Here is a 72,089-nt window from a genome sequence, read left to right on the forward strand (position 1 = left end):
ATCTACTGCTCTTGCTAATGTATAATATTGTGTTATAGAGATACCTAGGTAGTATATGTAGCACTACATGACAGGTAATAGTGCTGTTATCTAGTTCTCTTGCTAATGTATAATATTATGTGTTATAGAGATACCTAGATAGTATCTGTAGCACTACATGACAGGTAATAGTGCTGTTATCTAGTGCTCCTGCTAATGTATAATATTGTGTTATAGAGATACCTAGGTAGTATCTGTAGCACTACATGACAGGAATTAGTAGTGCTGTTATCTAGTGCTCTTGCTAATGTATAATATTGTGTTATAGAGATACCTAGGTAGTATCTGTAGCAATACATGACAGGTAATAGTGCTGTTATCTAGTGCTCTTGCTAATGTATAATATTATGTGTTATAGAGATACCTAGGTAGTATCTGTAGCACTACATTACAGGTAATAGTGCTGTTATCTAGTGCTCTTGCTAATGTATAATATTGTGCTATAGAGATACCTAGGTAGTATCTGTAGCACTACATGACAGGTAATAGTGCTGTTATCTAGTGCTCTTGCTAATGTATAATATTGTGTGTTATAGAGATACCTAGGTAGTATCTGTAGCACTGCATGACAGGTAATAGTGCTGTTATCTAGTGCTCTTGCTAATGTATAATATTGTGTGTTATAGAGATACCTAGGTAGTATCTGTAGCACTACATGACAGGTAATAGTGCTGTTATCTAGTGCTCTTGCTAATGTATAATATTGTGTGTTATAGAGATACCTAGGTAATATCTGTAGCACTACATGACAGGTAATAGTGCTGTTATCTAGTGCTCTTGCTAATGTATAATATTGTGTTATAGAGATACCTAGGTAGCATCTGTAGTACTACATGACAGAGAATAGTGCTGTTATCTAGTGCTCCTGCTAATGTATAATATTGTGTTATAGAGATACCTAGGTAGTATCTGTAGCACTACATGACAGGTAATAGTGCTGTTATCTAGTGCTCTTGCTAATGTATAATATTTTGCTATAGAGATACCTAGGTAGTATCTGTAGCACTACATGACAGGTAATAGTGCTGTTATCTAGTGCTCTTGCTAATGTATAATATTGTGTGTTATAGAGATACCTAGGTAGTATCTGTAGCACTACATGACAGGTAATAGTGCTGTTATCTACTGCTCTTGCTAATGTATAATATTGTGTTATAGAGATACCTAGGTAGTATATGTAGCACTACATGACAGGTAATAGTAGTTCTGTTATCTAGTGCTCTTGCTAATGTATAATATTGTGTGTTATAGAGATACCTAGGTAGTATCTGTAGCAATACATGACAGGTAATAGTGCTGTTATCTAGTGCTCTTGCTAATGTATAATATTGTGTTATAGAGATACCTAGATAGTATCTGTAGCACTACATGACAGGTAATAGTGCTGTTATCTAGTGCTCCTGCTAATGTATAATATTGTGTTATAGAGATACCTAGGTAGTATCTGTAGCACTACATGACAGGTAATAGTAGTGCTGTTATCTAGTGCTCCTGCTAATGTATAATATTGTGTTATAGAGATACCTAGGGAGTATCTGTAGCACTACATGACAGGTAATAGTGCTGCTATCTAGTGCTCTTGCTAATGTATAATATTGTGTTATAGAGATACCTAGGTAGCATCTGTAGTACTACATGACAGAGAATTGTGCTGTTATCTAGTGCTCCTGCTAATGTATAATATTGTGTTATAGAGATACCTAGGTAGTATCTGTAGCACTACATGACAGGTAATAGTGCTGTTATCTAGTGCTCTTGCTAATGTATAATATTGTGCTATAGAGATACCTAGGTAGTATCTGTAGCACTACATGACAGGTAATAGTGCTGTTATCTAGTGCTCTTACTAATGTATAATATTGTGTTATAGAGATACCTAGGTAGTATCTGTAGCACTACATGACAGATAATAGTGCTGTTATCTAGTGCTCTTGCTAATGTATAATATTGTGTGTTATAGAGATACCTAGGTAGTATCTGTAGCACTACATGACAGGTAATAGTGCTGTTATCTAGTGCTCTTGCTAATGTATAATATTGTGTGTTATAGAGATACCTAGGTAGTATCTGTAGCACTACATGACAGGTAATAGTGCTGTTATCTACTGCTCTTGCTAATGTATAATATTGTGTTATAGAGATACCTAGGTAGTATATGTAGCACTACATGACAGGTAATAGTGCTGTTATCTAGTTCTCTTGCTAATGTATAATATTATGTGTTATAGAGATACCTAGATAGTATCTGTAGCACTACATGACAGGTAATAGTGCTGTTATCTAGTGCTCCTGCTAATGTATAATATTGTGTTATAGAGATACCTAGGTAGTATCTGTAGCACTACATGACAGGAATTAGTAGTGCTGTTATCTAGTGCTCTTGCTAATGTATAATATTGTGTTATAGAGATACCTAGGTAGTATCTGTAGCAATACATGACAGGTAATAGTGCTGTTATCTAGTGCTCTTGCTAATGTATAATATTATGTGTTATAGAGATACCTAGGTAGTATCTGTAGCACTACATTACAGGTAATAGTGCTGTTATCTAGTGCTCTTGCTAATGTATAATATTGTGCTATAGAGATACCTAGGTAGTATCTGTAGCACTACATGACAGGTAATAGTGCTGTTATCTAGTGCTCTTGCTAATGTATAATATTGTGTGTTATAGAGATACCTAGGTAGTATCTGTAGCACTGCATGACAGGTAATAGTGCTGTTATCTAGTGCTCTTGCTAATGTATAATATTGTGTGTTATAGAGATACCTAGGTAGTATCTGTAGCACTACATGACAGGTAATAGTGCTGTTATCTAGTGCTCTTGCTAATGTATAATATTGTGTGTTATAGAGATACCTAGGTAATATCTGTAGCACTACATGACAGGTAATAGTGCTGTTATCTAGTGCTCTTGCTAATGTATAATATTGTGTTATAGAGATACCTAGGTAGCATCTGTAGTACTACATGACAGAGAATAGTGCTGTTATCTAGTGCTCCTGCTAATGTATAATATTGTGTTATAGAGATACCTAGGTAGTATCTGTAGCACTACATGACAGGTAATAGTGCTGTTATCTAGTGCTCTTGCTAATGTATAATATTTTGCTATAGAGATACCTAGGTAGTATCTGTAGCACTACATGACAGGTAATAGTGCTGTTATCTAGTGCTCTTGCTAATGTATAATATTGTGTGTTATAGAGATACCTAGGTAGTATCTGTAGCACTACATGACAGGTAATAGTGCTGTTATCTACTGCTCTTGCTAATGTATAATATTGTGTTATAGAGATACCTAGGTAGTATATGTAGCACTACATGACAGGTAATAGTAGTTCTGTTATCTAGTGCTCTTGCTAATGTATAATATTGTGTGTTATAGAGATACCTAGGTAGTATCTGTAGCAATACATGACAGGTAATAGTGCTGTTATCTAGTGCTCTTGCTAATGTATAATATTGTGTTATAGAGATACCTAGATAGTATCTGTAGCACTACATGACAGGTAATAGTGCTGTTATCTAGTGCTCCTGCTAATGTATAATATTGTGTTATAGAGATACCTAGGTAGTATCTGTAGCACTACATGACAGGTAATAGTAGTGCTGTTATCTAGTGCTCCTGCTAATGTATAATATTGTGTTATAGAGATACCTAGGGAGTATCTGTAGCACTACATGACAGGTAATAGTGCTGCTATCTAGTGCTCTTGCTAATGTATAATATTGTGTTATAGAGATACCTAGGTAGCATCTGTAGTACTACATGACAGAGAATTGTGCTGTTATCTAGTGCTCCTGCTAATGTATAATATTGTGTTATAGAGATACCTAGGTAGTATCTGTAGCACTACATGACAGGTAATAGTGCTGTTATCTAGTGCTCTTGCTAATGTATAATATTGTGCTATAGAGATACCTAGGTAGTATCTGTAGCACTACATGACAGGTAATAGTGCTGTTATCTAGTGCTCTTACTAATGTATAATATTGTGTTATAGAGATACCTAGGTAGTATCTGTAGCACTACATGACAGATAATAGTGCTGTTATCTAGTGCTCTTGCTAATGTATAATATTGTGTGTTATAGAGATACCTAGGTAGTATCTGTAGCACTACATGACAGGTAATAGTGCTGTTATCTAGTGCTCTTGCTAATGTATAATATTGTGTGTTATAGAGATACCTAGGTAGTATCTGTAGCACTACATGACAGGTAATAGTGCTGTTATCTACTGCTCTTGCTAATGTATAATATTGTGTTATAGAGATACCTAGGTAGTATATGTAGCACTACATGACAGGTAATAGTGCTGTTATCTAGTTCTCTTGCTAATGTATAATATTATGTGTTATAGAGATACCTAGATAGTATCTGTAGCACTACATGACAGGTAATAGTGCTGTTATCTAGTGCTCCTGCTAATGTATAATATTGTGTTATAGAGATACCTAGGTAGTATCTGTAGCACTACATGACAGGAATTAGTAGTGCTGTTATCTAGTGCTCTTGCTAATGTATAATATTGTGTTATAGAGATACCTAGGTAGTATCTGTAGCAATACATGACAGGTAATAGTGCTGTTATCTAGTGCTCTTGCTAATGTATAATATTGTGTGTTATAGAGATACCTAGGTAGTATCTGTAGCACTGCATGACAGGTAATAGTGCTGTTATCTAGTGCTCTTGCTAATGTATAATATTGTGTGTTATAGAGATACCTAGGTAGTATCTGTAGCACTACATGACAGGTAATAGTGCTGTTATCTAGTGCTCTTGCTAATGTATAATATTGTGTGTTATAGAGATACCTAGGTAATATCTGTAGCACTACATGACAGGTAATAGTGCTGTTATCTAGTGCTCTTGCTAATGTATAATATTGTGTTATAGAGATACCTAGGTAGCATCTGTAGTACTACATGACAGAGAATAGTGCTGTTATCTAGTGCTCCTGCTAATGTATAATATTGTGTTATAGAGATACCTAGGTAGTATCTGTAGCACTACATGACAGGTAATAGTGCTGTTATCTAGTGCTCTTGCTAATGTATAATATTTTGCTATAGAGATACCTAGGTAGTATCTGTAGCAATACATGACAGGTAATAGTGCTGTTATCTAGTGCTCTTGCTAATGTATAATATTGTGTTATAGAGATACCTAGATAGTATCTGTAGCACTACATGACAGGTAATAGTGCTGTTATCTAGTGCTCCTGCTAATGTATAATATTGTGTTATAGAGATACCTAGGTAGTATCTGTAGCACTACATGACAGGTAATAGTAGTGCTGTTATCTAGTGCTCCTGCTAATGTATAATATTGTGTTATAGAGATACCTAGGGAGTATCTGTAGCACTACATGACAGGTAATAGTGCTGCTATCTAGTGCTCTTGCTAATGTATAATATTGTGTTATAGAGATACCTAGGTAGTATCTGTAGCAATACATGACAGGTAATAGTGCTGTTATCTAGTGCTCTTGCTAATGTATAATATTATGTGTTATAGAGATACCTAGGTAGTATATGTAGCACTACATGACAGGTAATAATGCTGTTATCTAGTTCTCTTGCTAATGTATAATATTGTGTTATAGAGATACCTAGGTATTATCTGTAGCACTACATGACAGGTAATAGTGCTGTTATCTAGTTCTCTTGCTAATGTATAATATTGTGTTATAGAGATACCTAGGTAGTATCTGTAGCACTACATGACAGGTAATAGTGCTGTTATCTAGTGCTCTTGCTAATGTATAATATTATGTGTTATAGAGATACCTAGGTAGTATCTGTAGCACTACATGACAGGTAATAGTGCTGTTATCTAGTGCTCTTGCTAATGTATAATATTGTGTGTTATAGGTATGTTATAGAGATAATATGGTTATCTTGGTCTCATCGGACCACAGGACATAGTTCCAGTAATTCATGTCCTTAGTCTGTTTGTGTTCAGCAAACTGTCTGTGGGCTTACTTGGGCATCATCTTTAGAAGAGGCCTTTTTCTGGGACGACAGCCATGCAGATGTATTTGATGCAGTGTGCGGCGTATGGTTTGAGCACTGACAGGCTGAACCCTAACCCCTTCAACTTCTGCAGCAATGCTGGCAGCACTCATACGTCTATTTCCCAAAGACAACCTCTGGATATGACTCTGAGCATCTGCTCTCAACTTCTTTGATCGACCATGGCGAGGCCTGTTCTGAGTGGAACCTGTCCTATGAAACCGCTGTATGGTCTTGCCCACCGTGCTGCAGGTCAGTTTCAGGGTCTTGGCAATCTTCTTATAGCCTGGGCCATCTTTATGTAGAGCAACAATTCTTTTTTTCAGATCCTCAGAGTTCTTTGCCATAAGGTGCTTTATTGACCTTCCCGTGACCAGTATGAGAGAGTGTGAGAGCGATAACACCAAATTTTACACACCTGCTCCCCATTCACACCTGAGAGTTTGTAACACTAACGAGTCACAATTGGGCCCAATTTGTACTCACTTTTGTTGCCAACGGTTTAGACATTAATGACTGTGTGTTGAGCTATTTTGAGGGGACAGCAAATTTACACTGTTATACAGGCTGTACACTCACTACTTTACATTGTAGCAAAGTGTCATTTCTTCAGTGGTGTCACATGAAAAGATATAATACAATATTTATACTGCTATACAGGCTGTACACTCACTACTTTACATTGTAGCAAAGTGTCATTTCTTCAGTGTTGTCACATGAAAAGATATAATAAATATTTACACTGTTATACAGGCTGTACAATCACTACTTTACATTGTAACAAATTGTCATTTCTTCAGCGTTGTCACATGAAAAGATATAATAAATATTTACACTGTTATACAGGCTGTACACTCACTACTTTACATTGTAACAAAGTGTCATTTCTTCAGTGTTGTCACATGAAAAGATATAATAAATATTTACACTGTTATACAGGCTGTACACTCACTACTTTACATTGTAGCAAAGTGTCATTTCTTCAGTGTTGTCACATGAAAAGATATAATACAATATTTATACTGTTATACAGGCTGTACACTCACTACTTTACATTGTAGCAAAGTGTCATTTCTTCAGTGTTGTCACATGAAAAGATATAATAAATATTTACACTGTTATACAGGCTGTACACTCACTACTTTACATTGTAGCAAAGTGTCATTTCTTCAGTGTTGTCACATGAAAAGATATAATACAATATTTACACTGTTATACAGGTTGTACACTCACTACTTTACATTGTAGTAAAGTGTCATTTCTTCAGTGTTGTCACATGAAAAGATATAATAAATATTTACACTGTTATACAGGCTGTACACTCACTACTTTACATTGTAGCAAACTGTCATTTCTTCAGTGTTGTCACATGAAAAGATATAATACAATATTTACACTGTTATACAGGCTGTATACTCACTACTTTACATTGTAGCAAAGTGTCATTTCTTCAGTGTTGTCACATGAAAAGATATAATACAATATTTACTCTGTTATACAGGCTGTACACTCACTACTTTACATTGTAGCAAAGTGTCATTTCTTCAGTGTTGTCAAAAGATATAAAAATATTTACAAAAATGTGAGGGGTGTACTCACTTTTGTGGGATACTGTGTGTGTGTGTGTGTGTGTGTATATATATATATATATATATATATATATATATATATATATATATATATATATATATATATATATATATATATATATATATATATACACAAACACACACTGCAGGTCTAGACTTCTGTGTGAATCAATAGTAATAGACCCTTTTGTCTAAGCACTATGGGAAATGTAGAACAGGGCTGGGGGCATCATTACTAGCTTGTGGTAACAATGGCTTTTGTTGAAGATTGAAGACAAACACATTCACAAGTCATTTACAATGAGGTCTTTGTTTTCTCTCTAGATATTATTCCCTAAGGTGAGTAGAATAATTAGATGGTTATAAAAGGTCATACGCATCAGGTGGCATGTACTATACCCGGCTAGTGCTACACACATAGCAAGAAAACAATGTGCGTTAGGTGACATTGTTCATGTAGCACCTGAAGGGATATGAGCAGGATATCTTCGTATCGGTGACTAATCAGAATTTGCTGCACTTTTACAGAATGTGGTTTTGTATATTTATTTTTTCCTACAAATGAGTTTCTCTCATGTGTGAGAATCTGGATTTTATATCATCTCACTAATACAAGAAGCAGAAACTAATCAGCGTTTGGTAGATTTAAGGACACTGGACTAGAGTAGAAGTGGAGCGCAAATGATAAATAACCAGCCAAGTGGCGGGTTATTGCTATTAAACAGTTTTTGGGGGCTAAAGTTGGCAGGTATGTAGTGTTAACGGTACTGAAAACTGCATTATATATATACACTTATATTATCGGTTATTTGTAGCGCGCCAACAGATTCCGTAGCGCTAAATATATCAGCATATAAAAATATTTACCGCCATCGCTGTGCGACTTGCCCCCTTCGCTAAATTAGTTCTGATGCAGTGTCTCGCGGCATAAAAATGAGGTTCCCATTGCAGCTTATGGAAATGCTCTCATGCGCTGGTATTACAAAGTTGAGCACAAATATCGCTTTCGCGGATGTGATATTTTGCACTCGGCTTGTAATCTAGCCACATAGGGTTTTATTAAAATGTATTTAGATGTTCTTGGAAAGGAAAAAAGGTCTGTTACAAAGTGCTCCTTGTGGTTAACATACAATGATAACGGCTGCAATGAAGCAGTTTGTGCACATGGTCTGAGCCCTTTTCATGGATTGGCATTCAGCAATCAAGGTTTTGTTAAAGGGACATTTAAACCTTGGTTTTTCTGTGCAGCACAGGTTTAAAACCTAAAAGGTGTCCGTCCCTGTGCTAAGTAAACCTACTTCTTACTAGCACCTGTGTAACAGGTCTGTGTCAGCTGGGAGACTGCTCCACTTGTATTAAACAGATACTAATAATGACCCTTTAAATCCAATCCCCTCCATAGTATAGTAAATGAAGTGCACAGCATGAGGTGTGCTATGAATTATATCATATCTACGCTGTTTGTGTATATTGTGCACCTGTTTTTTTCTAATGATATCCCACAAGTTAAAGCTAATTGGTCTGTTTGTATATATAAAAACTAGAATTTATATATAATTAGCAATTTAAAAGGGATAGTAAAGTAAATATTACAGGGACACTGTACTCTAATACTTTATCATTTTTAATGTGTTCCCGATTATCCCTTTTACCTACTGGAGTGTATTAAATTGTTTACAAATAGCTCGCTCACCTTTATTTTCTCATTTGAAATAGCAGATTTTTACCTATTGCATTCTCACCTTTACAGAACTTAAAGGGATAGTCAACCCAATTATTTTCTTTCATGATTCAGATAGAAAGTTGCTAACAATTGCTGCTCTAATTTACTCCTATTAAATTTTCCTTGTTCTCTTGGTATCTTTATTTGAAAAAGTAGGAATGTAAGCTAAAGAGCTGGCCCAATTTTGGTTGAGAACCCTGGCTAGCTCTTGCTGATTGGTGGCTATATTTAGCCACCAATAAGCAAGTGCAACCCAGGTCCTGAACCAAAAATGGACTGGCTCTTAAAGGGACACTGTACTCAAATTTTTTCTTTTGTGATTCAGATTGAGCATGCAATTTTAAGCAACTTTCTAATTTACTCCTATTATCAATTTTTCTTCGTTCTCTTGCTATCTTTATTTGAAAAAGAAGGCATCTAAGCTTTTTTTGGGTTCAGTACTCTGGAGAGCAGTTTTTGATTGGTGGATGAATTTATCCACCAATCAGCAAGGACAACACAGGTTGTTCACAAAAAATGGGCCGGCATCTAAACTTACATTCTTGCATTTCAAATAAAGATACCAAGAGAATGAAGAAAATTTGATAATAGGAGTAAATTAGAAAGGTGCTTAAAATGTCATGCTCAATCTGAATCACAAAAGAAAAAAATTTAATAACAGTGTCCCTTTAAGCTTCACATTCCTACTTTCAATTAAAGATACCAAGAGAACAAATAAAAATTAATAGGAGTAACTTAGAAAGCTGCTGCGCCATCTGAATCATGACTTTGTCTCTTTAAAAGTGAAACTAAACCCAATTTTTTTCTTTTATGATTCAGACAGAGCAGCAATTTTAAGCTACTTTCTAATTTACTCCCATTAATTTTTCTTCGTTCTCTTGCTATCTTTACTTAAAAAGCAGGAATATGATGCATAGGAGCCGGCCCATTTTTGGTTGAGAACCTGGGTTATGCTTGCTTATTGGTGGATAAATGTTAGCCTCCAATAAGCAAGCACTATCCATGGCGCTGAATCTAAAATAGTCTGGCTGCTAAGATTTATATTCCTGCTTTTAAAATAAAGATAGCAAGTGAACAAAGAAAATGTAATTGGAGTAAATTAGAAAGTTGCTTAAAGTCGTATGCTCTATCTGAATCATGAAAGAACAAATTTGGGTTCAGTGTCCCTTTAAGATCTGGTAAAAAAAAGTTTAGATAAAATAATGTTCCCAGTATTGGGTTGTGGTTTCAGTTAACAGGTAAACCAATTTTACAGTACACTGACCCTTTAAAGATGCATGGCCTATCTAAATCATAACATTTTCCTATTTACTTTTAACAAATGTGCTTTGTTCTCTTGGTATTGGTTTAAAACTAGATAGGCTCATATGACAATTTCTAATCCCTTAAAGACTGCCTTTTATCTAAGTGTATTTTGAGTTTCAAAGCTAGACAGTGCATGTGGAGTTATTTATGAGTCAGCACTAATTGGCTAACATGCAAGTCTGTCAAAAGAACTGGGGTAATAGAGGAGAGATTATATACATATTTTATAAACAAACTGCAGATAAAGCAGTTTCACATCAAATATGCAAATTTGACAGTTGGTGAAGTCTTCCTAAGGGTGATGAGGGAAACCAGACATGGCCCCCCTTTTTCTGTGCCTAGAGGGATATGGCTACACCTCACTGACAAGGACCACTCTCTCAAACTCCCCCCCGCCCCAGGGTGCAACCACATACAGAGATTCCTCCAGTGATTTGTAAGCAGAGGAATAGACCAGATGACTAAACCATCAAGTAATTGCATCACCAGAAGTTGATAAACCAGGCAGAGGCGTAACTAGAAACCACAGGGCCCAGGTGCAAGAATCTAAGGCCCCCCACCCACTCCCCAAAAAAGTGAATTTGATACATATGTTTTTTGTTTTTTTTTACATTTAACAGGAAAAAAATGTGAATCAGATTACGTCTGCAAAAGGAGGTACCCTGTGCCCACAGTCTGTGAGATGGTCTGACCCCCCCATTACTGTATATAGTGACACTGTTTAACCCACCAGTACTGTATATAGTGAGTCCGTGACACAGTCTGTAATCTGCCGGTGATATGACTGGCCTGACCCTACCCGCCCCAGGACTTTATAAAGTGACCACAGTAGTCTGTGACATGGTCCAGCCCCCCCCCGTACTGTATATAGTGATACTGTTTAACCCACCAGTACTGTATATAGTGACACTGTTTAACCCACCAGTACTGTATATAGTGAGTCAGTGACAGTCTGTAATCTGCCAGTGAGATGACTGGCCTGACCCTATCTGCCCCAGTACTTTAGAAAGTGACCACAGTAGTCTGACATGGTCCAGCCCCCCCGTACTGTATATAGTGACACTGTTTAACCCACCAGTACTGTATATAGTGACACTGTTTAACCCACCAGTACTGTATATAGTGAGTCAGTGACACAGTCTAATGCCGGTGAGATGACTGGCCTGACTGTCACCACAGTAGTCTGACATGGTCCAGGCCCCCCATACTGTATATAGTGGTACTGTATAGTGACACTGTTTAACCCCCCCCCATGCTGTAGTAACAAGGTCTGCAGTTTGCTGGTTCCACAAACATACACAGTGTCATACATAAATACATACAGTGTCACATACACACAGTCACATACACAAATGCATAAATACACAGTCACATACACATACACACCAATGGGTAAAACAGAAACACTAACCCCTGTAGTCAGAGACACTAGTGAAGGATCACATCACACGATATCAGTGCAGGTCAAGGTTTTTTTTGTTTGTTTTTTTTAAGCTGGGCCCCCACCCTTGGGGGTCCAGTCGCAATTGCGACCTCTGCACCCCCTGTAGTTTCACCCCTGAACCAGAGGTCTTAAATCCATGAAAAGATCATTCTGGCAGCAGTTTATAAAATGTTGATTTATTCATGTTTAATAAACAAACATGTCCGTGTATAATTGATAAACATAAAATATTTAAAATCTGTTTTTAAAATATTTTTTCTGTTCTCAAAATGGAAGGGTTAAAAATACCAAAGTGCCATTAAATTATTAAGACAAAGGATAAATAAAAAACAGTCATCGCTTGGTGTTAACCCAATGATATTTGTCAACCCGGGGCCCAGAGAATGCCGCTGATGGTCTGTAGGGCCGGAAGGGTTTGTGCTGAGGATAGTATTTAGATGGCTGCTGATGGTAGACTTCATTTGAATAGTTCTTTCGACGGGGCAAATGGGACCATGTAGGTATGGGCTGGCTGTAGTCTGTACTCTAGAGGGGAGACAAAAAATAAGTTTAACTCAAATATATTGTTGTACCCAAACCCAATAGACAGATGCAGCTTCATAAGTCCCAGGTGTAGACATTTTTAGTCCATTGTTTGACTGTCACTACCTAGTATAAAGTAAGTGCAAAAACCCTCTACAGAACAGATATTGTTCCCCAAAATGTGCTACTTTATGCATATCTAGTATTGGGCTTTATAAGAAAGTGCATGATGCTAATAAATTTGTCTAATTATTTGCACAGTACTTTCTTAAAGAAAATAAAAGCACAGACTCTGATCATTAGGGTCAGAGGCATTGCTTCAGTGATCTGCAGAATACGCACGTATCCCCGGCTGCCATCTGCTGACCAGTGATCTGCAGAATACGCACGTATCCCCGGCTTTGCTCCCCAGTGATCTGCAGAATACGCACGTATCCCCGGCTGCCATCTGCTCCCCAGTGATCTGCAGAATACACACATATCCCCGGCTGCCATCTGCTGACCAGTGATCTGCAGATTACGCACGTATCCCCGGCTTTGCTCCCCAGTGATCTGCAGAATACGCACGTATCCCCGGCTGCCATCTGCTCCCCAGTGATCTGCAGAATACGCACATATCCCCGGCTGACCAGTGATCTGCAGAATACGCACGTATCCCCGGCTTTGCTCCCCAGTGATCTGCAGAATACGCACGTATCCCCGGCTGCCATCTGCTCCCCAGTGATCTGCAGAATACGCACGTATCCCCGGCTTTGCTCCCCAGTGATCTGCAGAATACGCACGTATCCCCGGCTGCCATCTGCTGACCAGTGATCTGCAGAATACGCACGTATCCCCGGCTGCCATCTGCTGACCAGTGATCTGCAGAATACGCACGTATCCCCGGCTGCCATCTGCTGACCAGTGATCTGCAGAATACGCACGTATCCCCGGCTGCCATCTGCTCCCCAGTGATCTGCAGAATACGCACGTATCCCCGGCTGCCATCTGCTGACCAGTGATCTGCAGAATACGCACGTATCCCCGGCTGCCATCTGCTGACCAGTGATCTGCAGAATACGCACGTATCCCCGGCTTTGCTCCCCAGTGATCTGCAGAATACGCACGTATCCCCGGCTGCCATCGGCAGAATACGCACGTATCCCTGGCTGCCATCGGCAGATTACGCACGTATCCCCGGCTGCCATCTGCTGACCAGTGATCTGCAGAATACACACATATCCCCGGCTGCCATCTGCTGACCAGTGATCTGCAGAATACGTACGTATCCCCGGCTGCCATCGGCAGAATACGCACGTATCCCCGGCTGCCATCTGCTGACCAGTGATCTGCAGAATACGCACGTATCCCCGGCTGCCATCTGCTGACCAGTGATCTGCAGAATACGCACGTATCCCCGGCTTTGCTCCCCAGTGATCGGCAGAATACGCACGTATCCCCGGCTGCCATCTGCAGAATACGCACGTATCCCCGGCTGCCATCTGCTGACCAGTGATCTGCAGAATACACACGTATCCCCGGCTGCCATCTGCAGAATACGCACGTATCCCTGGCTGCCATCTGCAGAATACGCACGTACCCCCGGCTGTTATTTGCTCACCAGCTATAAACTCAGAAACTTCAGCCCTTTTCAGGCTAAACAAACAAAACCACCAGTTTCACTAAGCGAGGGGACCCCAATGCAACCAGATAGCTACCTGATAGACACTGTTTGGGTTGCTGACAGTAGGAATTGTTTTTTTGTTGCTGGCTTCGTCATCAGAGGAGGTTCCTGAGTGATAATCAGAGGTCGCCTTTTCCACAGCGCTGCTAATTCGGTTTGATACGTTACGTTCTTCCTTCCTCACAAAGTTTGCAATAGTAAAAGGGTCGTTTTTCTCACCATATCTGTGAAGAACAAAGCTTTACAGGTTAGTAGATTGCAGTAAGGTTCCCCACCATTCTGATAATCGTCCCTCACCTGCAGCAAACGTCAAATGGGTCCACCCAGATAGTCATCTCCTTGGGCAATCCAAGGTCATTGTAATCCACATCACTCGCAGCACAAGCTTGTTCCAACACAGAGTCTATAGCCTGGTGCTGGTTAATCCTTATGCACCTAAGGACAACAGAGGTTTTATTAGTCAACTACACATATATTGTGTGCCATGTCAGAGATATAAATCACATACTGTATATAGTGTGCCATGTCCGAGATATAAATCACAAACTGTATATTGTGTGCCATGTCCGAGATATAAATCACATACTGTATATAGTGTGCCATGTCAGATATAAACCACATACACATATATAGTGTGCCATGTCCGAGATATAAACCACATACACATATATAGTGTGCCATGTCCGAGATATAAACCACATACACATATATAGTGTGCCATGTCCGAGATATAAACCACATACACATATATAGTGTGCCATGTCAGATATAAATCACACATATATAGTGTGCCATGTCAGATATAAATCACACATATATAGTGTGCCATGTCAGATATAAATCATACATATATAGTGTGCCATGTCAGATATAAATCATACATATATAGTGTGCCATGTCAGATATAAACCACACATATATAGTGTGCCATGTCCGAGATATAAATCACAAACTGTATATAGTGTGCCATATCAGATATAAACCACATACACATATATAGTGTGCCATGTCCGAGATATAAATCACATACTGTATATAGTGTGCCATGTCAGATATAAACCACATACACATATATAGTGTGCCATGTCAGATATAAATCACATACTGTATATAGTGTGCCATGTCAGATATAAATCACATACACATATATAGCGTGCCATGTCCGAGATATAAATCACATACACATATATAGCGTGCCATGTCCGAGATATAAACCACATACACATATATAGCGTGCCATGTCCGAGATATAAACCACATACACATATATAGTGTGCCATGTCAGATATAAATCACACATATATAGTGTGCCATGTCAGATATAAATCACACATATATAGTGTGCCATGTCAGATATAAATCACACATATATAGTGTGCCATGTCAGATATAAATCACACACACATATATATATAGTGTGCCATGTCAGATATAAATCACACACATATAGTGTGCCATGTCAGATATAAGTCACACATAGTGTGCCATGTCAGATATAAATCACACATAGTGTGCCATGTCAGATATAAATCACACATATATAGTGTGCCATGTCAGATATAAATCACACATATATAGTGTGCCATGTCAGATATAAATCACACATATATAGTGTGCCATGTCAGATATAAATCACACATATATAGTGTGCCATGTCAGATATAAATCACACATATATAGTGTGCCATGTCAGATATAAATCACACACACATATATATAGTGTGCCATGTCAGATATAAATCACACACATATAGTGTGCCATGTCAGATATAAGTCACACATAGTGTGCCATGTCAGATATAAATCACACATAGTGTGCCATGTCAGATATAAATCACATACACATATATAGTGTGCCATGTCAGATATAAATCACATACTGTATATAGTGTGCCATGTCAGATATAAATCACATACACATATATAGCGTGCCATGTCCGAGATATAAATCACATACACATATATAGCGTGCCATGTCCGAGATATAAACCACATACACATATATAGCGTGCCATGTCCGAGATATAAACCACATACACATATATAGTGTGCCATGTCAGATATAAATCACACATATATAGTGTGCCATGTCAGATATAAATCACACATATATAGTGTGCCATGTCAGATATAAATCACACATATATAGTGTGCCATGTCAGATATAAATCACACACACATATATATATATATAGTGTGCCATGTCAGATATAAATCACACACATATAGTGTGCCATGTCAGATATAAGTCACACATAGTGTGCCATGTCAGATATAAATCACACATAGTGTGCCATGTCAGATATAAATCACACATATATAGTGTGCCATGTCAGATATAAATCACACATATATAGTGTGCCATGTCAGATATAAATCACACATATATAGTGTGCCATGTCAGATATAAATCACACATATATAGTGTGCCATGTCAGATATAAATCACACATATATAGTGTGCCATGTCAGATATAAATCACACACACATATATATAGTGTGCCATGTCAGATATAAATCACACACATATAGTGTGCCATGTCAGATATAAGTCACACATAGTGTGCCATGTCAGATATAAATCACACATAGTGTGCCATGTCAGATATAAATCACACATATATAGTGTGCCATGTCAGATATAAATCACACATATATAGTGTGCCATGTCAGATATAAATCACACATATATAGTGTGCCATGTCAGAGATATAAATCACATACACATATATAGTGTGCCATGTCAGATATATAAATCACATACACATATATAGTGTGCCATGTCAGAGATATAAATCACATACACATATATAGTGTGCCATGTCAGATATAAATCACACACATATAGTGTGCCATGTCAGATATAAATCACATACTGTATATAGTGTGCCATGTCAGAGATATAAATCACATACACATATATAGTGTGCCATGTCAGAGATATAAATCACATACACATATATAGTGTGCCATGTCAGAGATATAAATCACATACACATATATAGTGTGCCATGTCAGATATAAATCACATACACATATATAGTGTGCCATGTCAGATATAAATCACATACACATATATAGTGTGCCATGTCAGATATAAATCACATACTGTATATAGTGTGCCATGTCAGATATAAATCACATACACATATATAGTGTGCCATGTCAGATATAAATCACATACACATATATAGTGTGCCATGTCAGATATAAATCACATACACATATATAGTGTGCCATGTCAGATATAAATCACATACACATATATAGTGTGCCATGTCAGATATAAATCACATACACATATAGTGTGCCATGTCAGATATAAATCACATACTGTATATAGTGTGCCATGTCAGAGATATAAATCACATACACATATATAGTGTGCCATGTCAGAGATATAAATCACATACACATATATAGTGTGCCATGTCAGAGATATAAATCACATACACATATATAGTGTGCCATGTCAGATATAAACCACATACACATATATAGTGTGCCATGTCAGAGATATAAATCACATACACATATATAGTGTGCCATGTCAGAGATATAAATCACATACACATATATAGTGTCCCATGTCAGATATAAATCACATACACATATATAGTGTGCCATGTCAGATATAAATCACACACATATAGTGTGCCATGTCAGAGATATAAATCACATACACATATATAGTGTGCCATGTCAGAGATATAAATCACATACACATATATAGTGTGCCATGTCAGAGATATAAATCACATACACATATATAGTGTGCCATGTCCGAGATATAAATCACATACACATATATAGTGTGCCATGTCCGAGATATAAACCACATACACATATATAGTGTGCCATGTCAGATATAAATCGCACATATATAGTGTGCCATGTCAGAGATATAAATCACATACACATATATAGTGTGCCATGTCAGAGATATAAATCACATACACATATATAGTGTGCCATGTCAGAGATATAAATCACATACACATATATAGTGTGCCATGTCAGAGATATAAATCACATACACATATATAGTGTGCCATGTCAGAGATATAAATCACATACACATATATAGTGTGCCATGTCAGAGATATAAATCACATACACATATATAGTGTGCCATGTCAGAGATATAAATCACATACACATATATAGTGTGCCATGTCAGAGATATAAATCACATACACATATATAGTGTGCCATGTCAGAGATATAAATCACATACACATATATAGTGTGCCATGTCAGAGATATAAATCACATACACATATATAGTGTGCCATGTCAGAGATATAAATCACATACACATATATAGTGTGCCATGTCAGATATAAATCACATACACATATATAGTGTGCCATGTCAGATATAAATCACATACACATATATAGTGTGCCATGTCAGATATAAATCACATACACATATATAGTGTGCCATGTCAGATATAAATCACATACTGTATATAGTGTGCCATGTCAGATATAAATCACATACACATATATAGTGTGCCATGTCAGAGATATAAATCACATACACATATATAGTGTGTCACGTCAGATATAAATCACATACACATATATAGTGTGCCATGTCAGAGATATAAATCACATACACATATATAGTGTGCCATGTCAGAGATATAAATCACATACACATATATAGTGTGCCATGTCAGATATAAATCACATACACATATATAGTGTGCCATGTCAGATATAAATCACATACACATATATAGTGTGCCATGTCAGATATAAATCACATACACATATATAGTGTGCCATGTCAGAGATATAAATCACATACACATATATAGTGTGCCATGTCAGATATAAATCACATACACATATATAGTGTGCCATGTCAGAGATATAAATCACATACACATATATAGTGTGTCACGTCAGATATAAATCACATACACATATATAGTGTGCCATGTCAGATATAAATCACATACTGTATATAGTGTGCCATGTCAGAGATATAAATCACATACACATATATAGTGTGCCATGTCAGAGATATAAATCACATACACATATATAGTGTGCCATGTCAGAGATATAAATCACATACACATACATAGTGTGCCATGTCAGATATAAATCACATACACATATATAGTGTGCCATGTCAGAGATATAAATCACATACACATATATAGTGTGCCATGTCAGAGATATAAATCACATACACATATATAGTGTGCCATGTCAGATATAAATCACATACACATATATAGTGTGCCATGTCAGAGATATAAATCACATACACATATATAGTGTGCCATGTCAGAGATATAAATCATACATATATATAGTGTGCCATGTCAGATATAAATCACATACACATATATAGTGTGCCATGTCAGATATAAATCACATACACATATATAGTGTGCCATGTCAGATATAAATCACATACACATATATAGTGTGCCATGTCAGATATAAATCACATACACATATATAGTGTGCCATGTCAGATATAAATCACATACACATATATAGTGTGCCATGTCAGATATAAATCACATACACATATAATGTGCCATGTCAGATATAAATCACATACACATATATAGTGTGCCATGTCAGATATAAATCACATACACATATATAGTGTGCCATGTCAGATATAAATCACATACACATATATAGTGTGCCATGTCAGATATAAATCACATACACATATATAGTGTGCCATGTCAGATATAAATCACATACACATATATAGTGTGCCATGTCAGAGATATAAATCACATACACATATATAGTGTGCCATGTCAGAGATATAAATCATACATATATATAGTGTGCCATGTCAGATATAAATCACATACACATATATAGTGTGCCATGTCAGATATAAATCACATACACATATATAGTGTGCCATGTCAGATATAAATCACATACACATATATAGTGTGCCATGTCAGATATAAATCACATACACATATATAGTGTGCCATGTCAGAGATATAAATCACATACACATATATAGTGTGCCATGTCAGATATAAATCACATACACATATATAGTGCCATGTCAGATATAAATCACATACACATATATAGTGTGCCATGTCAGAGATATAAATCACATACACATATATAGTGTGCCATGTCAGATATAAGTCACACATAGTGTGCCATGTCAGATATAAATCACATACTGTATATAGTGTGCCATGTCAGAGATATAAATCACATACACATATATAGTGTGCCATGTCAGATATAAATCACATACACATATATAGTGTGCCATGTCAGAGATATAAATCACATACACATATATAGTGTGCCATGTCAGAGATATAAATCACATACACATATATAGTGTGCCATGTCAGATATAAATCACATACACATATATAGTGTGCCATGTCAGAGATATAAATCACATACACATATATAGTGTGCCATGTCAGAGATATAAATCACATACACATATATAGTGTGCCATGTCAGAGATATAAATCACATACACATATATAGTGTGCCATGTCAGATATAAATCACATACACATATATAGTGTGCCATGTCAGAGATATAAATCACATACACATATATAGTGTGCCATGTCAGATATAAATCACATACACATATATAGTGTGCCATGTCAGATATAAATCACATACACATATATAGTGTGCCATGTCAGATATAAATCACATACACATATATAGTGTGCCATGTCAGATATAAATCACATACACATATATAGTGTGCCATGTCAGATATAAATCACATACACATATATAGTGTGCCATGTCAGATATAAATCACATACACATATATAGTGCCATGTCAGATATAAATCACATACACATATATAGTGTGCCATGTCAGAGATATAAATCACATACACATATATAGTGTGCCATGTCAGATATAAATCACATACACATATATAGTGCCATGTCAGATATAAATCACATACACATATATAGTGTGCCATGTCAGAGATATAAATCACATACACATATATAGTGTGCCATGTCAGATATAAATCACATACACATATATAGTGTGCCATGTCAGATATAAATCACATACACATATATAGTGTGCCATGTCAGAGATATAAATCACATACACATATATAGTGTGCCATGTCAGATATAAATCACACATATATAGTGTGCCATGTCAGATATAAATCACACATATATAGTGTGCCATGTCAGATATAAATCACACATATATAGTGTGCCATGTCAGATATAAATCACACATATATAGTGTGTCATGTCAGAGATATAAATCACATACACATATATAGTGTGCCATGTCAGATATAAATCACATACACATATATAGTGTGCCATGTCAGATATAAATCACATACACATATATAGTGTGCCATGTCAGATATAAATCACATACACATATATAGTGTGCCATGTCAGATATAAATCACATACACATATATAGTGTGCCATGTCAGATATATAAATCACATACACATATATAGTGTGCCATGTCAGAGATATAAATCACATACACATATATAGTGTGCCATGTCAGATATATAAATCACATACACATATATAGTGTGCCATGTCAGAGATATAAATCACATACACATATATAGTGTGCCATGTCAGAGATATAAATCACATACACATATATAGTGTGCCATGTCAGATATAAATCACACACATATAGTGTGCCATGTCAGAGATATAAATCACATACACATATATAGTGTGCCATGTCAGATATAAATCACATACACATATATAGTGTGCCATGTCAGATATAAATCACATACACATATATAGTGTGCCATGTCAGATATAAATCACATACACATATATAGTGTGCCATGTCAGAGATATAAATCACATACACATATATAGTGTGCCATGTCAGAGATATAAATCATACACATATATAGTGTGCCATGTCAGATATAAATCACATACACATATATAGTGTGCCATGTCAGATATAAATCACATACACATATATAGTGTGCCATGTCAGAGATATAAATCACATACACATATATAGTGTGCCATGTCAGATATAAATCACATACACATATATAGTGTGCCATGTCAGATATAAATCACATACACATATATAGTGTGCCATGTCAGAGATATAAATCACATACACATATATAGTGTGCCATGTCAGATATAAATCACATACACATATATAGTGTGCCATGTCAGATATAAATCACATACACATATATAGTGTGCCATGTCAGATATAAATCACATACACATATATAGTGTGCCATGTCAGATATAAATCACATACACATATATAGTGTGCCATGTCAGATATAAATCACATACACATATATAGTGTGCCATGTCAGATATAAATCACATACACATATATAGTGTGCCATGTCAGAGATATAAACCACATACACATATATAGCGTGCCATGTCCGAGATATAAATCACATACACATATATAGTGTGCCATGTCAGAGATATAAATCACATACACATATATAGTGTGCCATGTCAGAGATATAAATCACATACACATATATAGTGTGCCATGTCAGAGATATAAATCACATACACATATATAGTGTGCCATGTCAGATATAAATCACATACACATATATAGTGTGCCATGTCAGATATAAATCACATACACATATATAGTGTGCCATGTCAGATATAAATCACATACACATATATAGTGTGCCATGTCAGATATAAATCACATACACATATATAGTGTGCCATGTCAGATATAAATCACATACACATATATAGTGTGCCATGTCAGATATAAATCACATACACATATATAGTGTGCCATGTCAGAGATATAAACCACATACACATATATAGCGTGCCATGTCCGAGATATAAATCACATACACATATATAGTGTGCCATGTCAGAGATATAAATCACATACACATATATAGTGTGCCATGTCAGAGATATAAATCACATACACATATATAGCGTGCCATGTCCGAGATATAAATCACATACACATATATAGTGTGCCATGTCAGATATAAATCACATACACATATATAGTGTGCCATGTCAGAGATATAAACCACATACACATATATAGTGTGCCATGTCAGAGATATAAATCACATACACATATATAGTGTGCCATGTCAGAGATATAAATCACATACACATATATAGTGTGCCATGTCAGAGATATAAATCACATACACATATATAGTGTGCCATGTCAGATATAAATCACACATATATAGTGTGCCATGTCAGATATAAATCACACACACATATATATAGTGTGCCATGTCAGATATAAATCACACACATATAGTGTGCCATGTCAGATATAAGTCACACATAGTGTGCCATGTCAGATATAAATCACACATATATAGTGTGCCATGTCAGATATAAATCACACATATATAGTGTGCCATGTCAGATATAAATCACACATATATAGTGTGCCATGTCAGATATAAATCACACATATATAGTGTGCCATGTCAGATATAAATCACACATATATAGTGTGCCATGTCAGATATAAATCACACACATATAGTGTGCCATGTCAGATATAAATCACATACACATATATAGTGTGCCATGTCAGATATAAATCACACACATATATAGTGTGCCATGTCAGATATAAATCACATACACATATATAGTGTGCCATGTCAGATATAAATCACATACACATATATAGTGTGCCATGTCAGATATAAATCACATACACATATATAGTGTGCCATGTCAGATATAAATCACATACACATATATAGTGTGCCATGTCAGAGATATAAATCACATACACATATATAGTGTGCCATGTCAGATATAAATCACATACACATATATAGTGTGCCATGTCAGATATAAATCACATACACATATATAGTGTGCCATGTCAGAGATATAAATCACATACACATATATAGTGTGCCATGTCAGATATAAATCACACATATATAGTGTGCCATGTCAGATATAAATCACATACACACATATAGTGTGCCATGTCAGATATAAATCACATACACATATATAGTGTGCCATGTCAGAGATATAAATCACATACACATATATAGTGTGCCATGTCAGAGATATAAATCACATACACATATATAGTGTGCCATGTCAGATATAAATCACATACACATATATAGTGTGCCATGTCAGATATAAATCACATACACATATATAGTGTGCCATGTCAGATATAAATCACATACACATATATAGTGTGCCATGTCAGAGATATAAATCACATACACATATATAGTGTGCCATGTCAGAGATATAAATCACATACACATATATAGTGTGCCATGTCAGATATAAATCACATACACATATATAGTGTGCCATGTCAGATATAAATCACATACACATATATAGTGTGCCATGTCAGATATAAATCACATACACATATATAGTGTGCCATGTCAGAGATATAAATCACATACACATATATAGTGTGCCATGTCAGATATAAATCACATACACATATATAGTGTGCCATGTCAGATATAAATCACATACACATATATAGTGTGCCATGTCAGAGATATAAATCACATACACATATATAGTGTGCCATGTCAGATATAAAAATCTGCTATCTAGAACAGTAAACACATGAACCGATTATACTCGGTCTATTGAGATCCAGTAGAGTTGTGAGAAGTAGTTTATGGGTCACAAAAGATCCATAGACAAGGAGTAGACAACCGAGTATCTGTGGCTCAGGAAATAATCCCATTTGAACAGATGTGCTGGTTCATATTACCTGCTCTGTAAGCGGTGTCTATCCAGCCCCACTAGATCTGCAGAGAGCACGTGCAGCACTTATTAGCTAGTTAAATATATATTTAAAATTTCTGCCCATCGGTTCTGTGTCATGTCTGTCGTCATCAGAACGAGGCTTCCATTGAAGCCTATGGAAGCGCACTCTCATGAGCGCAACCCGTTCGCATTGCACCCAACTCATAGTGCGCTGGTATTACTCAGTTGAGCACAAATATCGTTTTATCATAAAGTTTCATGATCCATCCAATAAACACCTTTCCAAATTACTTTTATCAATTTTACTTGTTTTGTGTTTTTTTTTTTTTAAAGGAATGAAAATATTTTTTTCTTTCATGATTCAGAAAGAGCAGCAATTTTAAATAACTTTTCTCTCTTTGTATCCTTTGTTCAAGTGTACCTAGGTAGGCCCAGAAGCTGCTGATTGGTGGCTGCACATATATTCCTCTTGTCACGCTCTCAGCTAGCTCCCAGTGGTGAATTAGTGCTCCTTCAGCAAAGGATATCAAGAGAACGAAGCAAATTAAATAGAAGTAAACTGGAAAGTTGTTAAATTATATGATCTGATTAGAGAAATGTTGTGTTTCATGTCCCTTTAAGACTAAGTAGAGGAGCTCAGGAACACACTGCTGCCATAGAATACTAAAGACACGTGCACACTCCTAAGCTCCTAGTTTAGGCTTCAGAGGATACCAAGAGAACTAAGCAAAATTAATTTAAGTAAATAAGACAACCGTTTGGCCATGTTAAGTTGTGACACATACTGCAGGTAGTAACAGGGGGTCTGTTCAGCAGCACACTACATGTCCCCCATAGCTAGAGGGGTCTGTTCAGCAGCACACTACATGTCCCCCATAGCTAGAGGGGTCTGTTCAGCAGCACACTACATGTCCCCCATAGCTAGAGGGGTCTGTTCAGCAGCACACTACATGTCCCCCAAAGCTAGAGGGATCTGTTCAGCAGCACAATATATGTCCCCCCTCCCCTGCAGAATATGTCCCTCATAACTAGAGGGGTCTGTTCAGCAACACAATACATGTCCCCCATAACTAGAGGGATCTGTTCAGCAGCACAATATATGTCCCCCCTCCCCTGCAGAATATGTCCCTCATAACTAGAGGGGTCTGTTCAGCAGCACACTACATGTCCCCCATAGCTAGAGGGGTCTGTTCAGCAGCACAATACATGTCCCCCATAACTAGAGGGAACTGTTCAGCAGCACACTACATGTCCCTCATAACTAGAGGGAACTGTTCAGCAGCACAATCCATGTCCCCCATAACTAGAGGGATCTGTTCAGCAGCACAATATATGTCCCCCATAACTAGAGGGATCTGTTCAGCAGCACAATATATGTCCCCCATAACTAGAGGGATCTGTTCAGCAGCACAATCCATGTCCCCCATAACTAGAGGGATCTGTTCAGCAGCACAATATATGTCCCCCCTCCCCTGCAGAATATGTCCCCCATAACTAGAGGGGTCTGTTCAGCAGCACAATATATGTCCCCCCTCCCTTGCAGAATATGTCCCTCATAACTAGAGGGGTCTGTTCAGCAGCACAATACATGTCCCCCATAACTAGAGGGATCTGTTCAGCAGCACAATATATGTCCCCCCTCCCCTGCAGAATATGTCCCTCATAACTAGAGGGGTCTGTTCAGCAGCACAATACATGTCCCCCATAACTAGAGGGGTCTGTTCAGCAGCACACTACATGTCCCCCATAACTAGAGGGATCTGTTCAGCAGCACACTACATGTCCCCCATAACTAGAGGGATCTGTTCAGCAGCACAATATATGTCCCCCCTCCCCTGCAGAATATGTCCCTCATAACTAGAGGGGTCTGTTCAGCAGCACACTACATGTCCCCCATAACTAGAGGGATCTGTTCAGCAGCACACTACATGTCCCCCATAACTAGAGGGGTCTGTTCAGCAGCACACTACATGTCCCCCATAACTAGAGGGATCTGTTCAGCAGCACACTACATGTCCCCCATAACTAGAGGGATCTGTTCAGCAGCACAATATATGTCCCCCCTCCCCTGCAGAATATGTCCCTCATAACTAGAGGGGTCTGTTCAGCAGCACACTACATGTCCCCCATAACTAGAGGGATCTGTTCAGCAGCACACTACATGTCCCCCATAACTAGAGGGGTCTGTTCAGCAGCACACTACATGTCCCCCATAACTAGAGGGATCTGTTCAGCAGCACACTACATGTCCCCCATAACTAGAGGGATCTGTTCAGCAGCACAATATATGTCCCCCCTCCCCTGCAGAATATGTCCCTCATAACTAGAGGGGTCTGTTCAGCAGCACAATACATGTCCCCCATAACTAGAGGGATCTGTTCAGCAGCACAATATATGTCCCCCCTCCCCTGCAGAATATGTCCCCCATAACTAGAGGATCTGTTCAGCAGCACACTACATGTCCCCCATAACTAGAGGGATCTGTTCAGCAGCACAATATATGTCCCCCCTCCCCTGCAGAATATGTCCCCCATAACTAGAGGATCTGTTCAGCAGCACACTACATGTCCCCCATAACTAGAGGGGTCTGTTCAGCAGCACACTACATGTCCCCCATAACTAGAGGGGTCTGTTCAGCAGCACACTACATGTCCCCCATAACTAGAGGGGTCTGTTCAGCAGCACACTACATGTCCCCCATAACTAGAGGGGTCTGTTCAGCAGCACACTACATGTCCCCCATAACTAGAGGGGTCTGTTCAGCAGCACACTACATGTCCCCCATAACTAGAGGGGTCTGCTCAGCAGCACACTACATGTCCCTCATAACTAGAGGGGTCTGCTCAGCAGCACACTACATGTCCCTCATAACTAGAGGGGTCTGCTCAGCAGCACACTACATGTCCCCAATAACTAGAGGGGTCTGCTCAGCAGCACACTACATGTCCCCCATAACTAGAGGGGTCTGTTCAGCAGCACACTACATGTCCCCCATAACTAGAGGGGTCTGTTCAGCAGCACACTACATGTCCCCCATAACTAGAGGGATCTGTTCAGCAGCACAATATATGTCCCCCCTCCCCTGCAGAATATGTCCCTCATAACTAGAGGGGTCTGTTCAGCAGCACAATACATGTCCCCCATAACTAGAGGGGTCTGTTCAGCAGCACACTACATGTCCCCCATAACTAGAGGATCTGTTCAGCAGCACACTACATGTCCCCCATAACTAGAGGGGTCTGTTCAGCAGCACACTACATGTCCCCCATAACTAGAGGGGTCTGTTCAGCAGCACACTACATGTCCCCCATAACTAGAGGGGTCTGTTCAGCAGCACACTACATGTCCCCCATAACTAGAGGGGTCTGTTCAGCAGCACACTACATGTCCCCCATAACTAGAGGGGTCTGTTCAGCAGCACACTACATGTCCCTCATAACTAGAGGGGTCTGCTCAGCAGCACACTACATGTCCCCAATAACTAGAGGGGTCTGCTCAGCAGCACACTACATGTCCCCCATAACTAGAGGGGTCTGTTCAGCAGCACACTACATGTCCCCCATAACTAGAGGGGTCTGTTCAGCAGCACACTACATGTCCCCCATAACTAGAGGGGTCTGTTCAGCAGCACACTACATGTCCCCCATAACTAGAGGGGTCTGTTCAGCAGCACTCTACATGTCCCCCATAACTAGAGGGGTCTGTTCAGCAGCACAATATATGTCCCCCCTCCCCTGCAGAATATGCCCCCATAGCTAGAGGGGTCTGTTCAGCAGCACAATATAAAATTACACTCAATCATGAACGTTTAATTGACTACTATAAATCAGGATATTCATATAAATTGAGTACACAGTGTAAGGTTTAACTGACACTGCCATTATAGGTAAAATGTATTGTGTATAGCTCTGCCAGGCTTACAGTCCCTGCTTAAAGGGATATGAAACCCACAATTTTTAATTTTACGATTTCAGATAGAGCAGCAATTTTAAGAAACTTTCTAATTTACTCCTATTATAAATTTTGTTAATCTCTTGGTATATTTGAAAAAGCAAGAATGTAAGCTTAGGAGCCACCCCATTTTTGGTTCAGCACCCGGCTACATTTAGCCACCAATCAGCAAGCCGGTGCTAAACCAAAAATGAGCCGTCTCCTAAGCTTACATTCCTGCTATTTCAAAATTAAATAGGCGTAAATTTTAAAGTTGCTGCTCTGAATCATGAAAGAAACAAAATGTGGGTTTCATATCCCTTTAACTACTGTCTCCCCGACTTATGGACAAAGCATTTCAGGGTACGAAAACATGCAATTGCTACTTGTACTGAACAGAAGCATTGGGGCTGTGCCCGGTGTTTGTATACAGAACTATTTAACCTGCTGATATTATGTACTAGAAGCATTGGGGCTGTGCCTGGTGTTTATATACAGAGCTATTTAACCTGCTGATATTATGTACTAGAAGCATTGGGGCTGTGCCCGGTGTTTATATACAGAGCTATTTAACCTGCTGATATTATGTACTAGAAGCATTGGGGCTGTGCCTGGTGTTTATATACAGAGCTATTTAACCTGCTGATATTATGTACTAGAAGCATTGGGGCTGTGCCTGGTGTTTATATACAGAGCTATTTAACCTGCTGATATTATGTACTAGAAGCATTGGGGCTGTGCCCGGTGTTTATATACAGAGCTATTTAACCTGCTGATATTATGTACTAGAAGCATTGGGGCTGTGCCCGGTGTTTATATACAGAGCCATTTAACCTGCTGATATTATGTACTAGAAGCATTGGGGCTGTGCCCGGTGTTTATATACAGAGCCATTTAACCTGCTGATATTATGTACTAGAAGCATTGGGGCTGTGCCTGGTGTTTATATACAGAGCTATTTAACCTGCTGATATTATGTACTAGAAGCATTGGGGCTGTGCCCGGTGTTTATATACAGAGCTATTTAACCTGCTGATATTATGTACTAGAAGCATTGGGGCTGTGCCCGGTGTTTATATACAGAGCTATTTAACCTGCTGATATTATGTACTAGAAGCATTGGGGCTGTGCCCGGTGTTTATATACAGAGCTATTTAACCTGCTGATATTATGTACTAGAAGCATTGGGGCTGTGCCCGGTGTTTATATACAGAGCTATTTAACCTGCTGATATTATGTACTAGAAGCATTGGGGCTGTGCCCGGTGTTTATATACAGAGCTATTTAACCTGCTGATATTATGTACTAGAAGCATTGGGGCTGTGCCTGGTGTTTATATACAGAGCTATTTAACCTGCTGATATTATGTACTAGAAGCATTGGGGCTGTGCCCGGTGTTTATATACAGAGCTATTTAACCTGCTGATATTATGTACTAGAAGCATTGGGGCTGTGCCCGGTGTTTATATACAGAGCTATTTAACCTGCTGATATTATGTACTAGAAGCATTGGGGCTGTGCCTGGTGTTTATATACAGAGCTATTTAACCTGCTGATATTATGTACTAGAAGCATTGGGGCTGTGCTTGGTGTTTATATACAGAGCTATTTAACCTGCTGATATTATGTACTAGAAGCATTGGGGCTGTGCCCGGTGTTTATATACAGAGCTATTTAACCTGCTGATATTATGTACTAGAAGCATTGGGGCTGTGCCTGATGTTTATATACAGAGCTATTTAACCTGCTGATATTATGTACTAGAAGCATTGGGGCTGTGCCCGGTGTTTATATACAGAGCTATTTAACCTGCTGATATTATGTACTAGAAGCATTGGGGCTGTGCCTGGTGTTTATATACAGAGCTATTTAACCTGCTGATATTGTGTACTAGAAGCATTGGGGCTGTGCCCGGTGTTTATATACAGAGCTATTTAACCTGCTGATATTATGTACTAGAAGCATTGGGGCTGTGCCCGGTGTTTATATACAGAGCTATTTAACCTGCTGATATTATGTACTAGAAGCATTGGGGCTGTGCCCGGTGTTTATATACAGAACTATTTAACCTGCTGATATTATGTACTAGAAGCATTGGGGCTGTGCCTGGTGTTTATATACAGAGCTATTTAACCTGCTGATATTATGTACTAGAAGCATTGGGGCTGTGCCCGGTGTTTATATACAGAGCTATTTAACCTGCTGATATTATGTACTAGAAGCATTGGGGCTGTGCCTGGTGTTTATATACAGCGATATTTAACCTGCTGATATTATGTACTAGAAGCATTGGGGCTGTGCCCGGTGTTTATATACAGAGCTATTTAACCTGCTGATATTATGTACTAGAAGCATTGGGGCTGTGCCTGGTGTTTATATACAGAGCTATTTAACCTGCTGATATTATGTACTAGAAGCATTGGGGCTGTGCCCGGTGTTTATATACAGAGCTATTTAACCTGCTGATATTATGTACTAGAAGCATTGGGGCTGTGCCTGGTGTTTATATACAGAACTATTTAACCTGCTGATATTATTTACTAGAAGCATTGGGGCTGTGCCCGGTGTTTATATACAGAGCTATTTAACCTGCTGATATTATGTACTAGAAGCATTGGGGCTGTGCCCGGTGTTTATATACAGAGCTATTTAACCTGCTGATATTAGGTACTAGAAGCATTGGGGCTGTGCCTGGTGTTTATATACAGAGCTATTTAACCTGCTGATATTATGTACTAGAAGCATTGGGGCTGTGCCTGGTGTTTATATACAGAGCTATTTAACCTGCTGATATTATGTACTAGAAGCATTGGGGCTGTGCCCGGTGTTTATATACAGAGCTATTTAACCTGCTGATATTATGTACTAGAAGCATTGGGGCTGTGCCCGGTGTTTATATACAGAGCTATTTAACCTGCTGATATTATGTACTAGAAGCATTGGGGCTGTGCTTGGTGTTTATATACAGAGCTATTTAACCTGCTGATATTATGTAGTAGAAGCATTGGGGCTGTGCCCGGTGTTTATATACAGAACTATTTAACCTGCTGATATTATTTACTAGAAGCATTGGGGCTGTGCCCGGTGTTTATATACAGAACTATTTAACCTGCTGATATTATGTACTAGAAGCATTGGGGCTGTGCCCGGTGTTTATATACAGAGCTATTTAACCTGCTGATATTATGTACTAGAAGCATTGGGGCTGTGCCTGGTGTTTATATACAGAGCTATTTAACCTGCTGATATTATGTACTAGAAGCATTGGGGCTGTGCCTGGTGTTTATATACAGAGCTATTTAACCTGCTGATATTATGTACTAGAAGCATTGGGGCTGTGCCTGGTGTTTATATACAGAGCTATTTAACCTGCTGATATTATGTACTAGAAGCATTGGGGCTGTGCCCGGTGTTTATATACAGAGCTATTTAACCTGCTGATATTATGTACTAGAAGCATTGGGGCTGTGCCCGGTGTTTATATACAGAGCTATTTAACCTGCTGATATTATGTACTAGAAGCATTGGGGCTGTGCCCGGTGTTTATATACAGAGCTATTTAACCTGCTGATATTATGTACTAGAAGCATTGGGGCTGTGCCCGGTGTTTATATACAGAGCTATTTAACCTGCTGATATTATGTACTAGAAGCATTGGGGCTGTGCCCGGTGTTTATATACAGAGCTATTTAACCTGCTGATATTATGTACTAGAAGCATTGGGGCTGTGCCCGGTGTTTATATACAGAGCTATTTAACCTGCTGATATTATGTACTAGAAGCATTGGGGCTGTGCCTGGTGTTTATATACAGAGCTATTTAACCTGCTGATATTATGTACTAGAAGCATTGGGGCTGTGCCTGGTGTTTATATACAGAGCTATTTAACCTGCTGATATTATGTAGTAGAAGCATTGGGGCTGTGCCTGGTGTTTATATACAGAGCTATTTAACCTGCTGATATTATGTACTAGAAGCATTGGGGCTGTGCCCGGTGTTTATATACAGAGCTATTTAACCTGCTGATATTATGTAGCTGTATCCAAACAGAGATCCTAACCAACCTCCAAAAAATATGCACAAGTAGTAAGAAGTGAATACAGCGCCAACAAGAGGCCAAGGGATAAATATACTCACAGAGAGATAAAAGAAGATTATTTAATGAACCATGTTAAAAAGCATCAGTAATAAAAGACTATATATAAAAAATGTAAAAAGCACATATAAATAAAATTACAAATACAGGAATATCTTACAGAAGCGGCTCAAAGGGCCAAAGCTGATAATTACAATAAAAACAGAGGTAATAACAGGTGATCAGTGTGAGTGGTACACCAGAATAAGAGTGTATACTGATAAAACAGAATTAGCCTAAGTACAACTGTAGCAAGTGCATCAAGCAAAAAACTGCAGTGCATTTTTCTATTTTTTGGAACACTATTTTTCTAACACTAATTTTTAACACTATTGTTTGTATTATTGTTTATTAGTTTTTTGCTTGATGCACTTGCTACAGTTGTACTTAGGCTAATTCTGTTTTATCAGTATACACTCTTATTCTGGTGTACCACTCACACTGATCACCTGTTATTACCTCTGTTTTTATTGTAATTATCAGCTTTGGCCCTTTGAGCCGCTTCTGTAAGATATTCCTGTATTTGTAATTTTATTTATATGTGCTTTTTACATTTTTTATATATAGTCTTTATATATAGTCTTTTATAACTGATGCTTTTTAACATGGTTCATTAAATAATCTTCTTTTATCTCTCTGTGAGTATATTTATCCCTTGGCCTCTTGTTGGCGCTGTATTCACTTCTTACTACTTAAGCATTGGGGCTGTGCCCGGTGTTTATATACAGAGCTATTTAACCTGCTGATATTATGTACTAGAAGCATTGGGGCTGTGCCCGGTGTTTATATACAGAGATATTTAACCTGCTGATATTATGTACTAGAAGCATTGGGGCTGTGCCTGGTGTTTATATACAGAGCTATTTAACCTGCTGATATTATGTACTAGAAGCATTGGGGCTGTGCCTGGTGTTTATATACAGAGCTATTTAACCTGCTGATATTATGTACTAGAAGCATTGGGGCTGTGCCCGGTGTTTATATACAGAGCTATTTAACCTGCTGATATTATGTACTAGAAGTATTGGGGCTGTGCCCGGTGTTTATATACAGAGCTATTTAACCTGCTGATATTATGTAGTAGAAGTATTGGGGCTGTGCCCGGTGTTTATATACAGAGCTATTTAACCTGCTGATATTATGTACTAGAAGTATTGGGGCTGTGCCCGGTGTTTATATACAGAGCTATTTAACCTGCTGATATTATGTAGTAGAAGTATTGGGGCTGTGCCCGGTGTTTATATACAGAGCTATTTAACCTGCTGATATTATGTACTAGAAGCATTGGGGCTGTGCCCGGTGTTTATATACAGAGCTATTTAACCTGCTGATATTATGTACTAGAAGTATTGGGGCTGTGCCTGGTGTTTATATACAGAGCTATTTAACCTGCTGATATTATGTACTAGATGCTTTGGGGCTGTGCCTGGTGTTTATATACAGAGCCATTTAACCTGCTGATATTATGTACTAGAAGCATTGGGGCTGTGCCCGGTGTTTATATACAGAGCTATTTAACCTGCTGATATTATGTACTAGAAGCATTGGGGCTGTGCCTGGTGTTTATATACAGAGCTATTTAACCTGCTGATATTATGTACTAGAAGCATTGGGGCTGTGCCCGGTGTTTATATACAGAGCTATTTAACCTGCTGATATTATGTACTAGAAGCATTGGGGCTGTGCCCGGTGTTTATATACAGAGCTATTTAACCTGCTGATATTATGTACTAGAAGCATTGGGGCTGTGCCCGGTGTTTATATACAGAGCTATTTAACCTGCTGATATTATGTACTAGAAGCATTGGGGCTGTGCCCGGTGTTTATATACAGAGCTATTTAACCTGCTGATATTATGTACTAGAAGCATTGGGGCTGTGCCTGGTGTTTATATACAGAGCTATTTAACCTGCTGATATTATGTACTAGAAGTATTGGGGCTGTGCCTGGTGTTTATATACAGAGCTATTTAACCTGCTGATATTATGTACTAGAAGCATTGGGGCTGTGCCTGGTGTTTATATACAGAGCTATTTAACCTGCTGATATTATGTACTAGATGCTTTGGGGCTGTGCCTGGTGTTTATATACAGAGCTATTTAACCTGCTGATATTATGTACTAGATGCTTTGGGGCTGTGCCTGGTGTTTATATACAGAGCCATTTAACCTGCTGATATTATGTACTAGAAGCATTGGGGCTGTGCCTGGTGTTTATATACAGAGCTATTTAACCTGCTGATATTATGTACTAGAAGCATTGGGGCTGTGCCTGGTGTTTATATACAGAGCTATTTAACCTGCTGATATTATGTAGTAGAAGCATTGGGGCTGTGCCCGGTGTTTATATACAGAGCTATTTAACCTGCTGATATTATGTACTAGAAGTATTGGGGCTGTGCCCGGTGTTTATATACAGAGCTATTTAACCTGCTGATATTATGTAGTAGAAGCATTGGGGCTGTGCCCGGTGTTTATATACAGAGCTATTTAACCTGCTGATATTATGTACTAGAAGCATTGGGGCTGTGCCCGGTGTTTATATACAGAGCTATTTAACCTGCTGATATTATGTACTAGAAGCATTGGGGCTGTGCCCGGTGTTTATATACAGAGCTATTTAACCTGCTGATATTATGTACTAGAAGCATTGGGGCTGTGCCCGGTGTTTATATACAGAGCTATTTAACCTGCTGATATTATGTACTAGAAGTATTGGGGCTGTGCCCGGTGTTTATATACAGAGCTATTTAACCTGCTGATATTATGTAGTAGAAGCATTGGGGCTGTGCCCGGTGTTTATATACAGAGCTATTTAACCTGCTGATATTATGTACTAGAAGCATTGGGGCTGTGCCTGGTGTTTATATACAGAGCTATTTAACCTGCTGATATTATGTACTAGAAGCATTGGGGCTGTGCCCGGTGTTTATATACAGAGCTATTTAACCTGCTGATATTATGTACTAGAAGCATTGGGGCTGTGCCTGATGTTTATATACAGAGCTATTTAACCTGCTGATATTATGTACTAGAAGCATTGGGGCTGTGCCCGGTGTTTATATACAGAGCTATTTAACCTGCTGATATTATGTACTAGAAGCATTGGGGCTGTGCCCGGTGTTTATATACAGAGCTATTTAACCTGCTGATATTATGTACTAGAAGCATTGGGGCTGTGCCTGGTGTTTATATACAGAGCTATTTAACCTGCTGATATTATGTAGTAGAAGCATTGGGGCTGTGCCCGGTGTTTATATACAGAGCTATTTAACCTGCTGATATTATGTAGTAGAAGCATTGGGGCTGTGCCCGGTGTTTATATACAGAGCCATTTAACCTGCTGATATTATGTACTAGAAGCATTGGGGCTGTGCCTGGTGTTTATATACAGAGCTATTTAACCTGCTGATATTATGTACTAGAAGCATTGGGGCTGTGCCTGGTGTTTATATACAGAGCTATTTAACCTGCTGATATTATGTACTAGAAGCATTGGGGCTGTGCCTGGTGTTTATATACAGAGCTATTTAACCTGCTGATATTATGTACTAGAAGCATTGGGGCTGTGCCTGGTGTTTATATACAGAGCTATTTAAACTGCTGATATTATGTACTAGAAGCATTGGGGCTGTGCCTGGTGTTTATATACAGAGCTATTTAACCTGCTGATATTATGTACTAGAAGCATTGGGGCTGTGCCTGGTGTTTATATACAGAGCTATTTAACCTGCTGATATTATGTACTAGAAGCATTGGGGCTGTGCTTGGTGTTTATATACAGAGCTATTTAACCTGCTGATATTATGTACTAGAAGCATTGGGGCTGTGCCCGGTGTTTATATACAGAGCTATTTAACCTGCTGATATTATGTAGTAGAAGCATTGGGGCTGTGCCCGGTGTTTATATACAGAGCTATTTAACCTGCTGATATTATGTACTAGAAGCATTGGGGCTGTGCCCGGTGTTTATATACAGAACTATTTAACCTGCTGATATTATGTACTAGAAGCATTGGGGCTGTGCCCGGTGTTTATATACAGAGCTATTTAACCTGCTGATATTATGTAGTAGAAGCATTGGGGCTGTGCTTGGTGTTTATATACAGAGCTATTTAACCTGCTGATATTATGTACTAGAAGCATTGGGGCTGTGCCCGGTGTTTATATACAGAGCTATTTAACCTGCTGATATTATGTACTAGAAGCATTGGGGCTGTGCCCGGTGTTTATATACAGAGCTATTTAACCTGCTGATATTATGTAGTAGAAGCATTGGGGCTGTGCCTGGTGTTTATATACAGAGCTATTTAACCTGCTGATATTATGTACTAGAAGCATTGGGGCTGTGCCCGGTGTTTATATACAGAGCTATTTAACCTGCTGATATTATGTACTAGAAGCATTGGGGCTGTGCCTGGTGTTTATATACAGAGCTATTTAACCTGCTGATATTATGTACTAGAAGCATTGGGGCTGTGCCCGGTGTTTATATACAGAGCTATTTAACCTGCTGATATTATGTACTAGAAGCATTGGGGCTGTGCCCGGTGTTTATATACAGAGCTATTTAACCTGCTGATATTATGTACTAGAAGCATTGGGGCTGTGCCCGGTGTTTATATACAGAGCTATTTAACCTGCTGATATTATGTACTAGAAGCATTGGGGCTGTGCCCGGTGTTTATATACAGAGCTATTTAACCTGCTGATATTATGTAGTAGAAGCATTGGGGCTGTGCCCGGTGTTTATATACAGAGCTATTTAACCTGCTGATATTATGTACTAGAAGCATTGGGGCTGTGCCTGGTGTTTATATACAGAACTATTTAACCTGCTGATATTATGTAGTAGAAGCATTGGGGCTGTGCCCGGTGTTTATATACAGAGCTATTTAACCTGCTGATATTATGTAGTAGAAGCATTGGGGCTGTGCCCGGTGTTTATATACAGAGCTATTTAACCTGCTGATATTATGTACTAGAAGCATTGGGGCTGTGCCTGGTGTTTATATACAGAGCTATTTAACCTGCTGATATTATGTACTAGAAGCATTGGGGCTGTGCTTGGTTTTTATATACAGAGCTATTTAACCTGCTGATATTATGTACTAGAAGCATTGGGGCTGTGCCTGGTGTTTATATACAGAGCTATTTAACCTGCTGATATTATGTACTAGAAGCATTGGGGCTGTGCCCGGTGTTTATATACAGAGCTATTTAACCTGCTGATATTATGTACTAGAAGCATTGGGGCTGTGCCCGGTGTTTATATACAGAACTATTTAACCTGCTGATATTATGTACTAGAAGCATTGGGGCTGTGCCCGGTGTTTATATACAGAGCTATTTAACCTGCTGATATTATGTACTAGAAGTATTGGGGCTGTGCCCGGTGTTTATATACAGAGCTATTTAACCTGCTGATATTATGTACTAGAAGCATTGGGGCTGTGCCCGGTGTTTATATACAGAGCTATTTAACCTGCTGATATTATGTACTAGAAGCATTGGGGCTGTGCCCGGTGTTTATATACAGAGGCTGATATTGTGTAGTAGCATTGTCCCTCTTACCTATAAGCTTGTCCTTTTATTGGGGTCTCAGGATACCAGTGACTTTTAAACTTCTCAAACAGGATTGTGGTCAATTTAGCAGCAAACGTCTCAGTCTTCTGCCTGCTCAGCTTCTCATGTTTCTTCACCAACATTGTTAGAAAAACAACTGTAGCAGCAATTTCTTCCTTCATATTTTATTATTATTTAGTTATTGTGTGGTCAGAAACGGAGGATGGAACAGCTGGGGCAAATACACAGAAGTAAACATGTTAAAGGCATAATAATATTGTATGAGGAACCCCCCACAGCTCTTTGTTAGACAGTGCAGGGGCTATAAGGAGAAGCACAGAGCAGTTTGCCCCGTTTCTAGGTCAGGGTGTAATGAGCCCCATTACATGATAAAACCAAACAAGCTAAATAGCCTCTGGGAAGAGATCGGCTGTTTAAAAACCGTTGGCCAAGGGGTTAAAGTACAAACATTTCTCTCCCTCCGTCACTTTAGCTGGAGCTTATTAAACATTTCTGGGTGTTGCCCCCTCGCACAGTAAATTGGCACAAATATAAATAGGCTGGAACTTGCCTGCACCAGGTGCCCCCCAGATTAGCAGAAATGATTCAACAACAGTAAAACTGAAAGGCACAAACCTCTAATGTTGTGAGCAGAAAAAGCCCCAAACAACCTTCACACCACTGATACAGTGCATACACTCAAAAACACACACAAAAACACACACTACATACACACACACACAAAAACACACACACACAAAAACACAATACATACACACACACACACACAAAAACACACACACACAAAAACACAATACATACACACACACACACACAAAAACACACACACACAAAAACACAATACATACACACACACACACACACAAACACAATACACACAAAAACACAATACATACACACACACACAATACATACACACACACACACACAAAAACACACACACACACAAAAACACAATACATACACACACACACACACACAAAAACACACACACACACAAACACAATACACACACACAAACACAATACATACACACAAACTACATACACGCATCTATACTTAATACATATAGCAACTGATAAAAAACAAACAATATATTGCAACTAATCACTCTCCTTAAGAGCAATATTACATTATTTTCTAAGACCATTGACACATTGTAATTAATAAACACATATAAACTGATACATTATAACTATGATACATTATTATTATTTAAGACCATTGACACATTGTAACTAATTCATACACAGTAAACAATTATTTTGTAACAAATCATTCGCCTAAAGCCTAGTAACTGCTTTAACTCTTTGCACCTCATACCTGAGCAGAACTCAATCTTACAGTGAAAGAGCTGCTGATCCGGACATAAATAGCCCAGAGAGAGGGCTGAGCACAGGTGCTGCCCATCATCTCACTGATTACACCAGCCGTGCACACCTGCTGCCCATCATCTCACTGATTACACCAGCCATGCACACCTGCTGCCCATCATCTCACTGATTACACCGGCCGTGCACACCTGCTGCCCAGCATCTCACTGATTACACCGGCCGTGCACACCTGCTGCCCATCATCTCACTGATTACACCGGCCGTGCACACCTGCTGCCCATCATCTCACTGATTACACCGGCCGTGCACACCTGCTGCCCATCATCTCACTGATTACACCAGCCGTGCACACCTGCTGCCCAGCATCTCACTGATTACACCGGCCGTGCACACCTGCTGCCCAGCATCTCACTGATTACACCGGCCGTGCACACCTGCTGCCCATCATCTCACTGATTACACCGGCCGTGCACACCTGCTGCCCATCATCTCACTGATTACACCAGCCGTGCACACCTGCTGCCCAGCATCTCACTGATTACACCGGCCGTGCACACCTGCTGCCCATCATCTCACTGATTACACCGGCCGTGCACACCTGCTGCCCATCATCTCACTGATTACACTGGCCGTGCACACCTGCTGCCCATCATCTCACTGATTACACCGGCCGTGCACACCTGCTGCCCATCATCTCACTGATTACACCGGCCGTGCACACCTGCTGCCCAGCAGAAAACTGATTAGTGGGTTGCCTTGAACTCTTCCTGTGTGGTGCACATTAGAGAGGGATGGGTCAGCTGATAAGGTAGCTCTAGAACTGTGTCCAGTGAAGGTGGCACTTGCTGGTGGCCCAGTGGTGCAACTCACACACTATAGGTATGTACATATGATACACTACTAGGTACAGCTGTACATCACACACACTATAGGTAGGTACATATGATACACTACTAGGTACAGCTGTACATCTCACACACTATAGGTATGTACATATGATACACTACTAGGTACAGCTGTACATCTCACACACTATAGGTATGTACATATGATACACTACTAGGTACAGCTGTACATCACACACACTATAGGTATGTACATATGATACACTACTAGGTACAGCTGTACATCTGACACACTATAGGTATGTACATATGATACACTACTAGGTACGGCTGTACATCTCTCACACTATAGGTATGTACATATGATACACTACTAGATACAGCTGTACATCTCACACTATAGGTATGTACATATGATACACTACTAGATACAGCTGTACATCTCACACACTATAGGTATGTACATATGATACACTACTAGGTACAGCTGTACATCTCACACACTATAGGTATGTACATATGATACACTACTAGGTACAGCTGTACATCTCACACTATAGGTATATACATATGATACACTACTAGGTACAGCTGTACATCTCACACACTATAGGTATATACATATGATACACTACTAGGTACGGCTGTACATCTCACACACTATAGGTATGTACATATGATACACTACTAGGTACGGCTGTACATCTCTCACACTATAGGTATGTACATATGATACACTACTAGATACAGCTGTACATCTCACACTATAGGTATGTACATATGATACACTACTAGGTACGGCTGTACATCTCACACACTATAGGTATGTACATATGATACACTACTAGGTACAGCTGTATATCTCACACACTATAGGTATGTACATATGATACACTACTAGGTACGGCTGTACATCTCTCACACTATAGGTATGTACATATGATACACTACTAGATACAGCTGTACATCTCACACTATAGGTATGTACATATGATACACTACTAGGTACAGCTGTACATCTCACACACTATAGGTATGTACATATGATACACTACTAGGTACAGCTGTACATCTCACACACTATAGGTATGTACATATGATACACTACTAGGTACAGCTGTACATCTCACACGCTATAGGTATGTACATATGATACACTACTAGGTACAGCTGTACATCTCACACTATAGGTATGTACATATGATACACTACTAGGTACAGCTGTGTATCACACACTATAGGTATGTACATATGATACACTACTAGGTACAGCTGTACATCTCACACTATAGGTATGTACATATGATACACTACTAGGTACAGCTGTACATCTCACACACTATAGGTATGTACATATGATACACTACTAGGTACAGCTGTACATCTCACACACTATAGGTATGTACATATGATACACTACTAGGTACAGCTGTACATCACACACACTATAGGTATGTACATATGATACACTACTAGGTACAGCTGTACATCTCACACACTATAGGTATGTACATATGATACACTACTAGGTACAGCTGTACATCTCGCACTATAGGTATGTACATATGATACACTACTAGGTACGGCTGTACATCTCTCACACTATAGGTATGTACATATGATACACTACTAGATACGGCTGTACATCTCACACTATAGGTATGTACATATGATACACTACTAGGTACAACTGTACATCTCACACTATAGGTATGTACATATGATACACTACTAGGTACAGCTGTATATCTCACACACTATAGGTATGTACATATGATACACTACTAGGTACAGCTGTACATCTCACACTATAGGTATGTACATATGATACACTACTAGGTACAGCTGTATATCTCACACACTATAGGTATGTACATATGATACACTACTAGGTACAGCTGTACATCTCACACACTATAGGTATGTACATATGATACACTACTAGGTACAGCTGTACATCACACACACTATAGGTATGTACATATGATACACTACTAGGTACAGCTGTACATCACATACTATAGGTATGTACATATGATACACTACTAGGTACAGCTGTACATCTCACACACTATAGGTATGTACATATGATACACTACTAGGTACAGCTGTACATCACACACACTATAGGTATGTACATATGATACACTACTAGGTACAGCTGTACATCACATACTATAGGTATGTACATATGATACACCACTAGGTACAGCTGTACATCTCACACACTATAGGTATGTACATATGATACACTACTAGGTACAGCTGTACATCTCACACTATAGGTATGTACATATGATACACTACTAGGTACAGCTGTACATCTCACACACTATAGGTATGTACATATGATACACTACTAGGTACAGCTGTACATCACACACACTATAGGTATGTACATATGATACACTACTAGGTACAGCTGTACATCTCACACACTATAGGTATGTACATATGATACACTACTAGGTACAGCTGTACATCTCACACACTATAGGTATGTACATATGATACACTACTAGGTACAGCTGTACATCTCACACACTATAGGTATGTACATATGATACACTACTAGGTACAGCTGTACATCTCACACACTATAGGTATGTACATATGATACACTACTAGGTACAGCTGTACATCTCACACACTATAGGTATATACATATGATACACTACTAGGTACAGCTGTACATCTCACACACTATAGGTATGTACATATGATACACTACTAGGTACAGCTGTACATCTCACACTATAGGTATATACATATGATACACTACTAGGTACAGCTGTACATCTCACACTATAGGTATATACATATGATACACTACTAGGTACAGCTGTACATCACACACACTATAGATATATACATATGATACACTACTAGGTACAGCTGTACATCTCACACACTATAGGTATGTACATATGATACACTACTAGGTACAGCTGTACATCTCACACACTATAGGTATGTACATATGATACACTACTAGGTACAGCTGTACATCTCACACTATAGGTATATACATATGATACACTACTAGGTACAGCTGTACATCTCACACTATAGGTATATACATATGATACACTACTAGGTACAGCTGTACATCACACACACTATAGGTATATACATATGATACACTACTAGGTACAGCTGTACATCTCACACACTATAGGTATGTACATATGATACACTACTAGGTACAGCTGTACATCTCACACACTATAGGTATGTACATATGATACACTACTAGGTACAGCTGTACATCACACACACTATAGGTATGTACATATGATACACTACTAGGTACAGCTGTACATCTCACACACTATAGGTATATACATATGATACACTACTAGGTACAGCTGTACATCTCACACACTATAGGCATGTACATATGATACACTACTAGGTACAGCTGTACATCTCACACACTATAGGTATGTACATATGATACACTACTAGGTACAGCTGTACATCTCACACGCTATAGGTATGTACATATGATACACCACTAGGTACAGCTGTACATCTCACACGCTATAGGTATGTACATATGATACACTACTAGGTACAGCTGTACATCTCACACGCTATAGGTATGTACATATGATACACCACTAGGTACAGCTGTACATCTCACACGCTATAGGTATGTACATATGATACACTACTAGGTACAGCTGTACATCTCACACGCTATAGGTATGTACATATGATACACCACTAGGTACAGCTGTACATCTCACACGCTATAGGTATGTACATATGATACACTACTAGGTACAGCTGTACATCTCACACGCTATAGGTATGTACATATGATACACTACTAGGTACAGCTGTACATCTCACACACTATAGGTATGTACATATGATACACCACTAGGTACAGCTGTACATCTCACACACTATAGGTATGTACATATGATACACTACTAGGTACAGCTGTACATCTCACACACTATAGGTATGTACATATGATACACTACTAGGTACAGCTGTACATCTCACACTATAGGTATATACATATGATACACTACTAGGTACAGCTGTACATCTCACACACTATAGGTATGTACATATGATACACTACTAGGTACAGCTGTACATCTCACACTATAGGTATGTACATATGATACACTACTAGGTACAGCTGTACATCTCACACTATAGGTATATACATATGATACACTACTAGGTACAGCTGTACATCACACACACTATAGGTATGTACATATGATACACTACTAGGTACAGCTGTACATCTCACACTATAGGTATATACATATGATACACTACTAGGTACAGCTGTACATCTCACACTATAGGTATGTACATATGATACACTACTAGGTACAGCTGTACATCTCACACACTATAGGTATGTACATATGATACACTACTAGGTACAGCTGTACATCTCACACTATAGGTATATACATATGATACACTACTAGGTACAGCTGTACATCTCACACACTATAGGTATGTACATATGATACACTACTAGGTACAGCTGTACATCTCACACTATAGGTATGTACATATGATACACTACTAGGTACAGCTGTACATCTCACACTATAGGTATATACATATGATACACTACTAGGTACAGCTGTACATCACACACACTATAGGTATGTACATATGATACACTACTAGGTACAGCTGTACATCTCACACTATAGGTATATACATATGATACACTACTAGGTACAGCTGTACATCTCACACTATAGGTATGTACATATGATACACTACTATGTACAGCTGTACATCTCTCACACTATAGGTATGTACATATGATACACTACTAGGTACAGCTGTACATCTCACACTATAGGTATGTACATATGATACACTATTAGGTACAGCTGTACATCACATACTATAGGTATGTACATATGTTACACTACTAGGTACAGCTGTACATCACACACTATAGGTATGTACATATGATACACTACTAGGTACAGCTGTACATCTCACACACTATAGGTATGTACATATGATACACCACTAGGTACAGCTGTACATCACACACACTATAGGTATATACATATGATACACTACTAGGTACAGCTGTACATCTCACACTATAGGTATGTACATATGATACACTACTAGGTACAGCTGTACATCACACACACTATAGGTATCTACATATGATACACTACTAGGTACAGCTGTACATCTCACACTATAGGTATGTACATATGATACACTACTAGGTACAGCTGTACATCTCACACTATAGGTATATACATATGATACACTACTAGGTACAGCTGTACATCTCACACACTATAGGTATGTACATATGATACAATACTAGGTACAGCTGTACATCTCACACACTATAGGTATGTACATGTGATACACCACTAGGTACAGCTGTACATCTCACACACTTAAGGGATTAAATGCCTACCGGTCGCTAGCCGTAGAAAAGAATATAAAAACACTTACTCTATAATGAAATAAAAACACAACAACTTTTTACGGGTAAAATTTTAACCGTCACAGGTTAAACATTTATTAACTAACTAAGTAACTATGGTAACCAACAAGGTCAGATGGCGGCTGAACGAATTGCTATGACAACCCGGCACAGCAGAAGGTAAACGGCCCATACGGAAACTGCAGCAGAGCGGGACCTCTGCTCATAGAAAAATTGCTACTAAGGGGTTAATGAGATCACGTGACCCACCCGCAAGGGGAAGGAGGGGCACCTCACGTGCACATGAGGCTATCCACCCCTCACACTTTTAGATTGGTCATCACTCCCCCTGTTCACCCTTTCCAAGGCAACAGGGCCGTTACCTCCCGCCAAGCGGGTATGGAAATAAGTACTACCCCCTAAAAAGGGGATCCACTACTCAGCCGCCAGAAGCCAGGTAGACCGGATATGGTAGGCCAATAACTAAATAGGCTGACAAAGTTAGCCTGAATAGGCATACCCGTCGCCAACTAGGGGATAAAAGTTAAATTTGGTAATGTTCAATCGATAATGTGGCTACTAAATTAGCTTGAGAAGGCATACTTAGCGCCTAGAACATAAATTAAATTTGGAAGCCATCTTGTAACAGGGAAGGGAGGGAGGGGAAAGAACTCGTCTGCACCGGATTCCAGGAAGAAGAGGGCCAGGAAGCTGATGATCCCCACTTTTAAGGTGAGTAGTGGGCCCCTCCCTTGCATGCAACATTGTTGCAACTAACCTCCCTAGCCAGCCCTCTTCTCCTATCTCTCCCTACGGCTTTAACCCTTAGCTTTGCTCCAGGCCCAATTGTGCCCTACACTGCCTTAAGGGATTAAATGCCTACCGGTCGCTAGCCGTAGAAAAGAATATAAAACCACTTACTCTATAATGAAATAAAAACACAACAACTTTTTATGGGTAAAATTTTAACCGTCACAGGTTAAACATTTATTAACTAACTAAGTAACTATGGTAACCAACAAGGTCAGATGGCGGCTGAACGAATTGCTATAATGACAACCCGGCACAGCAGAAGGTAAACGGCCCAAACGGAAACTGCAGCAGAGCGGGACCTCTGCTCATAGAAAAATTGCTACTAAGGGGTTAATGAGATCACGTGACCCACCCGCAAGGGGAAGGAGGGACACCTCACGTGCACATGAGGCTATCCACCCCTCACACTTTTAGATTGGTCATCACTCCCCCTGTTCACCCTTTCCAAGGCAACAGGGCCGTTACCTCCCGCCACCAGATAGCATTAAAATGATAACTGTGCCGCCACCGATAAAGGACAAACACAACCCAACCGGACTTAGAGGAGGGTTACTATGGCCTTACGGATATCCTTTATAAAAATATCTAGGGCAACTGTCTCCAAATGTACCCTATCCTTCCTATAGTAATGGACCTTGTCGGCTGTTAGAGATTCGTGTTTAACCACAAATCCCCCATTACCTGTGACGGTTGTAGCAACTGAAGAGTTTATCTTCTTCCTAACTTTATAAGCGGCGTTGTGGGAAGACATGTGACGCCATTCCAACCTGGGAACTATATTGGACCAACCAACCAACACGTTCGGAATGCGAGCTCTGATCCATGCAATATCTGCTTGCATGATTTTGATAAGCTCCAAGACAGGAATGGCGCCCAAATCATTGCCACCCAAATGAAGGATTATAACATGAGGTTTACCCCAGCGTACTAGGGCCTCTGAGATGCATGATGGAAGCGCTGGCCAACACATCCCTCTCTCACCTAACCATCTAATTGACACTTGGGTGAAAGGAAAACCTAAATTCTGCCCCCCCGGACAGACACATGTGATTAGTACTGAAAACGAACACTACTAATTAACATATTATTCAACAACCGGTCGAATGTAACCCTTAAACTTATTGGAACGCCATCTACCCAGACGGCAAATGGCTTCCACGGAAGAACCCTGCAGCGTGGCATTAGTAGCTGCCCCATGCGGAAAGAATGGGGAGCTATTTTCGACACGTCCAATCCTGCATGCGCAGCAGCCCTCGCAAGCACCCTACAGAACTGGAACAAAGATAGAGAAGTCCAGTTCGCGTGGATTAACAAAGGACCCTGTTCCGCTGGCCTTTGTTCTAAAAACTGATTCACCGCCATCACCGGGCAGCAGTGACTGCTAGACTGAGATATAGGTATCCATGCCCCTTTGCCTTCTTGATCAGTCTTGGATCTTGGCAAATAAATTAAAAGTGAATCTGCTCCAGCCCTGACGTGGCCAAACTGAAGGCCCTTATCAGTGCAGGATTTAGACGGCGCCACAAGCTCACTTATACGAAGCGCTGCCGAATAAGCTAATCAAAATGCGGCTCTGAATAACAAAAACTCATAATGCGTTGCGCAGATGTCCGGCAAAGTGTCCACCAGCCGCTCGAGCCGGTCATGCGTGATAGGCTCCCTAGAGTCCTTTTGTTGTGGTTGGAGCTTGCCCCAACCTTTAACAACTTGACGCACAAATTTCGAACTACCCGGATCCGGCAAAGCAAGTGTACGGTAAAATAATGACAAGGCAGCCAACCGAGAATGAACGGCCCCCTGCCGCGAACCCTTTCGCCAAAGACTCACCAGCCAATCACATACCGTGTCCTGAGACGCTTCAATTGCCTCCATATTCTGACATCGGCAAAATTCTTCCCATTCGCGCCAAAGCCTGACATAGGAGCGCCATGTCCTAGGGGCAAGGGACGCCCGCACTAGAGGGAGCAATGATATCCAGGACGGAGAAGCTGCCAAAGGAAACCAGGACAAGGTAAGCCTTCTAATGCAGCATGAGGGGCCAAACGTCTGAACGTCACCCAATCAAACCTGGATAGTGCGTCTGCTAAGACATTATTAACCCCCGGGACATGCCGCGCTTGAAACTGGATATTAAGTTCAAGACAGCGTAACACCAGATGCCTCAACAAACAAACTACAACCGCAGATGTGGCCGAAAGACCGTTCACCGCGTGGACGACACTGAGATTATCTGTCCAGAAATTAATCGTCCTGTTTGCGAATTTGTTGCCCCAAAGTTCAACCGCCAAAACGATAGGGAAAAGCTCCAAAAGGGTAAGGTTACGTGTTAAGCCCCTGGCCGACCATTCTGGCGGCCAAGGGCCTGCACTCCATTCCCCTCGGAAATACGCCCCATAACCCTTTGACCCTGCGGCGTCAGTAAATAAATGCAACAACTGACTGGAAATGGGCTCAGATCGCCATAATCGAATCCCATTGAAATCCTGAAGAAAGGTCTTCCAGACTCGCAGGTCAGCTCTCATGCCCTCTGAAATCCAATTTTTTTCAGAAGGTCTGAGTTTGCCCTTCAGCTTAGCCTCCAATCTCCGATTGAAAACTCTCCCCATGGGGATAACTCTGCCTGCAAAATTCAGAAGGCCAAGTAATGACTGTAGCTGCCTAAGCGTAATGGTTACCATGGAAACAGCCGCTTCAACCGCCTCAAGCATGTCCTGGACTTTGCCAGAAGGCAGCCTACAAATTCTGTCGACGGTATCGATTTCGATACCCAGGAACGAAATGCAAGTACCCGGGCCCTCAGTCTTGTCTTCAGCTAATGGGACACCGAATTGCAACATAAGGATTCTCATGGATTCCATCAGTTGCTGACATTCATTAGTTCCCGGACTCCCCACTAAGAGGAAATCGTCCAGATAGTGTGCAATGCGGTTATTAACTGCCTGTTGCTCCAAAACCCAGTGCAAAAATGTACTAAAGGTTTCAAATAAGGCGCAAGAGATTGCGCAGCCCATAGGCAAGCACCTATCTACGTAAAACCCCTTTTGAAATTTGCAACCCATCAAATAAAACGATGAAGGGTGCAAGGGCAGTAGGCGAAAGGCGGATTCAATATCCAGCTTTGCCAACAAGGCGCCCGCACCTACCCCCCGCACCAAGTCCAGAGCGCTATCAAAAGATTGATATCGCACTGAGCTGAGTTCCGGGTCAATAGCATCATTGACTGAATAGCCCCTAGGGTGGGATAGGTGGTGTATTAGACGGAATTTTCCCAATTCCTTCTTGGGTACCACACCCAGTGGTGAAATGACCAGATTCGGCAAAGGAGGCGAGGAAAAAGGACTCACTACCCGGCCCATTGAGATTTCCTTATCCAGCTTGTCCCTAACAACCGAAGGGTGTTGGTAAGCTGATTTGAGGTTACGATATCCTCTAGAACCTTTAATGGCTTTCGACACAGGTATATGAAAACCTTCCGTAAAGCCTTGAAAAATTAAAGACGCTGCGCGCGAATCTGGGTACACCCTAAGCCATGGCTCAAGGGCGTGCACCTTCACCGGTGTTGGGGCCTTTAGCAACAAGAGGGAGTTTGTTCTGTGCTCTACCGAATGTTGAATCCTTCCTTCTGGCACATTCGCTCCCGGCGTGTGAGCCGGCACAGTATCTGCATACGTGCCTGAACGCACACAAATTACCTCTGTCGCATTTATTATCCTGAAATGCCTAACAGGTACCTCCTCTGCGCTTCGTTTTGGAAGCACAAAAGGACTGATTGCTAGAGGGGGTGGAGGAGGAGGGTGACCCCTGCGGGCCAAGGCGTTGCCAAAGATGCGAGTCAGTTGTATCAATGGTAAGCACAGGATTACCCGCTATTTTTTGCCTAAACTCCGCATCATAATCTCTCCAAGCCCCCTCAGCAAACTTCCTCTGAATCCAATGTATATTATCAGTGTATTTGAATAGCATGGCATTGGCTCGGGTATTTCTCCAGGTAGCAGGAGGAGAAAACTCTCTAAAGCAAATTAGCCACTCCTCAAAAGTTTCAGGACGCTTAAACCTTTTAGGTCCAGTACCGTCCGCACTTTTCTCTCGCTGTCTACAAGCTTCAGCAGATAATTCAAATATATTCACATATTTGCCCTGCTGTATTTTTCTAATTGTTCTTGGCTTCAAATGACCATGCAAGGAGGGAGTGTAAGAGGGGAAGGAATCGCCGTGTAAGGCCACTTTCCTTTCCGGAATTAAGTTAGTTTGCGGACGCTTGTCCCCCAAGATAGTGTTGTTCTGCAAAGATTCTGGAGGACCTATCGCAAGCTGCGCCTGCGCCATGCTCCCAACTGCGCCTGACTGCATTACCTGACACATTTTCTTTACCATAGCAAACATGCGCTTTTGACCCTTACCCCTTAGCCCAAGTGAAGTGTCACTGTCACACTCTGATTCTGAAAGGGATGAGTCAACCTGGTCATGTCGGTCATGTATAAATGTAGAGGGCTTACCAGGAATGGCCACTGCGCCGTCCTGAGGCTCCATACCGGAAGTAGAAGGACCAGGAACAGCCCCGTTGTCTCGCTGTAAGGAATTAGCCGTGTTTTCACGCTGCTGTGCATCCGCCTGCTCCTGAGGAGTAACAGCCGAAGGCCTATCAACCTGGTGCGGTTCCATGTTTGGATCCACTTGTGATGCGTTCTGTAAAAAAGAAAAAAGGTCGCGAGCACTACGGACACCGGCAAAGGGAGGGTTAATAGGACCCAAGCCTGACCTGGTATTTGTATGTAAGCTTGCCTGCCCTATTTCATTTGCCCTTCCTTGCCCCACATTCACACTGCTACCTTGTAACTGAACCAATGAAGCAGAATTGTCCCCTATCTCATTTGACCGTGGTGTTGATATCACATTCATAGCATCATTTGCAACATTTCGTACCCTCACATTCGAAACACTCATAGGATCAGCCTGTGCATTCACACTAGAATTCCCCAACTGCGCCACAGCGTGTGCATTCATATTGTGACTCATAGGATCAGCTTGTGCATTCACACTAGAAATCCCTAACTGCGCCACAGCGTGTGCATTCATATTGTGAGCGTGCACATTTGTGAAGCTAGGTGCGCCACTGACTGTGTGTGATGGCGTGCTACTTTGCTGAGAATCTGCCCTACTTTGCTGAGAATCTGCCCTATTATGCTGAACTGCAACATTAACTTGCCCCTGAGCGCTATGTTGCAGCGCAGCATTAACCTGACCCTGAGCGTTATGTTGGCGTGCCACATTAAATTGTCCCTGAGCCTGGGCGTGCTGACCCTGCGGTTCAATTGCACTTATTAGCCCTCCTGAATGGTAACCTGGTTGATAAGCTATCGCCCTTGTTCTCGCTAATATGCCCCTACCCAAGGGGTTTAATCTGTTAGCTCTCGTTGAAACCCCCCTTCTACTCTTAAGGCCTCTATGCATGCCCCCGCTAATTGAATCCTGAGACCCGATGCCAGCAAATTGCAATCTGGTATTAATGCGTGATGGCGCCTTCCTTTGCCGAACCTGAGGACCCCTTCGGCCCCATAACCCACCCCCGGCCGACATCCTCTCATGATGCTCACCTTCACGGAGCTGCAGAGGACCGTTCCCTCGAAGTCCTGACGCTGAAACCGGAACTGGAAGTGGATGGGCGCGTGACCGGAACTTCCAGTTGCGCACTTACCATTGGACCCTGAGGACCCGCGGCCTGGCTTGGAGGACCGGACACCGTCGTCGTGTGGAGCTGGATCGGAAGACCCGCCGGAGGACCTGGAGGACCCGACGGAGGAGCCTGCATACCCGCCGGGGACATCGCCGCAACTAATGATGCCAGGATGGAAGACACCGCCGAGACTGCCGACGGAGGAATCGCGGACATGAGGGAGGATACCGCTGCTTCAGGTAAGCCCTGCTGAGGTGTTGAGACGGGCTGAGGTGTTGAGACGGGCAAAACGGGGGCTTGTTGCGCCAGCGGAAAGGCCACAGAAGCGGGCCCAGCTATTGAAAGGGCATGCTGCGCCGGCGTAAAGGCCACAGAAGCAGGCCCAGCTACTGAACCAGGCAAAACGGGGGCTTGCTGGGCCGGCGGGAAGGCCAACTCGGAAGACCCACCAGGCCGGGCCGGAATAGTGTGAAAGGGATTAACAGGAGGCGCCAATAGAGAGGGGCCCTGCGCAAGCGTTAAGTCTGTCTCAGGGCTCGTAATTGCCCCGCGTGTTGGGCCCCTATCTAATCTAGGCCTAGCTACTGGGGAAACTGTGTTTTCCACATAGGCCTCAACCGGTACATGTGGTGTTGCCGGAGGGGGACTGGAAGCCTGAGGCCTAGCCTGAGGGCCAGTTGTTTGGAGACAGGCTGATTGTTCATCCGACCTAGCCATTGCCACTGATGCATAGGCTGAATCATCTCCTTCGACCCCCTTACTTGCTGCATGGATATCTAGCCTGCTAACTGTGTGACTCATAATGTTTGTCTGTGTTCTACTAGTACTAGGCCTAGTCTCAGTAGTGTACTGTGTAGGTGGAATTATGTCATCTAGCTCTTCAATGTCATCCTGTGTACTTATCTGTTTTTTCTGTTTTCCAGATCCAGGTTTCTCAAACACCAACTCGTGAAAGCGCTGAGGAGGAAGTTTGGAGCGTCTGGATCACTGCATTGTTCACAGAAATTAAGAATTACCCTGAACAATAACAGAAAGAACTCGTCTGCACCGGATTCCAGGAAGAAGAGGGCCAGGAAGCTGATGATCCCCACTTTTAAGGTGAGTAGTGGGCCCCTCCCTTGCATGCAACATTGTTGCAACTAACCTCCCTAGCCAGCCCTCTTCTCCTATCTCTCCCTACGGCTTTAACCCTTAGCTTTGCTCCAGGCCCAATTGTGCCCTACACTGCCTATAGGTATGTACATATGATACACTACTAGGTACAGCTATACATCTCACACACTATAGGTATGTACATATGATACACTACTAGGTACAGCTGTACATCTCTCACACTATAGGTATGTACATATGATACACTACTAGGAACAGCTGTACATCTCACACACTATAGGTATGTACATATGATACACTACTAGGTACGGCTGTACATCTCTCACACTATAGGTATGTACATATGATACACTACTAGGTACAGCTGTACATCTCACACACTATAGGTATGTACATATGATACACTACTAGGTACGGCTGTACATCTCTCACACTATAGGTATGTACATATGATACACTACTAGGTACAGCTGTACATCTCACACACTATAGGTATGTACATATGATACACTACTAGGTACAGCTGTACATCTCACACACTATAGGTATGTGATAGCTGACATTTAATCACTGGCACCACTTGGTGTGTGTGTGTTCACCTATAGTGTCCACTGACAATAAATGTTTAGCAATTGTGCTGTTAGGGTTTGTGGTGGCAAATGCCTATGTGCTGGGCAGCAAATTATTTCTTCACATTACTCAGTTATACCCATTTATTATATGAGCAATATCTGATAACATCTGCTCCCCACATTATAGACAGTGGAGGGCAGCATAGCCCGGAACCAACATAATAATTAAGGCCCTTAGGAGTGTGCTGCTGTGAAGTGGCAACAATGTTGCATTAGTGAGGGTGGGGTTTAGCTTACCCTTTTAGTAGTCAGGTTACAGGCCCCAAACCCTCTTTCCAGCTCGTCTTCACAGCTTGCAGGGTCCGTGATACCAGTTCATCTGCTGAGGATCAGTCAGGGTTCCTGTAAGAAATGGAGGAATTGGATGAGCTGCTGATTGGGGACTTCGACTCTGAGGAGGATGTAGTGCCACCTTCTCCTCCTAATCCGGTCAGTCGTGCCCCTGGGTCTTCCTTGTACCCCACTGTCTGGGTGGTGTCTCCCCCTTAATCTGGTCCCCCATCAGCCCCCTCTCACTTGGTGAGTAGTACTGGGGTCCCGTGTGTGCCCGGAGCTAGTCCCCAATCCTCACATGTTTTTCCCCCTAACCTTCCGATGGCTGGGCCTAGTGGGAGCATCATTGCCGGGGAGGCCTTACCGGCATCGGTTACACTGACCGGTGAGGCGGTGTCCACGGCTGTGGTGCTGCTTCAATTCCTCGCATCGGTACTTTCCAGCGGGGGGCCGTCATCCCCAGGCGTCGGGCACTCCTCTCCGGTTTGTCGGTCGGGTCCGTCATCCACGCGGGCATCCATGCTGGTGTTGGGTGACGTCACTTCCGGTTTGGCCGTTTCCGGTGATGTCACTTCCGGAAACACCATTCCGGACCAGAGGAGCAAGCGGGCAGCATCGTGGTTGCCTCCGGGGTACGCAGGTAAGAGAGGAGTACCTCAGGGGGGGGCGAAGCCCGCGGGGGGGTCGCAGCGAGCCTCAAGTACACAGCGCTCATGTGGGGGCACTGTTTTGGCGTCCTCTGGGCACGGTATGCAGCAGCAAGAGGGCTCACATGAGCAGGCCTGACCGGGGGTACGTTGGTATCTGCTAATGCGCAGTCAGGGGGCAGTTGTGTCGCAGATGGGCAAGAGGCAGGGGCGACATCAGCTGTTAGTGAGCCACAAGATAAGGGTGATTCTGGCATATATGAGCAGACCACAGGCCTGACAGGGGACACGCCAGTAGTTTCTCAGGAAGTAGGGCCACAGGGCCTGATTAGACAGGCGGGGGGCAAACGGCAAGCCGCAAGTACCTCGCGGCCTAGTAGACGCCGTGTTGCTGCTTCTCGCAGCACATCGCAGGGTGCGCGTGTGTCGCCCGTGGGTGTGGCCCTTAGCGGGGTCCCCCCGGGAGTTGTTACTAGGGCTTTGGCCAAGAAAGCCCCAGTATCCACGCCCAGCTTATGTCAAGCATCAGTTATTCCAGAACAGGGCCTAGGCAGACAGGTTCAGTTCGCTGACGCTGTTTTGGATGCGCACGTGGGAAGTGTGTCTGGCAGTGTGAGGCACGAGTGTGGCATAGAGCGTAGGAGTCCTAGCCCAGGGGGGATTGATGTTGTTGATTGTGGGCCTTCGTCCTCGCCCCGTGGTACTCCTCTCTCGCATTTTTCTTTTTAGAATATCATGGAGCCCAGAAATGCCTTAGTGCCACTGCAGTCCAGTCCTGGTGTTGGTGAAAGGGAGGAGCAGAGCCTGGAACAACCATCCACCTCCTCAGATCCTTTGCCGGTGCAGCGTCTCATGGGAGCTGGTAAGCACAATGTGACTTATGAACATAGGGGTTTTATCTCATCCTCTGATAATTCGGGGTCCGAGAGTGATAGATCCCTGGGGTTGGAAGCTATGGGGCAGAAGAGGATGTATAGGATGGTTAAATGGCTAGTTGAAGAAAGGAAGGCCATGGGTTTACCCCTCCCCCCTGGTTCATCCCGCATGGAGTCCCGTGTTCCTTTGCCGACACCTCCCGCGCCAACGGGACTAGTTAGCCTGGTGGCGGCAAATAGGCGTAGAGCAGCTATGCATGGGGACATGGATACGTGGCCCGCTTTCAGTCTGCATGAGCATCTTAAATCTAAGATGGTGCGGCGGATTCAGGACGGCAAATACGTGCATATGTTTCAGCTTTCAGCGGAAGCCTTCCGCCAAAAGGAAATGGCGGATGATGGCACGGGCCCTAAAAATTTCAAAAGGCCCGATTCGTATGATTAGTGGCGCAAGTGTTTCCGGGTTTTCCAGGGAAAGGGTGGCCACCCCGCTGAGGGTAGCTGTAATTGAGAAATGGCTGCTTCTTTATCCATTTGAAGAAGCCGCCATTTTACTTAGGGATGGTCTCTGATGGGGATTTATTATCCCCGTCGGATCGCATGTGGTAGGTTCCTCCACTCCTAGGAACATGAAGTCCGCATATCAGTTGTAGCGGAGAGGCAGTAGGATCCGCAATATCTTTTAGTTAGGCAGAGACATCTTCATCTTAAAAATGTTGTCTAAATAATTCAGTCCAAGTTTAAATCAGCTATTTATTTTGCTTCTAGCCACTGCTTAAAACTGGTGCAACAACAACAACTGCTAACAACAACTGTCTTAGACAATACAGTTACTCAAAACTAACAGTTACTCAAAACTGAAGTTAACCCCTCTAGTACTGTTGGATTTGCACCCTGTACCTATAATGGGCACAGGGTGACTTAACATAATGCCCGAATCCATAATCCGTAGGGAGGTTGACAGACGCCGTGTTGCTGCGTCACGCAGCATCCGCAGCGTGCGCGTGTGTCGCCCGTGGGTGTGGCCCTTAGTGGGGTCCCCCGGGAGTTGTTACTAGGGCTTCGGCCAAGAAAACCCCAGTATCCACGCCCAGCTTATGTCAAGCATCAGTTATTCCCGAACAGGGCCTAGGCAGACAGGTTCAGTTCGCTGACACTGTTTTGGATGCGCACGTGGGAAGTGTGTCTGGCAGTGTGAGGCATGAGTGTGGCATAGAGTGTAGGAGTCCTAGCCCAGGGGGGATTGATGTTGTTGATTGTGGGCCTTCGTCCTCGCCCCGTGGTACTCCTCTCTCGCATTTTTCTTTTCAGAATATCATGGAGCCAAGAAATGCCTTGGTGCCACTGCAGTCCAGTCCTGGTGTTGGTGAAAGGGAGGAGCAGAGCCTGGAACAACCATCTACCTCCTCAGATCCTTTGCCGGTGCAGCGTCTCATGAGAGCTGGTAAGCACAATGTGACTTATGAACATAGGGGTTTTAGCTCATCCTCTGATAATTCGGGGTCCGAGAGTGATAGATTCCTGGGGTTGGAAGCTAAGGGGCAGAAGAGGATGTATAGGATGGTTAAATGGCTAGTTGAAGAAAGGAAGGCCATGGGTTTACCCCTCCCCCCTGGTTCATCCCGCATGGAACCCCATGTTCCTTTGCCGACACCTCCCGCGCCAACAGGACTAGTTAGCCTGGTGGTGACAAATAGGTGTAGAGCAGCTATGCGTGAGGACACGGATACGTGGCCCGCATTCAGTCTGCATGAGCATCTTAAATCTAAGATGGTGCGGCGGATTCAGGACGGCAAATACATGCATATGTTTGAGCTTTCAGCGGAAGCCTCCTGCCAGAAGGAAATGGCGGATGATGACACGGGCCCTAAAAAATTCAAAAGGCCTGATTCGTATGATGAGTGGCGCAAGTGTTTCCGGGTTTATGTGTCGTGTTACATAACCAGATTCCCTGACCAGGCCTTGAATATCCTAAAGTATCAGGATTCTATCAAGACGGTTTTTGAGAAATACAAAGAAGGGGCGTGGCGGGATTATGATGCAGCGTTTTGCAGGAAGATGGTTGGTAACCCTCTTCTTACATTCGGCGATGTTGATTCGCGACTGTGGGAGCAATTGGGGCCTGAAAGACAGGTGGCACCTGGACAGTCTCCTGGTGGTTTACCGGGTGCCAAGGCCTCACAGCGCTCTCGACGGTGTGCTGTCGTTTCCAGGACAAGCTCTGTGCCAGGAGTACGGCATGCGCCTTCCGCCATGCCTGCAAGCACTGCAGGGGCGGCCATTCGGGTTCCGAGTGTACCAGGCCCCAGGATGCAAGTCGTTCCCAGGAAAGGCCAGGCACTGGTCCCAAGCCTTTCTCTTCGGGAAAGGGCGGCCACCCCGCTGAGGGTAGCCGTAATTGAGAAATGGCTGCTTCTTTATTCGTTTGAAGAAGCCGCCATTTTACTTAGGGATGGTTTCCGATGGGGATTTATTATCCCTGTCGGATCGCATGTGGTAGGTTCCTCCACTCATAGGAACTTGAAGTCTGCATATCAGTTTCCCTGTGTTTTGAAGGAGAAACTGAACAAAGAGATAGCGTTGGGTCACATGGCAGGCCCATTTGAGGAGATTCCTATTCCGGGGTTGGTTGTTTCCCCGTTGGGGGTCGTACCAAAGAAGGAGCCGGGTAAGTTCCAGCTCATTCAGCACCTGTCTTTTCCGAAAGGTCGTTCGGTTAATGACGCTATCCCCCCCGAGCTTAGCTCGGTTTACAACCAGTCCTTCGATGATGCCCTAGCGTTGGTTCGTAGGGCCAGGGTTGGGGCTGATATGGCAAACTGGATGTGGAATCCGCGTTTCGGCTCCTCCCGATTCACCCCTCTTCCTTTCGGCTCATGGGGTGTTGGTTTGATGGCAAGTATTATGTAGACAAGTGCTTGCCTATGGGGTGCTCAATTTCCTGCGCATACTTTGAAGCTTTCAGTAGTTTCTTATGCTGGGCCATCACGGCGGTTGCCAGTTTTGAAGGCCTGGCACACTACTTGGACGATTTTTTGCTCGTCGGGTGTGCGGGATCTTCAGAATGCGCTTTCTTGATGAAAGCGACGAGATTGCTGCTGCGCCGGATGGGAGTTCCTCTGGCTGAGGACAAGACCCAGGGCCCTTGTACATGCCTTACTTTTCTTGGCATTGAAATTGACTCTGCGGCAAGGCAGTGCCATTTGCCGCAGGATAAAGTTGAACGTATGCTGGAGGCTGTACGGGCTATGAGAACAGAGCCCTATCGATCCGTGAATGATCTTCAGACTTTGTTGGGCTTACTTAATTTTGCGGGCAGGATTATTCCTATGGGAAGGATTTTCCTTCATCTGCTTGAAAGGCAGTTGTGCGGCGAGAGGTCGCAGACGCGTAGGTTTCAGGTATCCCCGGAAATAGTGGATGACCTTAAGGTATGAGAAGAATTTTTAACACACTTTAATGGTATTTGCTTGTGGCGGGAGGTCGTTCCTTCCAATGCAGTGTTGCAACTGTTTACTGATGCGGCCGGGTCTCACGGGTACGGCGCTTTCCTGTTCGGGCGGTGGAGCGCCGGCCCATGGCCTCGCTCGTTGGCAGACAAAGGGCTGGTCCGGAACCTATGCCTTTTGGAGCTCTTCCCCATCATGGTTGCCCTTGAGATTTGGGGCAATCGGCTGCGAGACCGCGAGGTAATATTCTGGACTGATAACATGAGCATTGTTTTTGCTATTAACAAGCTCACGTCTGGATCCCCTCCGGTAGTGTGATATTTGAGGCTTTTGGTGCTGAGGTGTCTGCACCTGAATATCGTGTTCCGTGCTCGGCATGTCCCGGGTGTTTAGAATAGGATTGCTGATGCGCTTTCCCGTTTTCAGTGGGAAGCCTTCTATGCATTAGTTCCTCTTGCGGATACTAATGGTTCGCCTTGTCCTGATTATTTATGGCAGGTGGCGCTGGATGGGGACCTTTGATCACGATGATTTGTTCTTCGCTCGCCCCGTTCACCTGGACAACTAATGTAAAGCATTGGACAGAATGGATCGCTTTCTGTGACTCAAAGGGCCGTCCATCTTGCGACGGCGACCAATGGGGTCTTCTTGTATGGATTACCGAACTCAAAGGTAATGGGGTTTCAAAGAGTGCGGTTGGGTCTCGGCTTACCGCCGTGTCCTTCTTCTGCAAACTATATGGCCTCACTGACTCCTCTAGGACCTTCCTGGTTCGGCAGGTGCTGAGGGGTTGGGGGCGTATGGTGCCCAGAACAAGGGATATTAGGGAACCAGTTACTTTTGAGCACTTGGTAGTGTTATGTCAGGCCTTGCCGGCGGTATGTTCGTCCGCCTACGAGGCCACCCTGTTTTCAGCCGCCTTTGGGCTGGCTTTTCACGGGGTGCTCAGGGTGGGGGAACTGGTCCCCCCCTCAAAGAGCAAGCCTGGAGGCCTTATGACCTCCTGCGTCAAGAGCTATCAGTCGTCTATTCTTGTCTTCATTCCCAGATCCAAAACTGACCAAGAAGGGAAAAGGAGCTTGGTTATCTTTGCCGGCCCACGAGGGATCCATATGTTGCCCAGTCAGGCTCATCAAAGCCTACATGGACGTGCATCCGGAAGGTTCCTCCCAATTTCATGTTCACGGGGATGGTTCCCCGTTGACGAGATTCCAGTTTCGGAGAGTATTGGGCTGGGCAGCATCTTGAGTGGGCCTTGACCCGAGGGTCATTGCTCCTCATTCGTTCAGAGTTGGAGCGGCTACCACCGCTGCGGGTTTAGGTTGGTCTGCAGACCATATCAGAGCACTGGGGAGATGGAGGTCTAAAAGGTATTTGTTGTACGTTAGGCCTTTAACTGTGTAGATGATGCTTTACTTTTGTAATGTTCCACGGTTAACTTTTATTTCTTTTTAGGGCCGAGGAGCGGTCCACAGAGTTTGGATTACGGGTCACTCTTACATCCACTGGGCGGAGCTGAGAGCGATCGCGAGACCTGATGAGTGTCAGCTGGGGTTCCCCTCATCCCGTGTCACCATTAGATGGTTAGGGCGTAGAGGTCTGACATGGCAGGGTCTGCCTGAGTTACTGACGGGGGCATTGCGCAGGTGGGAGGAACCCCATGTTTTAATCATTCACGCCGGGGGGGGGGGAGAATGATATGGGGCTCCTGTCGTGCAAACAGCTGAGTGCAGTTATTCAATCAGATCTGCGCATGTTTCAGACTTGGGTCCCTCAAGTAAAGATTGGGTGGTCTAACATTATCCCCAGAATCGAGTGGCGACATATGCAGTCCCGCCGGGCAGCTTTCCAGGTCCGTAAGAAGATCAACAGGGAGGTTAGGATCTTCTTAGGCCAGTCAGGAGGTTTTGTTGTAGAGCATGGGAACATTACAACGGCTGAGAGGAGCCTCTACAGAAGGGACGGGGTGCACCTCACTGAGAGGGGCATTGACCTGTTCCTCTGTAATTTGAGGCATTCTATTTTACTACTTCTATGAGTGTGGCGGCAAGAGCTGTGCCTGTTGGGCTGTCTCTTATGGCGGTTGGTCCGCGCCCCGGTTTGCCATCAGAGGTAGAGTGACGGCTGCCCAGGGGAGGGTGATCTCTGCAGGCGCGCGCTTGGGGTCCCTCCCATTCGAAAGATGCAGAGAACTCCCTAAGCCTTCTGCGTGCAGCTAAGCTCCGCTTGTGTAGGCATTCACGGGTGCGGCCCTTCTTCCTAGCAGGGGGTTGCTTACTCTCCTAGCTAGATTGCCGCCACATGTTTAGCTGGCCCTGTTGCGTCCAGCCGGTTCTCATGTTCTTCAATAAATGTGACCCACGGGTCCTTACCCACACTTGTGTCTGTGTTATTTATTCAAAGTTATAAATAAGTTATTATGGTTGAGTCAGTTCTATGGCTCTAATATATTTTATGACAGCAAGCCAGGAGGATAGGGCATTTAATTAATTATGTATTATTGTCATAAGCTACTGAACATGAGGGGTGACCAGACCTGTAAGTCACATAGTGTGACAATGTACAGTTGCATTAATATATTATTGTCATAAGCAGCTAAACACGAGGAGTGACCAGACCTGTAAGTCACATAGTGTGACACATGTTCAGTAGCTTATGACAATAATATAATGTGACTGTACAGTGTCACACTATGTGACTTACAGGTCTGGTCACCCCTCATGTTCAGTAGCTTATGACAATAATATAATGTGACTGTACAGAGGGGTGACCAGACCTGTAAGTCACATAGTGTGACACTGTACAGTCACATTATTATATTATTGTCATAAGCTACTGAACATAAGGAGTGGCCAGACCTATAAGGCACATAGTGTGACACTGTACAGTCACATTATTATATTATTGTCATAAGCTACTGAACATAAGGAGTGGCCAGACCTATAAGGCACATAGTGTGACACTGTACAGCCAAATTACTATTTAAATGAGATGACGCTCATATTTCTCTTAGCTAAAAGAGAATATTTTTGAGTTGTTCTTGGTTTAATACATTTTTCTGTGTGAATATATACACAAAGTGTAAAGGTGTTCTTGTAGGGCGACCACACATCTCCCATGATTTACACAGAATCACACAATGTCTCACAATTTACAGATAGATATTCATGGGGACAGCATAGTTTTCTTGTTTTTTGCTGGTTGTGTAAAAAGTTTGAGCGTTAAATGTGATTTTGTTTGTGAAATCGCATTTACTTTCAACTTGTAATTCGAGCTGACATTGCCGCTCAACGCCACCCATAGAGTTTGCATATATGAATTTGCGGTAATTTAAACAGTGTGCCACTTGTAATATGGATTAGAGCGTAAAGAACACATCGATCTAGCAATCAGGTTTATGCTCCTTGCACTATCAATAGCGCACCACTCATAATCTAGCCCTAAATGTTAATATATGCACAGTATATATCAGTAATTAATCACTGCATTATAAAAGGTCTGCACACACAATAAATGTTTATATATGCACAGTATATATCAGTAATTAAGTGCTGTATTACATAAGGTCTGCACACACAATAAATGTTTATATATGCACAGTATATATCAGTAATTAAGTGCTACATTACATAAGGTCTGCACACACAATAAATGTTTATATATGCACAGTATATATCAGTAATTAAGTGCTGTATTACATAAGTTCTGCACGCACAATAAATGTTTTATATATGCACAGTATATATCAGTAATCAAGTGCTGCATTACATAAGGTCTGCACACACAATAAATGTTTATATATGCACAGTATATATCAGTAATTAAGTGCTGCATTACATAAGGTCTGCACACACAATAAATGTTTATATATGCACAGTATATATCAGTAATTAAGCGCTGCATTACATAAGGTCTGTACACACAATAAATGTTTATTTATGTACAGTATATATCAGTAATCAAGTGCTGCATTACATAAGGTCTGCACACACAATAAATGTTTATATATGCACAGTATATATCAGTAATTAAGTGCTGCATTACATAAGGTCTGCACACACAATAAATGTTTATATATGCACAGTATATATCAGTAATTAAGCGCTGCATTACATAAGGTCTGTACACACAATAAATGTTTATTTATGTACAGTATATATCAGTAATCAAGTGCTGCATTACATAAGGTCTGCACACACAATAAATGTTTATATATGCACAGTATATATCAGTAATTAAGTGCCACATTACATAAAGTCTGCACACACAATAAATGTTTATATATGTACAGTATGTATCAGTAATTAAGTGCTGCATTACATAAGGTCTGCACACACAATAAATGTTTATATATGCACAGTATATATCAGTAATTAAGTGTCACATTACATAAGGTCTGCACACACAATAAATGTTTATATTTGCACAGTATATATCAGTAATTAAGTGCTGCATTACTAAAAGTCTGCACACAATAACTATTTATATATGCACAGTATATATCAGTAATTAAATGCTGCATTACATAAGGTCTGCACACACAACAAATGTTTATATATGCACAGTATATATCAGTAATTAAGTGCTACATTACATAAGGTCTGCACACACAATAAATGTTTATATATGCACAGTATATATCAGTAATTAAGTGCCACATTACATAAGGTCTGCACACACAATAAATGTTTATATATGCACAGTATATATCAGTAATTAAGTGCCACATTACATAAGGTCTGCACACACAATAAATGTTTATATATGCACAGTATATATCAGTAATTAAGTGCTGCATTACTAAAAGTCTGCACACAATAACTATTTATATATGCACAGTATATATCAGTAATTAAGTGCCGCATTACATAAGGTCTGCACACACAATAAATATTTATATATGCACAGTATATATCAGTAATTAAATGCTGCATTACATAAGGTCTGCACACACAATAAATGTTTATATATGCACAGTATATATCAGTAATTAAGTGCTACATTACATAAGGTCTGCACACACAATAAATGTTTATATATGCACAGTATATATCAGTAATTAAGTGCCTCATTACATAAGGTCTGCACACACAATAAATGTTTATATATGCACAGTATATATCAGTAATTAAGTGCTGCATTACATAAGGTCTGCACACACAATAAATGTTTACATATGCACAGTATATATCAGTAATTAAGTGCCTCATTACATAAGGTCTGCACACACAATAAATGTTTATATATGCACAGTATATATCAGTAATTAAGTGCCGCATTACATAAGGTCTGCACACACAATAAATGTTTATATATGCACAGTATATATCAGTAATTAAGTGTCACATTACATAAGGTCTGCACACACAATAAATGTTTATATTTGCACAGTATATATCAGTAATTAAGTGCTGCATTACTAAAAGTCTGCACACAATAACTATTTATATATGCACAGTATATATCAGTAATTAAATGCTGCATTACATAAGGTCTGCACACACAACAAATGTTTATATATGCACAGTATATATCAGTAATTAAGTGCTACATTACATAAGGTCTGCACACACAATAAATGTTTATATATGCACAGTATATATCAGTAATTAAGTGCCACATTACATAAGGTCTGCACACACAATAAATGTTTATATATGCACAGTATATATCAGTAATTAAGTGCCACATTACATAAGGTCTGCACACACAATAAATGTTTATATATGCACAGTATATATCAGTAATTAAGTGCTGCATTACTAAAAGTCTGCACACAATAACTATTTATATATGCACAGTATATATCAGTAATTAAGTGCCGCATTACATAAGGTCTGCACACACAATAAATATTTATATATGCACAGTATATATCAGTAATTAAATGCTGCATTACATAAGGTCTGCACACACAATAAATGTTTATATATGCACAGTATATATCAGTAATTAAGTGCTACATTACATAAGGTCTGCACACACAATAAATGTTTATATATGCACAGTATATATCAGTAATTAAGTGCCTCATTACATAAGGTCTGCACACACAATAAATGTTTATATATGCACAGTATATATCAGTAATTAAGTGCTGCATTACATAAGGTCTGCACACACAATAAATGTTTACATATGCACAGTATATATCAGTAATTAAGTGCCTCATTACATAAGGTCTGCACACACAATAAATGTTTATATATGCACAGTATATATCAGTAATTAAGTGCCGCATTACATAAGGTCTGCACACACAATAAATGTTTATATATGCACAGTATATATCAGTAATTAAGTGCTACATTGCATAAGGTCTGCACGCACAATAAATGTTTATATATGCACAGTATATATCAGTAATTAACTGCTGCATTACATAAGGTCTGCACACACAATAAATGTTTATATATGCACAGTATATATCAGTAATTAAGTGCTGCATTACATAAGGTCTGCACACACAATAAATGTTTATATATGCACAGTATATATCAGTAATTAAGTGCTACATTACATTAGGTCTGCACACACAATAAATATTTATATATGGACAGTATATATCAGTAATTAAGTGACACATTACAAAAGTTCTGCACACACACAATAAATGTTTATATATGCAGAGTAAATATCAGTAATTAAGCACCACATTACAAATGGTCTGCACACACAATAAATGTTTATATATGCAGAGTATATATCAGTAATTAAGCACCACAGTGCAAATTGTCTGCACACATAATAAATGTTTATATATACACAGTAGGTTTGCACACACACAATAAATGTTTATAAACTCATAGTATACGCACAGTATATATCAGTAATTAGGTGCCGCATTACAAAAGGTCTGCACACACAATAAGGCCTAGATTAGAAGTGGTAATTTAATATGCACTCGTAAAGGGATCAATTTGCCCGTTTACGGGCGAACGTTAAATAATCAGCCATTACAAGTGACTGGTTAACGTTCCCGTGAGCTTGCGGTAGCACTTTGTGCATAGGGCAATTAACCAAAGGTCAGGTTAATTTAAAAAATGTGCCCCAATTGCCCCGAAAATAAAGTATACAGTTCCCTTCATAAAATAAAAAATAGTAGCGTCTTTGCTTTGTGCAGTTTTTTTTATTAAAAAATAGTTGGAAGGTGGGAGTGGGGTATTAGACTGAAAAGTGCCTTTACATTGTGGTCTATGGGGAATGTGTTTATACTGTTACTATATATGTATATGCTTATATACTTCTATATTTATGTGTTATGCTTATATACTTCTATATTTATGTGTTATGTCTATATACTTCTATATTTATGTGTTATTATGTCTATATACTTTTATATTTGTGTTATTATGTCTATATACTTCTATATTTATGTGTTATTATGTCTATATACTTCTATATTTATGTGTTATTATGTCTATATACTTTTATATTTGTGTTATTATGTCTATATACTTTTATATTTGTGTTATTATGTCTATATACTTTTATATTTGTGTTATTATGTCTATATACTTCTATATTTATGTGTTATTATGTCTATATACTTTTATATTTGTGTTATTATGTCTATATACTTCTATATTTATGTGTTATTATGTCTATATACTTTTATATTTGTGTTATTATGTCTATATACTTCTATATTTGTGTTATGCTTATATACTTCTATATTTATGTGTTATTATGTCTATATACTTTTATATTTGTGTTATTATGTCTATATACTTCTATATTTGTGTTATTATGTCTATATACTTCTATATTTGTGTTATGCTTATATACTTCTATATTTATGTGTTATTATGTCTATATACTTTTATATTTGTGTTATTATGTCTATATACTTCTATATTTGTGTTATGCTTATATACTTCTATATTTATGTGTTATTATGTCTATATACTTTTATATTTGTGTTATTATGTCTATATACTTCTATATTTGTGTTATGTCTATATACTTCTATATTTATGTGTTATTATGTCTATATACTTTTATATTTGTGTTATTATGTCTATATACTTCTATATTTGTGTTATGTCTATATACTTCTATATTTATGTGTTATTATGTCTATATACTTTTATATTTGTGTTATTATGTCTATATACTTCTATATTTGTGTTATGCTTATATACTTCTATATTTATGTGTTATTATGTCTATATACTTCTATATTTGTGTTATGCTTATATACTTCTATATTTATGTGTTATTATGTCTATATACTTTTATATTTGTGTTATTATGTCTATATACTTCTATATTTGTGTTATGCTTATATACTTCTATATTTATGTGTTATTATGTCTATATACTTCTATATTTGTGTTATTATGTCTATATACTTCTATATTTGTGTTATGCTTATATACTTCTATATTTATGTGTTATTATGTCTATATACTTTTATATTTGTGTTATTATGTCTATATACTTCTATATTTGTGTTATGCTTATATACTTCTATATTTATGTGTTATTATGTCTATATACTTCTATATTTATGTGTTATTATGTCTATATACTTTTATATTTGTGTTATTATGTCTATATACTTCTATATTTGTGTTATTATGTCTATATACTTCTATATTTGTGTTATTATGTCTATATACTTCTATATTTGTGTTATTATGTCTATATACTTCTATATTTGTGTTATGCTTATATACTTCTATATTTATGTGTTATGCTTATCTACGTCTATATTTATGTGTTATGTCTATATACGTCTATATTTGTGCTATGTCTATATACAGATACTCGTCGACTTACGACCGCGTTACGTTCTGACCTTCTGGTCGTAAGACGATTTGGACGTAAGTCGGACAAAATATATGGCATGTAAATAATATGGTCTATTGTGTGATGTGTTGGGCTGACATTTCATGATTAATAATAACAATAACACCAGAGTTGTTTTAAATTAAATTCCTTTACTAATACAGTATCATCACAGTATGAATAATAAAATAACCTTTACTGTACTGTACCTGTACTGTGCAAATAATAACATTTACTGTGCAAATACTATTACTGTACTGACATTTACTGTACTGTACCTATACTGTACTGTAATAAAATAACATTTTTTTGTACTCTACCTGTAGTACTATGCAAATAATAACATAACATTTACTGTACCTGTACAGTAGTTTGCAGGAACTTTAACACTTATTTTACTTTAAACTTTTAAGAAAAGTAACTGAACTTAAATTTTTCTTTTACTGTACTTTTACAGTTATGTCATCAGAGTTATCATCTTGGTGAGTTGAGGCTGGAGGGGTTTCAGATGCAGTGTTCTTTTCAAAAAACATGCTGAGCTTTGTTTGACGCGTTTGTTTCTTTTTCTCCTCATAGATTTCACGATAGCCACGCACAGCTTCCTGAAATTGACGGTCAACCTTGTTAAATCTTTCAACATTCTGGTCCATGTTTTCAAAACAGGAGACATCTTTATTTAGCAATGTAAAGCCTTCAGCCAACCCCTTTGCAGTGAATTTCTTCTCTGGCTCTTCTTCTTCTTTGTCTTCTTCCTCTCTCCTATTTTCCTCTGCAACTCTCTCTGCTTCCAGTTCTATTAGATCTTCATTTGAAAGTTCTTTTGACTCATAATCTAACAGCTCTTCTACATCTTCCACTTCACATTCCAATTCAAGATTGTTTGCAAGTCTTACAATGTTTTCTCGAATTTCATCGAGCTCTTCCTCTGTTTCAAATCTCTCAAATCTGGTCACATATCGTTTTAGGCACTTCTTCCAAATTCCATTCATGCACTTTTCTGTTACATCCTCCCACGCTGCTGCAATATTTTTTATGCACTGAAGAATGTTATAACTTTTCCAAAAATCACGCAATGTTATGTCATCATCAGCATCTGTAGCAGCTATGGCTTGGGCGAATGTAGATCTGAGGTAGTATGCTTTAAACGTGGCAATTGCCCCTTGGTCCATAGGTTGAATGAGTGGTGTTGTGTTAGGTGGCATATAAACCACTTTTACATCAGGATTAAGGTCACCCAGGTGTGGTGGATGTCCAGGTGCGTTGTCTAAAATCATTAAAATTTTGAACTGGATTACTTTCCCTAAGCAATATTCACGAACTTGGGGAATGAAACAGTTAACAAACCAGTCTGTGAACAATGCCTGAGTCATCCACGATTTAGCATTTGACCGGTAATACACAGGCAGCGTGTGCTTATTAATGTTTTTAAATGCACGTGGGTTTTCTGAGCGATAGATAAGAAATGGCTTAAGCTTAAAACCAACAACGTTTCCTCCAAGTAACAAGCTTACCCGATCCTTGAATGCTTTAAATCCTGGCATGGTTTTTGATTCTTGGTGAATGTATGTGCGCTCAGGCATCCGTTTCCAGAACAGACCCGTTTCATCAATGTTGAATATTTGTTCAGGTAAATACCCTCCCTCTTGGATTAATTCATCCAAAGTGTCAATGAACTTTGCAGCGGCTTCTGAATCTGCACTTGCTGCTTCTCCTGAAACCCGCACATTATGCAGACTGAATCTTCTTCTAAAACGTTTAAACCATCCAGTGCTTGCCTGGAAATTCTCTTTGTAATCCTCACCAGCTTTCTCCTTTAAAGTCTCAAACAAACTTTTAGCCTTCATCTGAATTGTTAGAAGGCTTATGGGTGTACGTTTTTGTATTTGATCTTCTATCCACAACATTAATAATTTCTCCATTTCATGAATGGGCCCTTGACGTTGTTTTGTTATTATTGTTGATTTCATTGGTGCGGAACCTTTTACAGCTTCACGTATGCGTTCCTTGTCCTTAATGATTGTGGAAACTGTGGAATGCGACAGTTTCATATCACGGGCAATCGCATTCACTTTTTTACCTTCGTCATACTGCTTTATTACTTTCATTTTTAACTCCAAATCAAGAGCTTTCCTCTTCTTTGTAGCCTCTTTGCCACTACACGGTACCGGCCTTTTGGACTGCGACATGGTCAGACCCATACAAAGGCTGCTGCTTACAGTCACTTCTCATCACACACAAGCACCGCCTTTGCGCACACAAGCACTGTCTTGCCGATGGTCGTAAGTACCGCCTTTGCGACCGATGGTCGTAAGTACCGCCTTTGCGCACACAAGCACTGCCTTGCCCCTTTACGCACATACGCAAATAAGCATCACCCTCAGTGCGACCGATGGACGTAAGTACCGCCTTTGCGCACACAAGCACTGCCTTGCCCCTTTACGCACATACGCAAATAAGCATCACCCTCAGCGCGACCGATGGACGTAAGTACCGCCTTTGCGACCGATGGTCGTAAGTACCGCCTTTGCGACCGATGGTTGCAAGTACCGCCTTTGCGCACGTATCGCCTCTTCAGTGCGACCGATAGTCGTAAGTACGGATGGCCGTAAGTCGCATAGGTCGTAAGTCGACGAGTATCTGTACTTCTATATTTGTGTTATGTCTATATACTTCTATATTTGTGTTGTTATGTCTATATACTTCTATATTTGTGTTATGTCTATATACTTCTATATTTATGTATTATGTCTATATACTTCTATATTTGTGCTATTATGTCTATATACTTTTATATTTATGTGTTATTATGTCTATATACTTCTATATTTATGTGTTATTATGTCTATATACTTCTATATTTATGTGTTATGTCTATATACTTCTATATTTATGTGCCGCATTACATAAGGTCTGCACACACAATAAATGTTTATATATGCACAGTATATATCAGTAATTAAGTGCTACATTGCATAAGGTCTGCACGCACAATAAATGTTTATATATGCACAGTATATATCAGTAATTAACTGCTGCATTACATAAGGTCTGCACACACAATAAATGTTTATATATGCACAGTATATATCAGTAATTAAGTGCTGCATTACATAAGGTCTGCACACACAATAAATGTTTATATATGCACAGTATATATCAGTAATTAAGTGCTACATTACATTAGGTCTGCACACACAATAAATATTTATATATGGACAGTATATATCAGTAATTAAGTGACACATTACAAAAGTTCTGCACACACAATAAATGTTTATATATGCAGAGTAAATATCAGTAATTAAGTGCTGCATTACATAAAGTCTGCACACACAATAAATGTTTATATATGCACAGTATATATCAGTAATTAAGTGCTGCATTACATAAGGTCTGCACACACAATAAATGTTTATATATGCACAGTATATATCAGTAATTAAGTGCTGCATT

At 40.4% G+C, this 72,089-nt stretch overlaps 1 protein-coding gene across 2 annotated transcripts; it reads right to left on the minus strand.

The window, feature by feature from the left end:
• Nucleotides 1-12,282: 12,282 nt before the first annotated feature.
• BTG4 (BTG anti-proliferation factor 4) lies at nucleotides 12,283-39,116 on the minus strand. 2 transcript variants are annotated; one of them, XM_053689827.1, is made up of 4 exons: nucleotides 38,728-39,116; nucleotides 14,605-14,742; nucleotides 14,342-14,531; nucleotides 12,283-12,647 (listed from the first exon to the last, which is right to left on the minus strand). In XM_053689827.1, exons 1-4 carry the CDS (start codon nucleotides 38,898-38,900, stop codon nucleotides 12,456-12,458), a joined length of 693 nt encoding a protein of 230 aa, XP_053545802.1. In that variant the 5' UTR covers nucleotides 38,901-39,116; the 3' UTR covers nucleotides 12,283-12,455. The 2 variants fall into 2 exon arrangements, with proteins under 2 accessions (XP_053545802.1, XP_053545801.1); XM_053689826.1 differs by having other exon boundaries at nucleotides 14,342-14,546.
• Between the last annotated feature and the right edge of the window lie 32,973 nt (nucleotides 39,117-72,089).

The sequence above is a fragment of the Bombina bombina genome, chromosome 8, assembly GCF_027579735.1.
Source record: "Bombina bombina isolate aBomBom1 chromosome 8, aBomBom1.pri, whole genome shotgun sequence".
NCBI classification, from domain to species: domain Eukaryota; kingdom Metazoa; phylum Chordata; class Amphibia; order Anura; family Bombinatoridae; genus Bombina; species Bombina bombina.

Coding starts and splice junctions, on each gene's coding strand:
- BTG4 (XM_053689826.1), bottom strand. CDS start 38,900: ATGAAGGAAGAAATTGCTGCTACAGTTGTTTTTCTAACAATGTTGGTG. Junction 14,743..38,727: donor ATAAAAGGACAAGCTTATAG/GTAAGAGGGACA, acceptor TGTTGTCCTTAG/GTGCATAAGGATTAACCAGC. Junction 14,547..14,604: donor CCATTTGACGTTTGCTGCAG/GTGAGGGACGAT, acceptor TAACCTGTAAAG/CTTTGTTCTTCACAGATATG.